The 72,089-nt window shown below is 38.5% G+C and overlaps 2 protein-coding genes across 7 annotated transcripts; both read left to right on the forward strand.

Moving 5' to 3' along the window:
- Positions 1 to 27,676: 27,676 nt before the first annotated feature.
- On the forward strand, positions 27,677 to 47,042 carry LOC107801883 (protein ENHANCED DOWNY MILDEW 2). 5 transcript variants are annotated; one of them, XM_075254236.1, is made up of 20 exons: positions 27,677 to 27,984; positions 28,510 to 28,967; positions 29,466 to 29,562; positions 30,118 to 30,171; positions 30,250 to 30,401; positions 31,342 to 31,432; positions 31,631 to 31,729; positions 33,762 to 34,009; positions 34,119 to 34,211; positions 34,296 to 34,516; positions 34,597 to 34,777; positions 34,923 to 35,070; positions 35,187 to 35,288; positions 36,427 to 36,519; positions 37,269 to 37,310; positions 38,962 to 39,072; positions 45,890 to 45,961; positions 46,051 to 46,157; positions 46,238 to 46,304; positions 46,388 to 47,042. In XM_075254236.1, exons 2-20 carry the CDS (start codon positions 28,537 to 28,539, stop codon positions 46,865 to 46,867), a joined length of 2,889 nt encoding a protein of 962 aa, XP_075110337.1. In that variant the 5' UTR covers positions 27,677 to 27,984; positions 28,510 to 28,536; the 3' UTR covers positions 46,868 to 47,042. The 5 variants fall into 5 exon arrangements, with proteins under 5 accessions (XP_075110337.1, XP_075110339.1, XP_075110338.1 ...); XM_075254238.1 differs by having other exon boundaries at positions 46,404 to 47,042; XM_075254237.1 differs by having other exon boundaries at positions 27,746 to 28,065.
- Positions 47,043 to 53,876: 6,834 nt separating this feature from the next.
- On the forward strand, positions 53,877 to 57,981 carry LOC107803190 (protein DETOXIFICATION 29). Of its 2 annotated transcripts, none has more exons than XM_016626821.2 (7): positions 53,877 to 54,262; positions 54,925 to 55,466; positions 55,562 to 55,648; positions 56,004 to 56,060; positions 56,294 to 56,532; positions 57,155 to 57,360; positions 57,645 to 57,981. In XM_016626821.2, the coding sequence occupies exons 1-7, from the start codon at positions 54,008 to 54,010 to the stop codon at positions 57,738 to 57,740; spliced, it is 1,482 nt and encodes a 493-aa protein (XP_016482307.1). In that variant the 5' UTR covers positions 53,877 to 54,007; the 3' UTR covers positions 57,741 to 57,981. The 2 variants fall into 2 exon arrangements, with proteins under 2 accessions (XP_016482307.1, XP_016482308.1); XM_016626822.2 differs by having other exon boundaries at positions 54,124 to 54,262; positions 54,929 to 55,466.
- Positions 57,982 to 72,089: the final 14,108 nt, after the last annotated feature.

Consider the following 72,089-nt stretch of genomic DNA (forward strand, 5'->3'; position numbering starts at 1 on the left):
TTGTTCTTTGAGTGTAGATAAAAATTTTATTGGTTGTAACCTGTGAGAAAATCAATAATTCAGCAGTGTAAAAAGCTTTGGATTGGAAAAGAAAGTTCAATATGAGAGAACGAGGAGAGGGGAGGAAGAGAGAAGAAGAAGAATTACATTTGGCTTTTGGTGAAAGGACAAAACAGTCCCTCACATAATAGAGGTGAAAGGGCAAACAGTCCCTCAAAACAAAATAATTAAATAAGTGAAAATAAATAAATAAAGCAGATATTGACACGTGGCACGCGTGTACTACACATCCCACCACAAGACTGACTAAGTGTTACCAATAGGATATTAAATTCACCCCAAACAAGAATAGGGGGGACATAGGTTGCCCGTAAAGTTAAGGTGTGTAAATGATTTTTCATGACAAGTTGAATGGGGTCTTTATACATTTTCTCTTTTTGTTACAATAACTCACGAAATATTCCTAGTGAAAACTGGGGCAGAAAATTTCGTTCATTTGTTTGCTTTAATGCCTGAACAGGTTTTCACCGTGAGGCACAAGGTTTGGGATGACCAAAAGAAAAAGTCTCAACCCAAATAAAAGAAAAGAAGAACAAGAAAAGAAGTTAAACTCTAAGTATAAGAGTGGAGAAAAGATGCGGACTGCCCAAGATATAATTGAAGTCACAAATTTTGCATGTCCAGCCTTGATCCGAAAAGCTAAAGAAGAATGAACTGGTTGTTGCAGCTAACAAGCATCAAGATTTAGATCAAAGTCTGCAGAAAGAACCGTCCAAGACTCAATATCAAGCTTTACAAGGTTTATAGATAGGAATCTTGTAACTCGTAGTTGATAGGCTTAGCTAGTCTAGCTTTTCGATTTGGATTTTGGTGTAATAAGGAGCTCAGCAAACAGAAACAGCAGCAACAACAGTGAAATCACAGCTTCTCGGTAGTCCCAACTACCAAAACTTCCAGAACTACATTGACCTGATTCCTTTATAACTAAGGATATGTAGGCAACCTCTGAAGCAAGGTTCGGTCAGATTTTTTCAAAAGATGCTTCTCATGGAGTTTCCAAACGGGCAAAAATCGCTCGTAATTGCACATTTTATCTTTGCCCGAAAACCCTTCGTGTTTCCGAGCAAAGATGGGCAACTGTGAGCACGTGATTTTTGCCCTATATGAAATACTCCTATAAAATCAAATAAAATAGATTTTTTCCGATTATTTGCCATTTTATACGATTTTATTAATTGTTCGCATTTTTGTGCACGTTTATTTTTTGTTAAAAAAATCATTAAAAATGTCAAAAAATACTATGCATTGCATTTAGATTTTTATTTTTATATTTTAGGATTAATTAGTTAATTAATTGATTTAATAAAAATAAAAATCACAAAAATGGTTCATTTTTACATTTTTTACCGTTTAATTTTTAGATTAATGATTATTCCCTTTTAATTTAGGATCAAGTAATTGTTATAAATATTATAATTAGATAATTAGCTTAATTTTACAATTTAGACTGATTTAGGAATTTGATTTAGGTTTTTTCTTAATTAAAAAAAGGAAAAAAAGGAAATTGAAGAAAAGGTTTAATTGGATATTGGGTTGGTTCTTGTACCCAAATCAGGCCCGAAATTTTCCTACTCAGCCCAAGAACCAGACCTGACCTACCCAATCGGACCCCCCCCCCCATATTAAAATAACCTAGAAAAGGACCTAAGACAACACCTAGACCTGTCCGCCGTTTTCTATCAGAGAGACCCCTCCCCTGTTCATCTTCTTGAAGAACCAAAACCAAGAACCCCATTATTTTTCTCTGAAAAACACTCACACATAGACCTAGCGATAATCCCTCTCTCTCTAGAAACGGCGCAGACCCCTCCCCCTTCTTCTCTATTCCCTTGTCACTCAATCACACCCAAGACCTACATACCTCCCTGACCAAGAGAACCAACAGCCTTCTCTCTGATTTTCAACTCCCTTCACAAAATCACACATAAAAACGCACAAAAACGGCTAAAATGGAAAGAAATCCTATGAAATCTAAAAAAGGAGAAGAAAATCAAAATAGTTAAAGACTTGGAGAATTTCTCATTAAGGAAAGGAAAGCATTCATGCTTGAATCTTGCTTGGAAGTGAAGTGCTTAATCTCAGATTTCTGGCCGTTTAGAGCTATGGTTTTCTATTAATTTGTAGTCTAATCTCTGGGCTCCCAAGAATTTATTGTCGAACCTCTGCTGTTGATTGCTGAAATTTCTGTTGAGTTTCATCTTTAAAGATTTCATCCTTCATTTGGTTCTTTGAAATTTTGTTCTCTGTTTTGCTCCTAGGTATGTCAAGGCTTTTTTTTTTGTGTAATTCCCTTTAATTGGACAAATGAGACTGGAGTTATTCCATATTGTTGTCTATGTTTAGTTTCATGTGTTCATTGTTTGATTTGCTATGTTTCTTCAATTGTTTTTTTTTTGAAGATTGAATAAGATTATTTGTATGAGCTAAAGCGGCATTTCTCTTCCGTTTACATTTCTTGGTTCACGGTTCAGAAGAAGTTGCTGATTGAGTGGTTCAAGTGTTCATTGAGAATTTCATTTTAGTAGTAGGATGAATGGATCATGCATTGGTAATGGAAATTGTTCAAAGCTTCTGCATGTAATACGACTAAGCTTTTTGAGTTTGCTAAATCCGTGATTTTTGTGTTCATTGGATTTAATCCGGCCCAGCTCTGCGAGTAAGGCATAATAGAGCATCACTTTAGAATATTGACATAACCCAGTTGTTTTTATTATTTTTACCAAATAACTGGACTAATTTGTTTGGGAGGCATCGCATGATTAGCTTATCCCCACTTGTTTAATTTGAATCTATTTGGAATTACTTCAACCTGAAGGCTTTAACTTAATCATGTCCCCATTATAGGCTAGTGAATGTCCCAATTCTTTAAATAATCATATAAGTTAAAGTCTGGACCACTGGAATCCTATCGACGAAGTCCATACTTCTTCGACCTTAACCATTAATCGCAGACATAGGAAATGAATAATTCAAACACCGTAGTTTGCTTTAGGCACGCAATTAAATTATTACAACTACGGGTATGGTTCCCGTGATGTGGTTGTGATAACTAGTTTTAAATTTGATTAAAATAGGATCACCTTTAGTTTGCCTTTAAAATATATAACCCTTTTCTTAAAATGATTTGAGGTGTGTCATTCTTAAAACTTATAATACATGGCCCTCACAAAATTAGATCAAGATCTAATCCTTCTAGAAAATAATTTGAGGTGTGCCATATGCAAACAAAATCCATAATCTATGGCCCTCACATAAATACAAAATTAGTATAGAAATTGCCTTAGAACTTTCGTAGTTTGCTTTAGGCGCGTTAATTAAATAATTGTCATAGCTATGGGTACGGTTCCTGTGATGTAGTCGTGACGCTTAATTACTAAATTCCGGGGGTACATTTATGTGACCCGACCACAATTTAATCTTTAATAAATTAAACATATTGTAGATTGTGGGTACGGTTCCCGTGACATGATTCGCGATATGTAACAATAATTAATTACTAAAAGTGGCTATAAAGTTAAAAATGCACAATAGGTTTAAAACGTGTAGTAAATCAGATAATTAGGCCATTTTTAATAGTTTAAGCGACTGTGCTAGAACCATGGAACCTGAGAATGCCTAACACCTTCTCCCCGGTTAACAGAATACCTTATCTAGAATTTCTGGTTCGCGGACTTTAAAAATAAAATTTGAATTTCCTTGATTTGGGATTTTAAAATAAATCGGTGACTTGGGACACCAAATAAACTATCCCAAGTGGCGACTCTGATAAATAAATAATCTCATTTCGAATAATGTCACTTAAATTGGAAAAACTCCCTATATACCATCGGAGTGTAAAAAGGAGGTGTGACAGCACTCAGATTTCCCTCTTAAACAAAACAAAAAAAACATAAAGAAAACGAAACAAAAAGAAAAAGGAGAAGGGCAAACGGCTAGGGTAAACAAACGATCCTAGAACGAAACAAACAATCCCACTTGTTGAATTCATCTCCCAAAGTGTTCTAAAGTCTCCAATCCTAGTATGTTTTCCTCTCCAAATTTCATCCATGTAAACTTTAGTTTAAATTTTTTTATGTGTTTTCCTTTTTTTAGTTTTCTTTCGTGTTTGTTCTTACTTCCTTGTTGTTATTAGGTATCTGCTCATAATGGGGGGGGGGGGGGGGGTTCTTGGATAATTAGTTAGGCTTGGGGTGCTGGGTAGTGAAATTGGGTTCGCCATTGTAGAGGGTGGAGTTCAAACCTTGAGGACGATGATTTTTGCGGACCGTATAGTCGATTTGCGGTCCGCGTTATTGTCACATAACCAACCCTAGGTGGCCTGAGGAAGATGAAAAATTGTGGAGGCTTTGCGATCGCATAAGTGATATGCGGACCGCAAAGCCACCGCATACCTAAATAGTTTATGGCCCTTTGTAAAATGATGTTTGCGGCTAATTTGCGATCGCAAATCCATCTTTACGGTAGGTTTTGCGATCGCATAGTGTGATGTGCTTTCCAAGCATATAGCTTTGCGAGGGTTATGCGAACCGCATAATGGATATGCGATCGCATAACCCATCACATAACTGTTTCCTTTCAGCAAACAAATGTTTTGCGGTAGGTTTGCGGTCCGCATAGTGGTTATGCACTGCATACCATGTCGCATACTTGATGTTCTTTGTAATTTTTTTTCCTGATGTCTGCTATGTTGCTCTCACTTTGTTTCTTTGCAGATATGGCTCCCAAGAAAAATATTGCTTCTATGAAAAAGGCCTCCACCAGTCGTCAGGCACAACAAGTCAAGCGTTCACAACCGGAATCATCCCAACCTACTGCTGCACATCCCTCCCAGTTTGATGAGGAGAAAACATTGCCATCAGTCGACTTACAAGCTAAGGTAAGAAGAAAAAAGGAGATGATTTCCAACTCAGGTTGGGGGTCGAAGGCTCTAGGGATTTGTATAGAGAAGACCTCACGAAACGGAAAATCCTTGCTGAGAAACAACTGAGTCTGAACGGGCTATAGGAGCAATACCCTCACATACTGGAGAACATTAAAGCTAGAAACTGGGAGTGCTTCACTGAGCTTCCTGATGATTACAATGAAACATTGGTGCGTGAATTTTATGCATCTTATGGAGCCTCCAGAACCCCTCACCAAAAGCGCAACAAAGTATTCAGTGAGACTGTCTTGGTTCGGGGGAAGCATGTGTTTTGTAGTAGTGAGACTATAAATGAGTTCTACTTTCCAAGCTGGAGATCGGGCACAGCTTAGTATGAGACCAAATGGGCCAACAGAGATAATGAGCATGTTTGGATAGCCTCAGTGATAGCCAAAGAGACCCCTGCTTGGATTGACCCACTGCATAAAATATTCAAGGAAGATCTCACACGAGAGGGTATATTTTGGCTCAGCTTTGTCACCTCTCAATTGATACCGTCCCGAAATGAGACTAATATAAGCATTGAGAAAGCTCTTCTCGTTGCATGTATTATGACTGAGATAAAAATTGATGTGGGTGACTTTATCTTCCGAGAGTTAGGGATCTGGGCCAACCAGATAGCCACGTCACTTCCATTCTCGTGCTTGATCACAACCCTCTGTAAGGCTGTGAAAGTCCATTCAATGCCACATACTGACAAGATGGGGAAAGCGATGAAGGATATTGATATCACGTGCATTAATGACACGGTAGTTGTTGCTCCCTCAGAGGTTCCAACCCAAATTCTAGCTGATATAGAGATCTCAGACTCCCAGGCTCCTACTTCTCCTTAGGCAACAGTGGCCTCCACTTCCACTTCACAGCCCACTTCTCAGACCACCATTGCACAGCTTTCTGCCCCACTGCCAGCCGTTTCGAGGCTCGGTCTCTTAGCTCAACATGCAAATGCTAAAGTAGACCATCTTCTGAAGAACCTACCCACACTCATCAGGCAAGCATTGACCCCTATCCAGTCCTCAATGACGGTCCTTCAATAGCAACAAACATCTTATGGGGATCACCTGAAGCAGTTTGAGGTGCAGATTGAAAAGATAGAGCGGGGTGAGGTTGGAGACTTGCTAAAGCTCCGTGATGAGTTTGCCACACTGAAGACAGAGCTCCACAAAATGCAAACTCTGGAGTTCGATCTATCCTCCTTCATGCCTAAGGAAGATGAGCAGGGAGCGGGCAAGTCCATGGCTGGATTAGATTTTGATTTCTCCACCTTGATGACAGCTCCTGCACCTCAGACTATCGGGGCTTCTCAGCCTCCAGCTTCCCCTGCACATATTGACATCTTTTCTGAGGAAGATTCCGTACACTCTACAGAGTCTGAAGGTGGGGAGGTAGACGAGGGAGAGACTGATGAGGAGTCATGGTCCGAGGAGGATGAGAGACCTCAAGAGAAAGGTAAGTAGGTTGTTTCACCTACAGTTATGGAGGATTAACAAGCAGCTGTTCAGAAGGTGATAGAACATTCGCTAGCAGACATGGCCGTCCAAGCCAATCCATCGACCACTCAGCTATCAACAGGCGAGGCTAGCAGCTCACAGGCCCCAGCTCCAGTGTCGGGCCAGTTGGATATCCCTCCTCCATAAGTGGAGGTCACTCCTCAGGCCGAGATCTCATCGGTCCCAGCTTTAGCATCAGAGGGTGATCCCACCATCATTCAGCCAGCTTCCGACTCCCCTAGCGCTTAGTGCGCCTCAGGGATCCCCTAAACTCTATCTTACATTCTTATGCATTGAGGACAATGCATGCTTTTCAGTTGGGGTTGGGATAGCCTTGTACAAACTTTTTGTGAACTGTTGTACATGTTTTTGTGTTATATAAGCAAATTTCTGTAACTTTTGTATATACTTGTATTGTTTTAGTATATATGCCATCTTTGTATATAAAAAAACAAAAACAAGTAGATAGTTGGATGTGTGTTCATCTTTAGTAATTAGCAATGAATTCCCCTTAGTTTTTCTTCGCCGGGTTCTTTTCCAAGGGTGTAACAGTAAAACCAGGGCAGTAGGATGAAACATTTTGACCGGCTTGGTGTAATTGTCTAGTTTCAATCATGTGTGTCTGTAAATAGCCTATACCCTTCCATTAATATAAAAAAGAAAAAAAAGAAATCAACTGTGTGAACTTGAGGCTCGCTCTTTGACTCTATGTTTACCTAAAGCTATACATGTAAATATGATGAAAGCTTCGAGTTTCCAAGTGTTGACTCGAGGGCTAAAGCTATGTTGAGTCAAACAGCTCATGTGCCATGTGTGTGAGTCTTTGTATAAATAATTCTTGTGTTTACTTCTGCCATCTAGAACTTACCCGGTTGGTCTTTCGATGCTATTGATAATTACATTTGGTTGGAGAAATGACCTTAGGCAGTCTTTGTGATTTTGGAAAACCAGTTAGCCTTTCAAGCTACCCATTGTATAGATATTATCACTAGTTACCCCATTTGAGCCTTTAACCTTTTCTTTGGCCATCTCATTACAAATCTTTCCCCTTTTTGTAAAATAATTCCCTCTTTTGAACTCGTCCCTCCTTGAACATTGAGAATGAGGCTAAAAGCCTAAGTTGGGGGTGCGGTGTCAAGACGGAAATTGGCAAGGTTGTACAGTGAGTGTAGGAAAGTATACCTCAAGATATTCATATGAAACTATTCAAGCTCCAAAAGAAAAAAAAGAAAAAAACAAGAGAAAAGAAGAAAAAGAAAAGAAAAAGAGATGTATGTATATATATAAATATAGAGCCTTGAAGAAAATTAGAGAGGTATTTAAGGTGGTTCAATGTTGCAAATTAGGGGCTAAAGAGGGCTATGTGGTTTGAAAAGAAGCAAAGAGCAACAAGAAATAAAAAGGTGAGTAGTGTTCAAGGAGGGTGTAGTCACTTGTACCCAAATGTTTATCCGATCATTCCCTAAACCTACATTACAAGCTTAAAAAGTGCTTATGGGATCTCCAACCGAACGTTCTTAGAATAAAGAGATGAATTAAAATAAGGGCAAGCCTATGGTATGGAATGTTGTAACTCTTGAAACTCTTTTTGAGAGTGAGTGTCTTTGTGAATCCGTCCCTTTTGTTGTCATTGTAAATATTGTGAGTTTGAGACTTTTTTTCTAGTGAGGGCACATGAATTGTGAGGTTGGACAAAAGTTGAGTTCTTGAAGTCGAATGCAAGTGCACTCAGTTGAGAGTAACATGTTGTCAAATTGGTCGAGGCTCAACGTTTCACAAGTTGATTAGTTTCTTTGTAAATAACAATGATGGTTTAGGAAGGTTAAATAAACGAAAGTGCATGCTTGTAGTACTGACAACTAACACCGTCCACGGTCACTATTGTTTCATAACTTTTAGATGGAGTCTAGAATAGGATAGTGTCATTTTAGTTGCTTGAGGACAAGCAAGAGTTTAAGTTGGGGGTGTTGATGTGCCAGAGAATTTCGGCACATTTAATACAAATTTCTTAGATTTTAGCTTGTTTTAAATGCAATTATCTTTTATACTTATGTAATTTTAATGTTTTGCAGTGTATGAGGTTTAAGGACCCAAGAACATGGAAATGAAATCAAAAAGCCGCATAAGGATAAGAAAAGGACACAATGCGATCACAGATGTGAGAATGCAGACCACAAATCCAACATGCGGACCGCATAGTGCTCAAAGGAATCGCAAAGCCCAACAGTCTGTTGGCCAAATTCAAGCGCAAGAAATGCGGTCCATTATGCGACCGTATAACAGGTTTGCCGGCCGCATAATGGATCGCAAACTCCCTGTAGAAGTTGCTGAAGGAGGAAAATACGGTGACAAATGCGATCGCAAATCAACAATGTGAACCGCATAACCTAAATGCAATGACTACCTGGAAACTAGGGTTTCGAAGATGCGATGGCTGTGACAAGAATGCGGACCGCATGTCTATTATGCGACGAAAATGCAGTCGCATAGTTGACCTGGAAGGGTATTTTTGTCTGAAATTGGTCCCGAGTTTTAGCCCACTATAAATAGATTTATTGGGGTTTTGTGGGGGCATCTTGTTCGGTTTTTGAGTTACATTCCAACTTTTGAATATTCCTCTCTTTTGGAAGCTTTAGGAGGGAAGAATTTTGCACTTTGTAAGCTTTATGGCATTTAATATTTTCATCCTTTTGTATTTTAGCATGAGTAGCTAGCTTTAAATACTAAGGTTCTGGACCCTAAATGGGTGTTATGTTAATGAGTGTTTAACATTGAATATATATATATATATATATATATATATATATATATATATATATATATATATATATATATATATATATATATAATGGTTGGTTGATGTATATTTATTTCTCATTCTTCATTTATTGTTGGTGGATGCAAACATTAACAAGTGCCATTAAATTATTTCTTTACTTGGAAAAGTGAATTAGAGTTTGGTAGAAGTAAATATCAAAGACTCAAGGCTTTAAACCTTATTTAATAGAATCACTTAGCAATAAGTGGGTTTTATTTGGCATAAATTGATTACTCTTAATTGCAACTCTTTTATATTTGGAAAAAATTATAAAGAGGACATATTACCCAACTATTAGAAAATATTAGGTAGTCATTTAGAAATCATTTGCATATCTAAAGAACCTTCCATTAGAAATATATCATCTTAAACACATTCAAAAATCCATCAGCGCGATCCGTGATGCCCTCATTCTGCGAAAATGTCTGTAATACTACTTTCTCCCCCCCTATCCGCAGTCTTTTCTCACTAACTCAAGGTGTTATTCTCCTATCAAAGAAGTAATCTTCAAGGTACATTCTCATTGGTCCTGAATGTCGGAGGCAGAACTCTCCCTCTCTGCCGAACAGACCCCGATGTAGCAGTTATGGCTATGGAAAAATTAGAGAACTAAAGCAGGAATATGTGCAAGTACGTTAGTACTGAAATAATGAAAGACTTAACGCAGAAAAAGAAGGGTAACTACTTAGAATGATGGGATCTCCAAAGGAGCAGAATCGACCCTATATATGGAAACAACGACACCGATTTTCCTGGATAAAAGGCCAACGACATCATCGCCAGTCTCGAGGTGGTACCCGACCTCGAGGACCTCCATCAAAAAGAAGTTAGGCTCTAAAAGGCCAACGGCATCATCGCCAGTCCCGAGGTGGTACCCGACCTCGAGGACCTCCATAAAAAAGAAGTCAAGCTCTAAAAAGCCAATGACATCATTACAAGACTCGAGGTGGTACCCGACCTCGGGGACTTTCTTATAAAAGTAGTTAGGCTCCAAGGAAATTAGCACTTAAACTCCACCCATATGGGCTTGTCCCCGGGGTACCATCTAAGTTCGGACAAACCCCCTTCCGGGATCTATCTACAGCAACTTAAGGCTATCTATGCTAAGTGCAAAGCAAGTTTCCAGGTAGTCCGGGCTTGAATGAACCCCCACTCGGGGACTACTCTCGAAAGCTTTAAGGAAGTCCTATCCTCGGACCTCCGATAAAATTTCCCCGAAGATTACCGCTAGGTCTAAATGATGAATCACAGCCTCAAGGCTCAAAACATTGCTCTCTTTAAACCCGAAGTAAGGATCCCAACGACCCGAGTTTATCGGCCCAATCCAGGCTAGATCCAAGGGAACGCAGAGGGTTCCGCATGAAGCCCTATTGATCAATCAAAGGTAAAAAAAACACTTGAATTTGGGCTCGATATTCGCACCAACTGGTAGAGTCACGCATTCAAAGTCTCCATAAGTGCAAATAAAAGGGAATACAACAAGCATCAAAGACAAAATTGAAGAAACATCTTCACATTCATAAAATGTTAATTACAAAAGCCCATGAGGGGTCCTTACATATGATTACAAAAGCCCATAAAGGGTCCTTACACAGAAACAAAGAAGCAAAAGGGTGCACATATAGTAAAAAGCCTAGAGCCTAGCCTACTCTCAAAGGTTTATCCTCGGCAGCAGCATCTTCGAACAGCACCTCCTCAGGAGTCTTATCTTGATCCTCCAGAATGGCATCTTCAAAAGGGAAGATGAAGAAAGGAAAGTGATGGAAAAGAGAAAAGTGACACGGAAGAGGCAGAAAGGAACAAAGAAGTGGCTAGGTGAAAAATCTGGCTAGTTGGATTCCGCTAGCACTACTATTGCGAAGCCACTTCTTGAGGCATTACCCCGATGCGGGATGCAACAGTTAGTAGATAGTATCACCTCACTCCATGGCAAGCAAAGGGAGTGAGGCACCGCACCGGGTAGTCGAGAGAGGTGAGCAGTGGTGTAGAGTCCGAACACCCTCCTGAGCAGCGGTATAAAGTTCAAATATTTCCTCCGAGCTAGGAGAAATCGGCCCCCAACTTCGTCATCTCGAGCCAACGATGACAACAACAACAACAACAAAACGGTGTAGTCTCGCCCGACAAATAAAGGTCCGGGAGACAGGCCGTGGTATGGCTGATAGAAACACTGTCGTATGATCTTGAGGCCATGGGCCTTAAACATGGTGAATGACAATGGATAAAGATGGCGAGAAGAGACGGATGGATAGATATGGGAAGACACTTGGGTGAAAGGCTGATCCCAGGAGGCTCCCATTTATAGAAAAGGAGGCAGCGTAACCGACGACACCATTATTGCCCTGGAAAGACGTAACAACAGGAATATTTAATGCGTCCTTGGGAGCTGAACCAGTGGCAACATTATAGCTTTGAAGAATGAGAAACCGTAATGCTTTGAATGATCTTGGAGAAGCAAAACAACATGACGTTTCAGTTATCGTGAAGGCTTACATCATAAGCATGATATCATCAACGTGGCATCATCACGGGAAGTCAAAGAGTTGGATGGCAAAACCGTTTCTTGTCGCTTCTCTCTAAGAAACGAGGGGACTATCTGTATATCGTGAAATTGGAGGGTCCAATTCCTCATCATCAAGCACCTCAGAAGATCATCTCGAAGCCTCGAGGATACAAGACTATGGTCGAGTTTCCTCCCTAGAGGTTCGTCGATGCCCGATGATGATAGGCTATAATTACGTATTTTAGTCGTTTAATATACTCAAATTTACTGCACTTTAATTGGGTTTGAGCTTTAATCGCTAGTGTCTTGTACTAATTATGTGTTTTATGCCTTGTAAGAGTGATTCCGAGCTATGTAGATGTTATGGAATGAAATTAAGTGATTTGGAGCATTGAAGTCTGAGTAAATCCCAAGAAATTAAGCAGGGATCGTATTCAGGGATCAACGGATGATAGAGCAACAAAACGAAGAATCGAGTAGGCATATTGCGCACTGTCTAGTAAAATATGCATAACTTTTCTCTCGGAACTTTATTTGGGCTTCACAATTTATAGTTGGAAAGCTAACTCAAAGGGCTAAAACTTTCATGTTTTACATTTTTCTAAATTCCAAACTAAACAGGGTGAAAAATACGGTCGAAACCGCGACAGCGGACCTGAGGCAGTACACTAGGAAAGTACCGCGCCCGTACCACGCCCGTACCACGCCCGGGCCACAGACGTCCAGGCCTGGAAACTTGTCCTTTTTCGTGTAAGAGAAGGTATAATTGTTTGGGCCTGACCCTACTTGATATATATGCATGGAAAAATGATATTTTGAGGGGAGGAGACCATTTTTTGGCACAGATTCGACCTAAGGAGGCAGAGACACAATAAGAGCAAGGCGGAGAATTCTTCTATGAGTTTTTCCTTCCTCTTCCTATTTTTTTTATTGTTGGTTATGACTTTTAGTATTGTAGTTTTACATACTATTATGAATAGCTAATTTGTTATCTAGGGTTTTGATAGAACCTTTTGTAGGATAAATTCTTGTTATGTTTTTATATAATTGAGCCGTTAAATTTCTCTACTTGTTCAACTACGTGTTTGTTATTGTTGATTGAATGGCCATCAATTGACTGTGCCTATTTAGTATGTAGTGCTCGAGAGAGAGTACATATTTTGGTAGTTGTTGAACAACATCACTCCTAACGTATGTGAGAAATCAATACAGTGAGTTTAAAGGCAGGTTTAGAAATAACAAAGCCTTGACGTGATCATAATGAGCGGTTAGATAAAGTCAATTAGCGTAGTTCGAGAGAATATGTCTAGTAAATTGTTGTAGTTGCTCGATAGATAATTACGACATCTAAAGTGCTCACGATCAGTAGAGAATACATTGGCAAAATTGTAGGGAACATAGCTAGAAGAATTTCGACAATTAGGGAAATCATAACTCTAGACCTCTTTAATTTAGTCTCCAACCCTTTGTCTCGTTAGTTGATAATTTTACCGTTTTCTAGTATTTGCTAGTTAATTAGTTAGAAATATAAATCTCAATCTTTATAATTTAGAAAATTGTTCAAACTTGTCTTTTTAGTCATATTAAACAGATATAGCTAAGTCTTAGTTCTCTGTGGGATTCGACTCCGGACTTTTAGACCGGATTATTTGCAGCGACCGCTTATCCTTTTTAGGACTAGAGTTGGGTGTGATCAAATTTTGGCGCCGTTTCCGGAGAGTAACGGTGTAGTTGTAGCTGTATATATTGCTAGGTTGCGAGTTTGAACTTGTATTTTGTTTTGTTTTTTTTGTATTTTTTAATTTTGTTATAACCATTGATTTGAAAAACATGACATCTTGGAATTAAGGGAATTTAGGTGTAGATAATTCTACTATTGATCCTCATAAGTATTGTAAAGGAAACCACCCGTATCAAAATTATCAAAATATTCCCGAGAGCGAGTTATGTGCACCAACTCAATCTTATTTGTGGAATGTGTGTGATGTGTGTTGTGGTAAAAATGGTCACCTTCATGGTTGTGCGTATATTTCTTATTTTCCCCCACTCCCTTACTATGATGGTTCTACCTTTTCTAGTGAAGTTAATAGGAGCAAAGAACCTGGGAATGCGGACCTAAAGGAGATCAAGAATATGTTAAAGTGTCTTCTGGAACAAAATAATGAGAAACAACTGCAGATAGAGAGGCAAGAGACAACTATTCGCAACTTGGAGGCTCAATTGTGTCAAGTGGTTGGAGCTGTTAATGCTCAACAAGCAAATATTAGGGATAGTAGCCAAGAAGAGCGTGAATTTGAGGTGTTAATTAAGGAGGTAAGAATAGAACATCAACAACCTAGCCAACTACAATTTGAGGATGTCGATATTGAAGAAGTGAGACTAAGGTCAGTCAAGGACTTTGAGGATACAAATTTTGTTAACTCTAGTATCATTGATGTTGAGCATGTTGAAAGTCCTGAAGTTCATGTGTTTGAGCGCATTGGTCCTCACTCCAAACATTTTTCCACATTGGGCTTTGATGATGATATGGAAATAGAGTCATCTGAGCCGGTTGAGGAGTCAAGGAATGGGGAACAAGGTGCCTACAGTCTGGAATTTTTCTTGCCAGAAAGACAGGACTACATGCCTCATCTAAAAGCCAAGAAATGTAAAACAGTACAATGGTTGCTTGAGCCAATTATATTTGTTCCACCACCCTTGGAGCATAACCGAATACTTGAAGCCAAATTGGGGGCTCAATTCATAAGTTCAAGGTAAAGAGAAAAAGTGATTCACATCGTGCCGCGATGTTAAATCAAGCACTTGTTGGGAGGCAACCCAGCTTTAATGCTTTATTTTATTTTAGTTTATTTTATTTTATTTTATTTTTGTTTTTTTCTAATCGTATTATTTTGTAGTGTCAATTTTTTATTTTTTAGGAGCATGGAATGCAAAGCCATTGGAAGGATGCAACAACAAACCAGATGGTTGGTACTAAGTGTGAGGTACCCACACAAAGGACCATGCCCGGAAGAAGTGTGAGTACTCCATGAGATGCTAGTGTTTCGGCCTTTGGCCTACCAGGGAGTTTTTTTACCCTCTTGTATGTATGGGTGTGCATTGGGGACAATGCACAATTTTAAGTGTGGGGTGAGAAGATTGTCTGGGTGGTTTTCTATGTTATTTAGTTGTGTTAGTTTAATTGAATAATTTTTTTAAATAGAAAAGATTGGACATTTCTCGACGATGGATCTATTAGACAATTTTCTCGAGGGATTTAAGTTTAAAGAAAAAAAAAGATTTTCTTTGTAGGTAGTGTAATAATTTCCCTTTGGTTTTTCTTTTGCCGCGATTCTTTTCCAAGGGTTTTATTTGAACCGGGTGTAGTTAGTCTTTTTTTAGGAATATGAGCCATTGTGTTGTGTTTTGAAATGAAGCAATATCTCTTGACTTTGTTATGCCTTGAGAATAGTGAGTACTTTGGTTGTGACGCTTATGCTCAGTTTTTGACTCTTGTATAAGTACCTTAAATTGTATGATTAACTTTGCTTAACTGCTTTGACTAGAGTGTTTTGATAAATCCAATCCTCAGGGAGTTATGTGCCATGTGTGTGTGAGATTTGGGTGTTATTCTGTGCATTGCATTTGATGCCTGGAACTAGTCCGGTGTGTTTGCAAAGCGAAATAGTAGTTTTGTTCAGTCTTAGAAGTGATATAGGCATTTCTTTGTTGAGTTAGATATGTATATTTTACCCGCCTAATTGTTATGTATCGTAGTAAACCCCTTTGAGCCTGTAATCCTGTTTCTTTGGCAACCACATTACAAGCCTTACCCATTTGTTTGAATTAACCATCTATTTGAACCATTGTAATCTCTCATGAGCACTTGAATTGTTTATGAACTTTGTAAAGGTTAAAGTGTGGGGTGATTGGTTTGGCTTTTAAGTGAAACTAATTAAATAAGGAGAAAGGTGCACTGTTTTGAAAAGTTAAGAGCCACTTGAATTGAAAAAAGATAATAATAAATAATAAAAAATAGTTGGATTGTTATGAAAAGAAAATTCCTTGATAAGTGGTGGCTCTTGATGTAAGTGTGCTTAAAGAAGAATGTGGTAACATACATTGATGTGAAGGTGGAGTTTGGTTTGACATAAGTATGGGGTTTGAATGTTAATGTATATGTATTAAAGTGCTTAGGGAGGTGTAGTTACTCTTATATCTAAATGTATCCTACCCGTCCCATAGCCTACATTACAACCAAATAAAGTCCTAATTGATCCTAAATTGAATGAGCTTGATTAGTGGAGTAGTACACTATGGGCAAGCTTATGGTGCATCTTTTGTGGCATATGAATGTTATTTCTGAGAGTGAGTGAATTCTTTCTATCTTGAGTTCCTAAGTGTTCTTAAATTTTATTGTGTGGAACTACTCTCTTTTGTTGTGTGAGGGCACTTGATTCATGAAGGAAAGGTAATGTCAGTGACCTCTATATTATAGCAAGTGGGTGAGTTGTGAATAATGTGTGGTACTTGTGAGTCAAATCTTGAGGTGAAGATGTTACGCTTTTGTGCTTAGTCTATTTTAAATACTCTTGGTGTGATGAGTTAGGGGAATTGTTTAAAAAGGTCGTCTCTATAAAAAAGTGTAGTTTGATTGCTCGAGGACGAGCAATGATTTAAGTGTGGAGTGTTGATGATAGGCTATTATTACATATTTTAGTCGCTTATTCCACTCAAATTTACTGCACTTTAATTGAGTTTGAGCTTTAATCGATAGTGTCTTGCACTGATTGTGTGTTTTATGCCTTGTAGGAGTGATTCCGAGCTATATAGATTTTATAAAATGAATTTAAGTGATTTGGAGCTTTTAAGTCTGAGTAAAAGCCCGAGGAATTAAGTCGGTATCGTATTCGGGGATTAACGGATGATAGAGAAACAAAACGAAGAATCGAGTAGGCATATTGTGCACTGTCTAGTAAAATATACATAACTTTTCTCTCGAAACTCCATTTAGGCTCCACAATATATGGTTAAAAAGCTAACTCAAAGAGTTACAACTTTCATGTTTTACATTGTTCCAAATTCCAAACTAAACAGGATGAAAAATGTGGTCGAAACCGCGACCGTGGACCTGAGGCTGGTTGAGGCAGTACACTAGGAAAGTACTGCGCCCGTACCACGCCCGGGCTGTGGATGTCCAGGCCTGGAAACTTGTCCCTTTTCGCATAAGAGAAGGTATAATTATTTGTGTCTGACCCTACTTGGTATATATGCATGGAAAAACAGGTATTTTGAGTGGTGGAGACCAATTTTTAACACAAATTTGACCTAAGGAGGTAGAGACACAATAGGAGCAAGGCGGAGAATTCTTCTACGCGTTTTTCCTTCCTCTTCCTATTTTTTCATTGTTGATTATGACTTTTAGTATTGTAGTTTTACATACTATTATGAATAGCTAATTTGCTATCTAGGATTTTGATAGAACCTTTTGTAGGATTAATTCTTGATATGTTTTTATATAATTGAGCCTTTGGATTTCTCTACTTGTTCAACTACGTGTTTGTTGTTGTTGATTGAATGACCATCAATTGACTGTACCTATTTAGTGTGTAGTGCTCGAGAGAGAGTACATATTTAGGTAGTTGTTGAACAACGTCACTCCTAACGTATGTGAGAAATCAATACAGTGGGTTTAAAGGCAGGTTTAGAAATAACAAAACCTTGACGTGGTCATAATAAGCGGTTAGATAAAGCCAACTAGCGTAGTTCGAGAGAATATGTCTAGTAAATTGTTGTAGTTGCTCAAGAGAGAATTATGACTTCTAAAGTTCTCACGATCAGTAGAGAATATATTGGCAAAATTATAGGGAACATAGCTAGAAGGATTCCGACAATTGGGGAAATCATAACTCTAGACCTCCTTAATTTAGTCTTCAACCCTTTGTCTCGTTAGTTGATAATTTTACCATTTTATAGTTAATTAGTTAGAAATATAAATCTCAATCTTTATAATTTAGAGAATTGTTCAAACTTGTCTTTTTAGTCATATTAAACAGATATATCTAAGCCTTAGTTCTATGTGGGATTCGACTCCGGACTTTTAGACCGGATTATATTTGCAACGACCACTTATCCTTTTTAGGACTAGAGTTGGGCGTGATCACCCGACCTTGGGCCAATGTTGACCATGGATATGGTAGAAATAGGGAGTTCTCAAAGGTACACGGCAAGAACTAACAGGGCCTAGTGGGCTACTCTAAACCCGAATCAGGGTGTCAGCTAGCTGTCCCATCTCCGCTTCTTTGTCATTAATGTATTTTGTACTATGTTGGGTTTCCTCTCCTATATAAAGGGGATCCTTCTCATTTTGTAAACCCTTATTGCTTCAGTTGCTCCACACAAAATATACAAGAACATTCCCTTTGCTCTCTAATGCATTCTTTCGATATTATTGCTTCCATTTATTATCTTCATTATTGTTCTTCATTTATTGTTCATCATTGGCCATAAAGAGCCCTTGTTGATTTTACTATAACTGTTAGCCATACTTCGACCACCTTCGAAGCTCCCAGCCGAGCTCCGCAATCGACCTCGAGGCCCCTGAATCGACAAGATCGAGGCCCCAATTATTAACCTATCGGTCTGGTTATCACCTTATCTTTGACTCACATTTCGTTTCTAAGTCTCACATACATAGCATCAACTTCTTAACAACTAGCATAAAAATAGATCACGTATTTTTAGAGTCTCATAAACAAATTTAATTGTTATTACCATTTTCACGATAAACAGAAGATTACATCTTTCGAGATCAGAGAATATGGGGCACTAAGATACCGGGGCCGATTATGTGTACCTAATGTGGCAGGGTTGCGAGAGAAGATTATGATTGAGATTCATCAATCCCGATACTCCATCCACCCCGACTCGACAAAGATGTATCATGATGTTAAAGAGCAATATTGGTGAGATAACATGAAGAAGTCTATTGCAGAATTTGTAGCCCAGTGTCCTAATTGTCAACAAGTAAAGATCGAACATCAGAAACTCGGTGGATTACTTCAGAATATAGAGATTCTGACCTGAAAATGGGAGGTGATTAATATGGACTTCATTATTGGATTACCTCACTCTTATCATAAGTTTGACTCTATCTGGGTGATAGTTGATCGACTTATAAAATGTGCCCATTTTCTGCTAGTTAAGGCAACTTATATGGCTGAAGGTTATGAAAAGTTGTATATCAAGGAGATTGTTATGCTTCATGGTGTGACGATATCTATTATATCAGACCGAGGAGCTCAATTTACGGCTAACATTTGGAGGTCTTTTCAGAAGGGTTTAGGCATACAAGTAAATCTCAGCACTGCATTCCATCCACAGATTGACGGACAGGCTGAACGTACCATTCTGACACTTGATGATATGATACGAGCATGTGTTTTAGATTTCAAGGGGAATTGGGATGACCATCTACCACTCATAGAATTTGCCTACAATAATAGCTACCATTCCAGTATTAAAATGGCTCTATACAAAGTACTGTATGGGAGAAGATGTAGATTACCAGTTGGATGCTTTGAAGTCAGTGAGACAAAATTATATGGGCCAGATTTAATTCACCAAGCCATTGAGAAGGTGAAAGTGATACAAGAATGACTGAGGACGGCGCAAAGCAGGCAAAAGTCTTATTTCTATGTCCGACATTGTGATCTGGAGTTTGAGGTTGGTGATTCGATTTTCCTGAGGATCTTGCCGATGAAGGGTGTTATGCGTTTTGGGAAGAAGGGTAAGCTGAGTCCGCGGTATATCGGTCCGTACAAAATTCTTCAAAGAATTGGACAAGTTGCTTATGAGTTAGAATTGTCATTCGAATTGGAATTTGTCCACCCGGTATTCCATGTATCTATGTTGAGGAAATGTATTAGAGACCCTTCTCCCCCTATCAAATGTGAACAAGTTACAGAGGATTTATCATATGAAGAAGCGTCAGTGGCTATATTAGATCGACAAGTCCGCAAGCTGAGAACAAAAGATGTAGCTTCCGTCAAAGTATTGTGGAGGAACAAGAATATGGAAGAAATGACATGGGAAGCAGAAGAAGAGATAAAGTCTAAATACCCTTACTTGTTGCAGAATGAAGATAACGAGTATACCGGGGGAACGCAGGACGCATTAGAAGGTGAAACAGCTCTATGAGGTAAGCAATAGCTTGAGAATACTCTTCCTTAATACAAAATGGTGATATGCAGATAATGTACATATCCATAATACTTTGTGTAGCCTTGTGAGGCAATACATTGGGTTTGACTGCTTGCAAGTTTGACTAGTGTCCATTTGTAGGGGAAACTCGGCCGGAAATTTCCGTTGGAATCCACGATGATTTAGACTCCCCATAAACCCTTACATTCGAGGACGAATGTTCCTAAGGGGGGAGGGTGTTACAACCCATATTCACGCACGTTAGTTCATGCCATGAGTTAGTCGACGTAAATTCGGGAAGAGATTATCTTTGAGATGATAATAAGTTAATCCTATTGGTCTTAAATAATACAAGGGTGGTTAACAAGTATTAGAAGTTAAACGAATCAAGGATGTTATAACTTGTATTTTCGGGTAAACCTAGAGGTTCTTAATATACTCAAAAGGTCGTGTTTTAAGGTATTTGAATCATATAATACCCGTATCATAAATCTTGAAGTCAAATGAGTTATGAAACAAAAGTCGACAAAAGTTATCGCAAGCTAGGTTCATAATTTTACTTAAACTTTAGGCCAAATGATAATAAGATTTTCTCCTAATTTACTTAGAATTATGGGGTTATATACCCACCAAATTGAATATCTACGAGTCTAGTTTCCAACACATTAAACCGTTCGTCGATACGATATCAGAGTAGAGAGATATTCACAATTTCACGAGACTGCGCCAAGTAGCTCTCTATGGGGCCCGCATAGGCGGTTTAAGACATATGGATAGATATAATATGCCTCAACCCCGTTTTAAGTCATTAGTTTTCAGAGTTTTCAGACCTTAGAACCCTAAAAATATTCTCTCAAGTTTCTCTCATGATCCAAGACTCAAACAAAGGGCAAACAACACAAATCAAGTGTCGGGAATCCCGTGGCGCTAGTAAGTTTCTTGTTCTTCTTGTTGTTGCTCATTTTTGTGTTGTTCCAGCTCGTGTGGGAGGTTGTTTTAAGGGGTTTATGTTCTGTAAATACTCCCTCAAGTTTTAATATCAACCTTAGGTGATTTCAAGCCTTTTAAAGTGATTCTAATACCGACCTTACGTCACTCCAAAAGGTTTAGAACGTGATTCCATGAGTCGAGCATGCATTATATATATATGTATCTATTTTACTCTACCGAGTCATGCTATAGTCGGCCAGGTACGACACCTATTGTGCAACAATTGATCAGTTGGGTTTTACCGAGCTCCACGTGGCCGGGTACGATACTACCGAGCCTTATGATGGCCGGGTACATTTTTACCGAGTCCTCTTTAAGGCCGGGTACGATATGATGATAATGATGATGATGGTGATGCCCATAGAGGTGATGATGCCCACAAAGGCGTGGGTTTTAAAAGTTTATGTATATATATGTTTGTATCATGCATTTTATGTCAGTAGCCCACAGAGGTACCCAGATGTTACAGGTTGTATATTCTCTATCCTTATTCACATTACTGTTCATACTTATGCTTTCCGGCCTTGCATACTCAATACTTTATTCATACTGACATCCTTTTTATTTATGATGCTGCATGTCGTGCTACAGATCCTGATAGACGGGTAGACGTAACTCCCCCACCACAGTAGGCTGTCCAATTCAGCGGTTATTGGCGAGATCCCTTCTTTAGACTTGCCGTGATCTTGGTATGCATTTTTGTTATAGACATTATGGGTATGTCGGCGCCCTGTTCCCGCTATGTTGCAGCACTTATGATCCTTTAGAGGCTCATAGACAGGTGTCGACTCATGTATAGTTTGGTATGCCTTGTCGGCTGATTTTGTTGCATAGTCTTTCATGGCAGTGTGATAGTTCGTACCTTATATATAGTTTTCTGACTGTCTGGTTATTCCATGTTAAGTATGTTCATGTCATTATCTTTCATTTTTGGTTGTTCATGATCCATATCTACCATTTATATTGATCTCGTTGGCCCTTAAATATAATAAGGAAGGTTAGATAAAATGTACGTTGGTGCTCGGCAAGTATGACCCGAGTGCTAGTCATGACCCTCTAGTTTGGGTCATGACACAACCACTTAAATTTCTCTTCCAACCTATTTTTTCCTTCTTCCACCTCTTTTAGTTTCTCTTTCACTGTCGCAAGTTGTTGTTGTAGTTTAAAGATCTGGAGTTCATATTCACCGGTCATATTCCAAACATAGTGCAAACAATGTTTGTAGTATTCCTGGTTAATGGGTTCATCATATCATTCTTCAAATCTACATTGATTTCCGTCCTACAAATGGGTATTATAATACAACACTGTTAATTACCATGTTATATAAAGAATATTAACAAACATATTTTCCAAAACAATAACTTACAAGTTGTTGACGTATCCAGCGTCTGCACCCGACTTTACTATTTGATTAACATGACTTCAAAATCGCACGTTTGCCACAATAACACCTTGGTACGTTATTATGTCCAGACATTTTGTAATGCAAGAAAAATAAAAAATTTATGGAAAGTTTTTCTATTTGTTTTGGTTAAGTGCAAATAATAACTAAAATGCGCTAGGCTTTTATAGGCAAGAAAAACACATAACGTGATATTTCACCGCGCTATGTTTTGCGTGATAATGATTATTTAGGGTACAATATAGCTTTTTCAGAAGAGAGCTTTTGCAGAACATCAACTTTTTCAGGTTGACAAGACAATACACATAACGTGGTATTTCACCGCGCTATGTTTCACATAATGATTCTTTAGGGTACAATACAGCTTTTCCAGAACGGCAGCTTTTTCAGGTCGACAAGACAATACACATAACACACATTGGTGGCGCGCTATGCTTCGTGTGATAAAGATTCTTTCAGGTATAAGGTGGCTTCTTAAATTGAACCAAGTCATCTGTATTCAAAGACCATTTAAATAAACATTACAACTCCATTTAAAAAATGCCACTAACATTTAACAAGTGGTTCAAAAAGAGGCAAAATGGTGAAGGTAATTCAACAGATGCCCATCGAACACGTCTTAACACTATCGATCCTTACCTTGAAAACAAATACTAGGTTGCTACACTGACTTGGTTGATGACAAGTGGTATGGTGTTCTGTGTACCTTGGAAAATAAGCTTATCAATATACACACTGATCTCAAAGTTGCAGGGCACATTATTGAGGGCGAAGCGCATTCTACAAAGCCTGAAGATATGCGAATTTGGGGCAAAAAACTACAATGGGTTCCCCTTTACTCAAAACGGTGTGATTACAAAGTACTATGCCGCTGGCATGGGCTTGTTGTGCCACAAGCATTGTCTGCAACCTTCCAAACAAACTCACACAAAGATGAACCAGAAGTGATTCGACATTTGATTTTGGAGATTCTAGAGATGGAAAAGGCACTAGATGTTCATCATGAAATGGATGATCTTAACTTCCTGGGAGGAACGGAGGATCGGTACTGGGATTTATTAAAAAAATGATAAATTGCATAGAGACAATGATTATCCTGTTTTCCCAACTGTTGTCTAGTGGGAGGGACTACCTAAGTTTCTACCACATACGTTGGATGTAGGAGTCCCATATTGTTATAGAAATCAAGGGAGTGGTCTTCTTGATGATAGCGATGAAATGCGAGAAATGTGTGTTAACTGGGGCATAGATTACGATGCCCTCTGTCCCAAAGGGTACGTACACGATGTTGACAAAGAAGATGGAGACAGTGACAATGAAATAGTGCTAGACAGCGACAATAATGGCAAATGACAATTAGTTTTTTTCTTGGGGTGTATGTTAAATTGTTGTACTAAAATATTAATGCTAAATATCAATAAGACTTAACACCAATACAACAACAACAACAACATGGAAACATAATTTTATTTCATACATTCTGCAAGATGAACATGAACATACAACATTACAACAAATTATTAAAATAAAACACTACGGGTATCCTTGATAATTGGGCACACTGGATGAACTTCCACCTGGAGCTGAATTACCACCGCTACCTAAACCAGCTGAAGGACATTTACGACGGTCGTGTCCTATTTGCGAGCATATGCCATATTTACGTGCACGAACGGTATCACCAACATCTCTTTAGTTCCGTATACACGTTCTTTTTTGCACTTGTCGTTGACACAAATACTTCTTATTACACACCATTTTAAATGGTTCCGATGGCCAATAATGCTCAGTACCCACTGGCTGCAACTGTCCACTATAGGTGTTTAAGTATGAAGCAACAATATATACTTTATCAACGTACCTTATTGCCGCGAAACCTGTATGTTGAAAGCACTTCATGGAATGTGAGCACGATAAGTGATAGATGAACCATTTCCCACAGGAGCATAACCTTCCAGTTTCATTGACGGTGTGTGTATTATTCCCCCGATTGTGATGGATAGCGGTGCGAACTTTAAAAATATTTTGCTCGTTGCAATACTACAAAAAGTAATGCCAATGTGCTCGTTTCTTGTATTTCTAAAATCTTTTCCTTGGTATTGGCATAAATTCAACACCCCTTTCCATCAATGACGATGCACCTCTAGCCCTTTCAATAAACCTCTCCGCCATCTGTTTGAATGACATCCGCACCATGCAGTGACATGCAATCCACGTGCAGACTTCAATAACTAGTTGAAAGACTCTAACACATTTATAGTTAGAATTCCCAATCTTCTGCCATGATCCGCATGCAAAGCCCACTTGTCAAGCTCATGTCGCATCAACCACCGATAGGCTCCTTGGTCTTCCTGCCTGATCAATTTCACTCGCCTCCTCAATTTACACTCTTGGTGATCTATTGCAGCTATCCACATTAAATCATGAAAATACTTGTTGGGATATGCCTTCTGAAAATTGGCCTTCAGGTGCCTCACACAATAACGGTGGCAGGCATACGGTTCCTACCATGCATGCAAATTCTGTACAGAACTTAAAATACCGCCATGACGATCAAATATTAGACAAATACCTAAACTCTGTCTAACAACGTGCTCCTTCAACAACAACAATAACAACAACAACCCAGTAAAATCCCACGAGTGGGATCTGGGGAGGATAGTGTGTACGCAGACCTTACCCCTACTCCGAAGGAATAGAGAGGTTGTTTACGAAACGTGTTCCTTCAAGTGGTTCAAAAATAGTGTCCATGTCTCTTGACTTTCATTGGCACAAATAGCAAAAGCTAGGGGAAATATACTTCCATTAACATCTACTGCAATGACGATCAATAACTTAATATTATACTTTCTATTGATATAAGTGTTGTCTATAGATATTACCGTTCGACAATACACAAAACCATCAATTGCTGGTTTAAATGCCTAGAACACATATCTGAATATATGTTCTGGTATTTCCGGACTCCGCTCAATCTTCTATTCAACAACAGTCCTGGGGTTAAAGTGTTGCAATGCGGCTATGTACCTGGGTAGAGATGCAAAGGAATTATCCTAGTTACCATAAACAATTTCAAACGCACGTTTGCGATCGAGAAATGCCTTTCTTTTGGTGATGTTACACCTATATTCCTGGTGGACAGATGTTATACACTCTTTGATTTTGTACTTTATGGACGCTTCAATGTGCGGAATCAAGATAAGAAATTAAATCAACATTCAAATTAAAATAATTCCCACTGAATGTGTCCATTTCACCGTAGTGGGTGCCAATGTATTTACCCACAACTCACATATTTATTTTCTGCTTCCTCACACATAGCATCCAATTACAACCCGTAAATCATCTACGGCAAATAACCTTGTATACATCCGTAGATGACTCATGAACCACCATCTCACGACACTCTTTTATGTTGTGCATTCGCACTGCCCTGCTTATGCGCGCTTTATCAGGAAAAAGTATGCCCTTTGACATCACTGTTTCTCTAGATTCATCCCACATTAATGTCCGAGTTTCGTCAAGATCCCTTGTGAGGGCATTCATATCCGGCATATTTGGCAAATGATCAAGGTAGGGAATCTCTCTTGAATAAAACGACACATGGAACTCGTACACTCTTGGTCTAATGGGAGGTGGAACATGCTCCCTCGTCAAATCAGGTTCAGCATTCTCTTCCTCCTCCTCATCACCCTCATCAAAGAAGGGTGTGTCATCTCCAAACTCATTAGCATTGTTGTCATAATCACTATTCTCTTCTTGACTCTACGCATCTGCCAGATCCCGATTAAATATGTCTTCTTCGGGCAATTGCGTAAGGACAGGACCTTCAAGTTGCTCGTTTTCACTGCACAACCAATAAAATAATGAATTTCTCAAATTAATCCAAGCTTTACATATAGCTTTATCACTTCACTTACAAATCATAGTGTGTTGATATCCCATGATGGATATTATCTTGTTGATGATGACTCCTAGATGGATCACCATGATCCAACACACCAAAACTAGGCATATTCCAACTGGATGTTGGTTCATAACTTGGAAAATTAATATCTGGCCGGTACCCTCTGTGGAATACATGAGTGTTAATACAAATTAAATACATTAAATTAAACATCGTAACACAAAGAAAAATTAAAGTTTACCACTCGGGTTGTGAATTATGTAAACTAGGGGAGGAATTATTTTCTCGCTCCTCATTAGCCCGCGGAGATAAGTTTAGATCAGGCCAAACTCTTTCATTCGGAATCTGTTCGACTAAAACTGCTCCAAAATAACCACCAGATGATTGAGGGATATCCCTACTTTGCGGAACCTCATTATTGCGAATGACTTCAGCCTTGACGTACATTTCCAATATTTTTATCACAAGAAATTCCCGGTATTCATCCGGAGTCCTCAAAAAAAATCTCAGAGTTTCATCCCCTTCGATGTTAAACTCAACATAACAAGCAACCCCTTATAGAGTGACATGATACAGATATCTTCCGGTTACTTTAATACTCACCGAACGTTTGTACACACTCACTTTTTTACATAACAATGATACCAATGTACCGTACTCCATTATAAATGGCAACTTAACATGATACGGTGGGGAACAACTATAGCTTACTGAGTTATTCGCCACCACAATCTCACCCTCCAATATAATAAAATTCTAGTTCTTCTCTCTTCAGACATTATGACAAAATGCAAAATAACTTAATGAACTAATATTTCAAAAGACTTGAAAATATTTATGAATGGATTTTTACAAAATCCTGAACCTCTTTAAATAAGGCAAAAACCAATTCGGGGTACAATTATTTGATGTATAACGCCTTAAATATGTGTGCTATACCCAGTTGAATTATCGTCATGTTAGTTAAGCCCCGAAGAATTATTGGTGGCCCCACATAATATATATAATGCCTTATATTAGGGCGCTATACCTTGTTGAATTATTGTTATATCAGTTAAGCCAGGAGAATTATTGGTGGGTCCACATAATATATATAGCGCCTTATATTAGGGCACTATACATTAACGGACAAACGACCATTAAGGTATAGCGCGGTATGCTAGGACGTTATATATTATGGTGCCTATTTTTCCCCACACATTTTGTCCTTTGAGTCCAAAAGAACCACATTTTGGTTCCGGATTCTTCTTTTTCCCATGTCATGTGCAAGCCACGTAAGTTTGAAGGATCAAACATGACTTGATCCGTCAGTTAGACTAAATATGATCAGCATTTGTAAACTAGAGGATGCAAAATGCTCACAATTATATATAGAGGACGATATTAAATCTTTTCTCAAACATAGAGGACAATATTTACTAAAATACTTCGCTGAAATTATTACAACTGCTGCAAAAAAGCAACTGCCATATCTGTGAAAGTCTCCAGCTATACACACTACTCACGTACAGAGTACGGTTTTCAACTCACGCCAAAACTCAAATCTCTTCTCTCACCATTGATCAAACCAACAAAAAACCTTTTTTGCAGAGCAGAAGCATATTTCCTTTGTGTTTCCTCTCTCGTTTTTCCACTCTCTATTTCCCTGTAATTTGTTGTCTCATTTCTCTTCAGAAGTTGAACAAAAAAGGTTTACCCACTTTAGGAAGGTATTGTGCTTCTGCTTCTCGAATGTTCTATCGAAGAATCAGAGTCGTGTATCATAGTCTCTCTTTCTTCAAGTGATCAGTGTAATTTTTTACTTTTTTATTATACAGTATATATTTCATTTTTTGTTTGTGAAGTGGGTTTCTGTTGTAGACTGGGTTTTGGTTTATAGTGGCTGATACATGTGAATGAATTTTAGTGACAAAACTTTTGAAAAAAAAGTATAATGGTTAGGATTTTGGCGCTTAATAGCTTTTGCGTTTTTGACTTCTCACTGGGGAAAAAAAATCTCACTCAAAAAATGGCTTTTGGGTTATTGAAAAAGTATAGCTTGCATAGTGTAGGTTTGGAATTGACTTGTGTTTTGATACTTTTTCTTTTTACTACAAATGCTCTCTTACTTGTGTTCACCTACTGTTCATAGGTCTGTCACTCAGTTTTAAATTCTGGCGATGTATTGAAATTTTACTAGAATCTTCATTTTCCCCTTTTTATTGATGCAAACTTTTGTTAACTATGGCAAATAGGGCGACACTGACAAAAAATTATTGTTGATGGCATCATCTGACGAAGAGGGTGAAATTGTTCCAAACTGTATAACAAATTACCATTTCGTTGGCTGCAATGGAGAACCTGTTTCATTTTCCATTTTGCCTCTACAGTGGGGGGAGGATGATGATGATGATGATGTAATTGGAGGGGCAGTGAATAATAATGTGGAGATATATTTGCGTGGAACTGCAGATGATGGTCTTCAGCACATTTATAAGAAGGTTCTAGCTTGGAGATTTGAACTTTCTTATGCCCTGCCTGAAATTCATGTGCTTTCCAAAGATAAAATTTGGATTAAACTCCTTAAACCTCGAAAAAGTTACGCAGATACTATCAGAACAGTACTCATCACAGTTCATTTCCTCCACTTTGTGAAGAAGAATCCAGAAACATTTGGAGAGATTGTGTGGAATCACATTGGGAAAAGTTTCAGGTACTGAAATGCTAGACCTAAATCCTTTAAGGGTGTGTTTGGTATGAAGGAAAAATATTTTCCTAAAAAATAAATGATTTTTTTTTTTTTTTTTTTCCCTTTTTGGTTATTTGCAAGTAAGCACAAAAAATTATCCTAAACGCAGTTATATGAATATAGGCAAATACATGGGGGTGGGTGGTCGGGGAGGGTGGAGGTCGATGGTGGGGCAGGGGTGGGAATGAGAGGGTGGAGCGGGTTAGTGGGTCAGGGGGGTCGGGATTCGGGGTGGGGTGTTGGGGGTGCGGAGGAGATAATTAGTTTCACTTATGGAACTTGTTTTCCCGACTCCCACTAGGGAAGTCATTTTCTTGATATTTAAGGAACTTGTTTTTTCTAGAGAAAATGTTTCCAAAATATTTTGACCAACCAAACATGGGAAAATCCATGCCAAACACACCCTAAATATTTTGTTGTCAGTTTTAGTTATAGTGGAATTCACTAAATCAGTTCTTTTAGTGCATACGAGGTGCTACCTTGTAAAGATGATCTACTAGAGCATATGCCAACAATCAGAGAAGCTGCAAGGAGGGATAAAGATATATCTAGTTCCAAGGTTGTGATTCTTTAATTATTGGTATAATTATGCATGGTTATGTTCAGTTTCTGCATGGTTACCTAATTCTCTTGGTGCATACCGCATAGGTTGTTGAATGGAGTTAAGGATATCTCTTTTCTGTAAGACCAGCATTATATGCTTAGTTGAGCATGTGTTAAAATACTTGAGGTCCTTACTGTTTTTCTAACTTTAATTCCTAAGTTGTTCACATGTCATTGAGAGAGACCATCATTAAACTTAGGCGAGAAGTTTAAGGTCAGATTAGCTAATATCAGTGCCATATCAGGAGACCTATATGTTTAAGGCTGAAGATATATTTCAGTGTAGCATGACTAGTCTGATCCTTATTCGACGTGTCGCTAGTGGTCTGTCATTGATTTGCTTTTGCAACTTATGTGGGCTACTGCATCTTGTCCTTTGTGGAGAACTAGTTCTTTTAGTTGCTAAAATGGAGTCTTACCTTGTTGTGCTATCACTCGCTTCTGCTTTTTAACTGTATATACGTTAACATTTCTGGCATTATCCTGTATTGATATTTACATTTTGAAACAGAATTTGAATGCATTTCTTTTGGAGACATCACAAAAGAGGATAGACGATAATGAGGTTAGATGCAGTTTATATGTTATCTCATTTTATTCTTCATTAAGAATTTTCAGTTCTTAATTGTGGTTTGTCTAGCAGTGCAATCGAGCAAAAAAGAGACCCCACTTTGTTATTGAGACCAATAACGATGCTGATAGTGGTACCAATGATGATTCAGATTCAGATGGAGATGAAGATGAACAATTTGATCATGTTTGTGCTCTTTGTGATGATGGGGGAGAACTTTTGTGGTAACTCAGTATTTCTAATATAAGCTCTCTAAATCTTGCCAATGTGTGTTTAACATTAACCATGGGCAAATAAAAGAAAATTTTGGTCAAAGTAATTAGAAGTGCTAAAATTATACATAACTAACTCAGAAACTTTGTTACTTATGACTTTCAGAACAACTTAAGTACGTCATGCAATCATTTTTTTTCTCGAAAAAATAATGGTTTTAGTGATGTAATACGGGGGAAATCCCTTGTACAAGGTGCGTACGAAAAGTGAAAAATCTCAAACAGAAGTATGTTTCTCTACCAGGAGCATCCAACAAGTATACCAATTGGAATCTCATGAGTGCTCCAAAAGTTTAGAAGACAAAAATGGAACTTTGCAAATGTAACTCAAATCACTTCAACACCCATCGATTTCTTTCTTTGCAGATTGATTGCAAGGGGCGCAATAGGGGCACGTCCCATGCTTTATTTCTTCCTTCTTGTCGTTCTGATTTTCCAGCTATGGAGCATTTACTGTACCCTACATTATCCATTCAATTCCGTACTGGTTCCAAGCAACATTTCATAATAAATGCGCTAGCAGATAATAACCGGTATCCTCCCTTGAGTCCCCCCCCCCCCCCAACAAGCAACATTTCATAACAAAAGTAACTAGATTTTTTATTGGACCAAATTAACTGGCTCATCTCTAAATCTTAAAGATACAAGAAAAAAAGAGACTAATAAAAGAGATAGCAGTCTAACTCTTTTAGAAGGCATGTGATTGCATCTATTTTGTCGCTGCCTTTTGATTGGCTAAATCGTTTCTATATAGTGCTTTGACGTGGATTTACTTTCATTCACTTGTGTGATTTTAATCCTAAGACTGTTCGTGAAAAATTATTGTTTTTGTCCTTCAACATTTTGCAGAGTATAGTACAGCTTTAATCTTGTCTGTCTGCATGTCTGTCAGTTGTGAAGGCCGCTGCATACGATCTTTCCATCCGTCCGTAGAGTCTGGAGTTGAATCTTCTTGTGAATCTCTTGGTTACAGAAATCTACAAGTAGGAGTCTGAAACTTTTGATCCTTGTCCTGGTTTCTCAATTTTTTTTACTTCTCTCTATATTTGGCATCATGTAAGGGCTTATCAAACTTTGCTAGGAAGTGCTTAAAGTTTTCAGCATATGGTTGTTTGTAAAGTTTTAGCATGTTGCCTTCTTTTAACAATCAAAAGAAGTTTTAGCATGCGGATGTTTCACAGGCAATCCAGACCTTCTTGTGCAAAAATTGCCAATATCAACAACATCAATGTTTTGCTTGTGGCTTGTTGGGGTCATCTGACAAATCATCTGGTGCAGAGGTTTGAATTTCTTGTCCATTATATACAAATAGGAAAATCTTAAGGGTAGAATCAATAAAATGCCAAAAATTCTAATTTTCTTCTTTGACTTGAAGATAATATTTCACCTATTTCCATGTTGTAATGTCTGTACTTATTGTTGAGATAGCTGATTCTAACAGATTAGCAGATTCCACTAATGATTATATATTGGATTTAACTCTTTTTATTTTATTTTATATTTATTTCATTTGGTTAATCTTTTGTGGTATGGAAGCCTTATATCATAACTCAATCTTGTTTTATATCTCTCAACATCTATCCCCGACCAATTACGATCTATGTTGCTCGGACTCTCTCAAAATGTTGCTGGGTGTGTCGGATCCTCCATGTGATTATGACAATATTTTGTTATTGTTTTCTTGAGAGTGCAGCATAGATTACGAGAAGATTACAAAAATATTATGTTATTTTTGACCTCCTTTCTTGGAGAGTCCGTGCAACATAGATTGCAAGAAGATGAATATTTAGTTATAGTAAACATGTCTTTCACAAATCATTCTGGGAGCTTTACATGTGCACAAGTTTGAAAAATCTTAAAGCATTAAGGCTAACACCAGATCTAGACAAAAGGCAAGTAGCTTGGACCTGTATTTTATTTAGGTCTAGCTTCTGTTTGAAATAAAGAAAACAATAAGGAATCTTTGTTAGTTGATACCATTTGATACCCATTGTCTGTATAAAAGGCTGCAGAATATAGATTCAAGCTGAAATTTACCATCATTAGCCCGTTTTTGATTATTAAGACGTTACTCCCTTTGCTTGAAAGTAGATGAACTGATTTGGCTACACTAAGAATGCCTTAGTCGTCTAGACTATGCTGGTGATGTGTCAAATAATAGTTGAGATGTGTGAAAGTGGCTATGTTCCCAACGGAACAGCGTGATACTTAGAAACAGGTTAGAAGTACATTAATAAGGCCTAATGGAAACAATAATAGAAAAAATATTCAAACTTGATGTTTCAAAATATATGTCCTTTCCCAGTGCCTTTAGTTTAAGAGAAAAAAGAAAAAAAGAAAGACACGAATCTTCTCTTACAGCATCTGTGGAGCAACTGTTTTCTCAATCCATACATGGCTTAAAGCTTTTTGAAATTGAGCTGACTCCGTATCTAAATTACAACAGTTTCACAGGGCATTTTCTTAGCTAAAACAGTGATTATCAATTTTTTATGCATTACCATTCTTCAATTCCGTCAAGAGGCTGCTATTGGACTATTGGGTAAGGTGGAGGGGTGTTGCAGCACTGACATCGGGTCTGTGGGAAGCTTATTAAGCAAGGAGGAGCGGATGCTAAATAGGTTTGAGGGATGATTGAAGGAATGAATTGATCAGGTTTAAGGTAAAATTGCTTCTGTTATGAGGATATTAGAACCAGATCTGACTGCAGTAAAAGAAATGCAGGAACCGCTATTTTACAAAAAAAACACAGAAAACCAAGAGAGAACTTTTTTTTTGGGGTGTGTGTGTGTGGGGGGGGGGGTGTTGCTAGGATTAAAGCGAGTTGACCGTTGACATATCACATTCTCAAATATACGTTCGTTTTCTACTTACTACCTTCTGAAAAATTGCAAGTAATTTTTATCATATAATAGGAAATGTTTAATCCTCTTGGTCTTTGAATTTGTGGCTTAGCTCCAATTTCCTGCAACTAGGAAGATTTCCTTACCAACATAGCTAATAACTTGCATAAGTTTATATTCCATTTGTTTTTCCTGTCACGGAACATACTCAAGGAAACAAGAACATAATCTTTTACCCGTCTGTTTTGCATTTTGCTCAAATGAAGAGCCTCAGAAAGGGGCTGGAGTTTCTGCAGTGTAAACCAGAGGCATTTCTGATTCCCAGAATATGAACGAACTGGAAATTGCATAATACTGGAGATACTGATAAATATTTCTTCTACGTATCTGCTATCTCTTCATATCACTGTTTATACTATTTTAATATACAATTTTCTCACCTATATTTTATTTGCACAATGTCCCGAAGGTCTTCCCTTGCGTTTCTGCAACTTGTGGACACTTCTTTCATCCTAAATGCGTCTCAGTGTTACTTTTCCCTGGTGATGAATGTCGAGCCTTAGAGCTGCAGAAGCAAATTGTAGCTGGAGAATCATTTACTTGCCCTGCTCATAAATGTTTTGTCTGCAAGAAAGGAGAGGATAAAAAGACAATTGAGATGCAATTTGCAATTTGTAGACGCTGTCCAAAGGCATATCATCGCAGATGCTTACCAAGGTTTTCCTTATTCCTACTGTCTTGATTTTGAATGCTTTGATCAAATATACTAATGGCGAAAGAGGTATTGGCATCTCATGTTCTGTGTTCTCTTGTTGGCTCTTCTAAGATGTATTGCTTTTGAGCCCTCCGATTATGACAAGAACATCCAGAGAAGGGCTTGGAATGATCTTTTGCCCAGTCGTATCTTGATATACTGTATGTAAGTATCATCTGGAACTTCAGGAATCATGAACATTCATGAGAATTTCTGTTAAAAAAATTTACCAAGCCTACCTCTGCCCAGGGACCACAAGATTATTCCTATAATTGGGACTCCAAAAAGAGACCATATCCTATTCCCACATGTTGTTGGGAAAGCAAACTCACCATCTTCAGGACCTTTGAGGATTCTCTCACGAAAGAGTAAGGTTCTTGGTGCTCTCACTGAAACAAGTGTCGTGAACATGAAAAAGTCTTTTGAAGCGAGGCACAATGCTATTAAAGTTGGTGATTCTTATGGAAAAGGTGCTAAAGTGGCTTATACAAGCTCTTGTTCTATAATTGGTCAAACTATTAAGTCTATTAAATATTTACATCTTTGTCAGGAAAACCATGTAAGCCTCCAACACAAGAAAGAGGCAAATTGAAGGCGCCACTGGGTACAAAGTTGGTCTTTGCCCCACAAAGTACTTCTCGTGGCAAGACAATGAATGTCCGACCAGCTATGCCAGTGATGAAGAAGGCCAGCAGTTCACGGGAATTGGAAGATAATGAAATGAAAAAGAGGTGCTTAAATGGACTTCATCATGTTCTTAAACTTGCTCCTTCCCTTTGTTTCAAATGATATATTCCATCCATGTTAGAACTTTAAATGGATGTTAAATGCATTTTGTTAAACCTATTTACTTTGCATTTTATACTTGGTATGCAGAATGATGACTTTGATAAAAAACTCTACCTCTTCGTTTAATGTGGAGGAATTTATAAATGAGCAGAACCGGAAGTGTATCGATAGTAACTCTCGAAAAGTTTTCACAGACAAGGCCATTACCTTGGGAAAAGTTCAGTGTTCCGTGAAGGTATATCTACTAGTTCAGCATTGAAGAGAATGTACTCATGAATTTTAAATTTTTCTTCTAATTTCTTCTGCAGTCTCCTCTTATAGAAAATCTGTCCTCTTTATGTTCTGGACCAGGCTATTGGAATAGCGTTGAAGAAGCTAGAAGAAGGACACAGCATTGAAGATGCGAAAGCTGTCTGTGAACCAGAAATTCTCACTCAGATTTTCAGATGGAAGGTTGCTCCATAGGACCTAAAAATGTTCTTACACATGAACACAGGCTTTCTATATTCTTGCTCCTGACTTGATGTATTATTTTCTGATTTAATTTGTTGACAAGTTTCTTGCTCGAATGTTTTATGCTGTGTGGTGAAGTATGTTCCCCTTGGTGGGTCATACATATGGAGTGCATGTTATGTACAACAAATCTGAAAGAAAGAGGAGTGTTGATAAGGCATATCAGAGATACTTGGAACCGAAAGAAAGGATAGGGAAAGAGCTTCTAGGTTTTAAATCAAGCCCGACAAAAAGTGTAACAACCCCTAGTTCTCTCTCGAATTGCTTGGACTGGATGGTGGTGATCTAGTTGTAGGAGTATATTAGAATATTGATTCTAGTAGTTGCACCAATAGAATTCTGATGCACTTTGACAAGTTCCCAAATGTGATTAAACAAGATGCTTGTCATAGCTACTGGTTAACTGACTCCATTGGAACATGAATTATTTTGTGCAGAGAATATAACTCCCTTTGATGGTCTAGCTGCTACCTAGTCTAAAGATCAAAACAAAATCTGCCTCAGCTGCTGGAAGTTGCTGCATCGATGCGTGCTTGAAAACTATATCCTCTATTAGCTCGTGGAAAAGAATCCCTAGCTATTCTTTCTTATGCACTTTTTAGGTTTCTCTGGATCGTTTCTTTCTTAAGACTAGACAAATAATTCTGTACTTAAAGGTAGTCCCTGAACTTCCACGCGTTGCATCACAATAAGTTATGCATCACAGCAATTAAAGTTTTTTATTTCCATGAATATTGTTAATTTTTTTACGAGTTCCACATTCTTATTGGTGTGAAAATGTAGATTCTTATTGTGTGTCAGCATTTGGAGAATTGGCACCATTGCTTTTGTGTTAGAGTGGAAATGTAATTTTTTTTTTTGGGGGAAAATGCTTATTTGGTTCACCTTGATGTTCTCAATAACTCATGTATAAGGAGAAATAATGATCTTGAAAATTATTAAAGGAAGATGTAAATCTTAGTGTCAATAACCTATTCTTACAGTGAGATATGGTTGATGGGGCATTTCGTGGTTGTTTTTTATGGACGATTTGCTGAATGATTTGCAAATATTTCATTTTCTGTCTTGTATGTTACAGAGGAAGCTAGGATCTTATCTTGCCCCTTTTCTTAATGGCATGCGCTATATATCTTTCGGTCGCCACTTCACGAAGGTGGACAAACTGAAGGAGGTATGCACTTCTTTTACATTTTTTATCGGATCTTATATCTCAATGGAAGTGATAATAAAGCTGCATTGTACTAGTAAACTAGACTCTGTCTTCCATCTTCATAATTTTTCTAATCGATGCAACTTTAAAACTTACTCGATAAAGCCAGTGTACTAGTAAACCCTGTCTTCCATCTTCACAGCTTTTCTAATCAATGTGACGTTAAATCTTACTCCAGAAACATTCTACATTACGGAACAGATGAATACCCTGGAATTTCGTATGCATGTTTTCAGTTCTCTAACAAGGTTCACCAGGAGTGCGTCTTGAAAATAATTAGAGCAGTATAATTTTGGCATACGATGTAAAAGTTACAACAGTAAACATTTTCGACACTAATAAAAAGACTAGGTGATTCTTCGCATGTGTCCAAGCCTTGGTTGGGAGAATTACTAGGTACCTGTGATGTTGGGAGGTAGCGGGCACCTGGCGGAATATTAGAGGTGCGCAAGCTGGCCCGAACACTACCGTCACCCAAAAAAAATAAGAGATTTCAAATGCTTTCTCTTGTTTGGCTAAAAAAGTCAAGATAATCTTTTGGAATGTTGTAATAGAATATTATTCATGATTATGTCTCTTGCACTTGCTGGACAAAACATTATATTCTGTCCCACTACTCTTTGTTGCTTGTACTGATTAATGGAATCAGGCTTAGTTATGTGTTTTATGCAAATTAGAGGCTGAGTTATAGCATGATTTTCCATATGCAGGTGGTTAATAGACTAAGATGGTATGTGCAAGATGGTGACACGGTAAAAAATCCATATGATCTTCTTTATTTCCTTATAGTTGTCTCATAACCTGACTTTCCATATGCATGACTTTGCATGACTTTCCATATGATCATCTTGTATTAGCATCATAACCTGCCTATCTTTTCTTTCTTGCTATTTGTTTTTGGTTGGGGGGGGGGGGGATTGCTTGGCTTAAGGAATTGGGTGAAAGTATAGGTGGGGGGAGTAAACTGTATTTTTTTTTTTTTTGACTTGCAGATAAATTTGAACTTCCAAAACAGTTTCCAGTCGCCTAATTCTTGTGAAATTCAATATGTTCTTCTAAGCTTTGTTATTGAAATGATAAAAGTATAAGCCAATAAGATCTAGTACAATCTCAGTCTATCTCTGAGTGTTTTTGAGTATTTGCAGATTTAGTGAAGTTATTTTCTTTGCTCCTTGTATTAGTATCTCCTCTTTTCTCCATATATCCAACTTCTTGACCGTTGCAGATCATAAATGCTCTTCCTAGGGAATTTAAAGTCTTCATGCTAGTCTGCAGCTTCTTGTACTCCTAATTTATCTCCTTGTTGGGACTCCACTTTGGTTATGAGACGTAGAAGGTGTTTGGCTAAGCTTATAAGCTGGTCAAACTGGCTTATAAGCTGGTCAAACTGGCTTATAAGCACTTTTTGGCTTATCTACGTGTTTGGTAAATACCCAAAGTACTTATAAGCCAGGTGCGTATAAGCTAAAATTAGCCATAAGTCATAAGCTGGTCACCCCCAACTTTATAAACACTTTTAGTTTGACCAAGGCTTCTACTAGTTTATCCTTAATAATATTTTCTAATTCACAAAATATTTTTCCCAAAATAAATTTTCTAACTTTCTTTTCATTTCATATTCGTTTTTCATTTTTTTCTTTACAAAGAAATTTTTTAATTTATAATCTTTTGTAAAGTTTTTAAGGATATTTTAGTCATTTTAATAAAAGAACAACTTATTAACACTTTTCTACCAAACACATCAACCATTTATTATCAGTTTCAGCACGTCTATCTAAATACGTAAATGCTGATTTGAAAAATCAGCTTCAGCACTTAAAAATGTGCTTTTCAACACATCAAGCTTATCAACTATTTACAATCAGCTAATCCAAACGGGCTCGTAGTCATTCAATTATTCTCCTTTTGTTGGAACTTCACGCTTGCTCATCAAATGCATCAGCTTTCTTGAATTTCTTCTGAATTTTACTGCTTTTCTTTCTTTGGCAACTTTATTAATGAGTTTGAAAGGGTCTTGCGTTGATCTTATTCGGATTATCGCGTTTTGTCTCCATTTAGAGCAACATTTGATTCAACTTCTTTGTGTCATTTGATCTAGTCGTCTTCGTCGTATATTGTTGTCCTGCTAAGACAGATTACAAACTCTTAGCAGATTCTTTTACTCCGTCAATTTTTTCATCATTAAAATAATTCTTAGGGCCAGCAGTGGGGAATGAAATTTGTTTCAGAACCTTTGGTTTTAACGGCGGGTGCCTTTACCATTCAGCAAACCTCATATAAACATCTCTTCCCAAACACCTTTTGCTTTGATTTTTTTTATTTTTAAGTTCTTCCTTCTCTTAATCTTGTTCGAAGGAATGCAGCTTTACATATTTCTTTGAATACTGAGGCTTTCTTCTTCAGATAGTGGACTTCTGCTGTGGCTCCAATGACTTTAGCTGCTTGATGAAAGAAGAACTAGACAGAATGGGGAAAAAATGCCAATTCAGAAATTTTGATCTCATACAACCAAAGGTAAATTATTTTATAATCATCATATCAGCTTCCTTCATGAGTTTTATGGTTGTTAAATCTGAATTACAGGTGAACCAGATTACCACTGGGAATTCTATTTTTTGGTAAAAGGGGTAGTAAATTATTGAGTTCTTTCTAATTTTCCTCTTGCAGCAACTCTTCTTGAGTAGGCCCTTCCTGTTACAACTAGCTAGTCTTTTTTACTCCAGTCAAACGATACTTGTGATTTGTTCGTCAACCAAATGCTTACAATATAAAACTCGATAACCAGCATGTGTGTTATTGTGCAAATAAAATCCACTGTGATGGCTTGTAATTAGAAGAAATATGAAAAGGAATGTAAATATGCATTATGTTTTTTTTAAATCATGTGTAGTTGAGGGATGAGTTTTTCTTTAAGGGCATGGTGAAGTTTATAAGTGTGAAAATATTATTTAGCTTCAGTCCATGTTGTCAGGCACGAGATAGGTTGAAGAGACGATCCTCCAATGTCACTTGGAAAATGGCTCGTAGACAAGAGATATCACCAATGTAGCAAGTTGTTTCTACTATTGGACAAAGGCCATCCTTGTCAATTAAGTTTGTAGCTGTTGGGAATAAACCCCTTACCAAAATAATATTCACGGTAATAAAGCGGAATAATAATGTAGCACCGAGATACGGTAATTAACAAGAATAAAAGAGTAACAATGACACCAAAATTTTTACGTGGAAAACCCTTCTGAATAAGGGAAAAAACCACGACCCCGAGAGGAGCAACTGATATCACTATAGTAAGGAATTTTACAACTTTGTAGGTCGGAGGTAAATACTCCAAAGACCACTACAACACTCAAAAGAAATAACCCTCTTTTGATATTCTCACCTCACTACAATATCGCTCACTCTCTATTTTCCTCACAGACTATTTTCTTATACCTTGTCTGTGAAACCTCACTCTTTCTTTCTCTCTTTGTTGGTGTGTAGAAATGAGAGTTGAAGCTCTCCTTTTATAGCCAAAGCTTCACCCTCTAAAGCCTACAATATTTGACAATTTACACACACTTTTCACAATTCAACAAAGTTGGCTACCAAACCAAAGAAATTCAACAAGGTTGGCTACCAAACCAAACTAATTCAACAAGGTTGGCTACCAACCAAACCAAGTCAACAAGGTTGGCTACCAAACCAAAGAAAACTCTTATTAGGCACATGCCTAATACTTCTTCAATGAGATGGACATCATCAATCTCCCCCTCCAGTCTCATTCATCTAGAGGAGGTAGCACTGTCTTCTAGTTTGAGTGCATGCCGACAAGTTCTTTGCATAGCTCGAACTTGTTCCTTGGTACCACCTTGGTCAGCATATCTGCGGGATTCTCACTTGTAGAAATCTTCAAGACTTTTAGAGATTCATCATCTACCATTTCTCGAATCCAATGATATCTCACATCAATGTGTTTGGTCCTTGCATGGTACATAGAGTTCTTGCTAAGGTCTATTGCACTTTGACTGTCACAATAGACGACATACTCCTTCTGATGCAATCCAAGCTCTTGAAGGAATCGCTTGAGCCATATCATCTCCTTGCCAGTTTCTGTAGCAGCAATGTACTCTGCTTCAGTTGTTGAAAGTGCAACGCACTTTTGCAACTTAGACTGCCATGATATAGCTCCCCTGAAAATGTAAACAAATATCCAGTACTGGATTTTCTGTTGTCAATGTCACCTGCCATATCAGCATCTGTATAGCCCTTCAAGATTGGATCAGATCCTCCAAAGCACAAACAATCTCCCGTGGTACCTCTCAGGTACCTGAGTATCCACTTGACTGCTTCCCAATGTTCCTTTCCAGGATTTTCAAGAAACCTGCTGACAACACCAACTGCGTGAGCAATATCAGGTCTAGTACATACCATTGCATACATCAAGCTTCCGACTGCTGAAGCATAAGGAACTTTAGCCATGTTCCCTTTCTCCTCCACTGTTGTAGGACACATCTTCTTACTCAACTTTAGATGACCAGCAAGAGGTGTGCTGACTGGCTTAGCATTCTTCATGTTGAAGCGTTCTAGTACACGTTCAATGTACTTCTCCTGAGATAGCCACAACTTTCTACTTGTTCTCTCTCGAACTATCTTCATCCCTAGAATTTGTTGTGCTGGGCCCAAGTCCTTCATATCAAATGACTTGGACAGATCTCCTTTCAACTTTGCTATCAACCCCTTGTCTTTTCCTACAATTAACATGTCATCCACATACAACAACAATATAATAAAGTTATTCTCAGAAAATCTTTTGAAGTATACACATGGATCAGAATAGGTCTTTAGGTATGTTTGACTTTTCATGAATGAATCAAACTTCATGTACCACTGCCTTGGTGCTTGCTTCAATCCATAAAGACTCTTATTCAATTTGCACACCATGTGTTTCTTTCCAGCTACTTCAAATCCTTCTGGTTGCTCCATATAAATCTCCTCTTCCAAATCTCCATGAAGAAATGCAGTTTTCACATCCAACTGCTCCACTTCAAGATCTAGGCTAGCTGCTAAGCTCAAAATTGTTCGAATAGAAGTCATTTTAACAACGGGGGAGAAAATTTCGTCAAAATCAATACCTTTCTTCTGTTCGAAGCCTTTAACCACCAATCGAGCTTTGTATCTGACCAGCTTGCCATCTCCATCTTTCTTGAGTTTAAAGACCCATTTGCATTTGAGTGGTCTTTTACCCTTTGGAAGTTCAACCAGCTTGTATGTGCCATTTTTCTGGAGAGATTCCATCTCTTCTTGCATAGCTTTCATCCACTGGTTCTTTTCTGGATGGGACAACACCTCCTTAAGACTTTCTGGCTCCCCCTCATCACTGATGAGGACATACTCTGTGGAAGGGTACCTGCGTGACTCTACCCTTGGCCTCTCTGATCTCCTCAGAGGTTGAGGTTGTTCTTCTCCCTGAGTGGGGTGCTCCACTTCCTCGACACCTTCATCAAGTTGCTCCCCCTGCTCAATAACCTCACCAGGTTGCTCCCCCTGCTCGGCAACCTCGTCGGTCGTACTTTCTGCACTTGTGGGATTGTTAGAAGTAGAAGGAATAGTAACAAAGTTAGGAATTATACCATTCTTCGCCTTTTCTGACATATCAGCAGCAGTTCCAACTTCACTTTCTCGGAAGACTACATCTCTACTTCTGATGACCTTCTTCTTTACAAGATCCCACAGTCTGTACCCGAACTCTTCATCTCCATATCCGATAAATATGCAGGGAATAGATTTATCATCCAGCTTTGTTCTCTGCTCTTTTGGTACATGTGCAAAAGCTCTGCAACCGAACACCTTCAGATGCGAGTAGGACACCTCCTTGTTGGTCCAGACTCTCTCTGGGATTTCAAACGCCAACGGAACTGATGGACTCCTATTGATCAGGTAACAGGCTGTCTGAACTGCTTCACCCCAGAATGACTTAGGCAGTTTAGCCATTCTGAGCATGCTTCTCACCTTCTCCACAATGGTACGGTTCATCCTCTCGGCTACGCCATTGTGCTGTGGGGTTCCAGGAACTGTCTTTTCATGTCTGATCCCATGACTTGAACAATACTCTTCAAATTCCCTTGAAGTGTACTCACCTCCATTGTCACTTCGGAGATGTTTTAGCTTTCGACCCGTCTCTCTTTCTACTAGAGCATGAAACTTCTGGAAAACTTGAAACACCTGATCTTTGGTTTTCAAAATATAAACCCATAATTTTCGTGAAGCATCATCAATAAAAGTAACAAAATATTTGTTACCGCCCATTGATTCAATTTCCATTGGGCCGCAAACATCAGAATATACTAAATCAAGTGTATTCAATTTTCTTTCAGACGATGTCTGAAATGAGACTCTATGCTGCTTACCAAATAAACAGTAGTCACAAGGTTTTACCGTTGTACCTTTGGCATAAGAAATGAGTGATTTCTTGGCAAGAATCTGCAATCCCTTCTCGCTCATATGACCCATTCTTTTGTGCCACAAATCTACAGAAATCTCATCTTGTGCCGCGTTCAATTCACCTTGGCATATTTCTGCATTTGTCCTGTACAACGTGCCACGAGCAACTCCCTTTGCAATCACCAATGATCCCTTAGTGAGTCTCCACTTTTGATTTGCAAAATAGCTCTCGTATCCATCTCGGTCTAAAGCAATTCCCGAGATCAAGTTCATCCGTAAATCAGGTACATGCCGCACATCCTTTAGAACCAATGTGCATCCGACATTTGTCTTGATACAAATGTCACCAATCCCCGCAATCTTTGAGTAACTTGTGTTACCCATTTTCACTGTGCCGAAATCACCTGCTACATATCTGCAAAAAAGATCTCTTACCGGTGTGGCATGGTGAGATGCCGCTGTGTCAACCACCCATTCCGACTCTGAACCTGACAGGTGCATGCATTCCTCTTCCTCATTTATAAAGAGGACAACATTATCATTATTTTGCACCATGGCGGCTGTGTTGTCGTCATTCTTCTGGCCACTGGTTTCACCTTTGCCCTTCCTTGGATTTGGGCAATCTCTTTTGAAGTGACCCGGTTGATTACAGTTGTAGCAATTTCTGACTCTTGATTTGGATCGGTTCTTTGACTTCCCACGAGCTCCGGATCTACCATAGTTGTTCGAACTCCTTTGATAACTCCTGCCTCTACCTTCTGTGATGAGAGCCTGTCCTTGATTTTCAGGCTTCTTTCTCATCTTCTCATTGAGTAGAAGAGCCGATGTGACATCTTTCAACTCAATAGTAGTCTTACCGTGCAGGATGGTTGTTGCCAAATTATCGTACGAAGATGGCAACGAGTTCAATAGCAAGATGGCTTTATCTTCTTCCTCGATTTTCACTCCGAGGTTGGCAAGCTGTGTGATTAGTCCGTTAAACACATTTAAATGTGACAAAAAATTCGTACCTTCACTCATGTGTAGGGCGTATAACTGCTTCTTCAGGTACAATTTATTTGTCAGCGTTTTGGACATGTATAGGCTTTCCAACCTTGTCCAAATTCCACGTGCAGTGTCTTCATCAATGATGTTATTTACCACATCATCTGATAAGTGCAACCTGATTGCACTAGCAGCTCTTTCATCCAAGTCAGCCCAATCCTCAGCTTTCATGGTATCAGGCTTTTTGGAATCAACATCTAGAACCTTGTGTAATCCTTGTTGGATGAGCAGATCTCTCATCCTTCTTTGCCATGTTGAGAAACCGTTATCTCCATTGAATTTTGCTACCTCGTACTTTACTCCGGACATTTTTATTTTTCACCAAGTATAGTACTACCGACAGTGAATAGTATTTCAGTGAACGAGTAGAACCTGTGCTCTGATACCAGTTGTTGGGAATAAACCCCTTACCAAAATAATATTCACGGTAATAAAGCGGAATAATAATGTAGCACCGAGATACGGTAATTAACAAGAATAAAAGAGTAACAATGACACCAAAATTTTTACGTGGAAAACCCTTCTGAATAAGGGAAAAAACCACGACCCTGAGAGGAGCAACTGATATCACTATAGTAAGGAATTTTACAACTTTGTAGGTCGGAGGTAAATACTCCAAAGACCACTACAACACTCAAAAGAAATAACCCTCTTTTGATATTCTCACCTCACTACAATATCGCTCACTCTCTATTTTCCTCACAGACTATTTTCTTATACCTTGTCTGTGAAACCTCACTCTTTCTTTCTCTCTTTGTTGGTGTGTAGAAATGAGAGTTGAAGCTCTCCTTTTATAGCCAAAGCTTCACCCTCTAAAGCCTACAATATTTGACAATTTACACACACTTTTCACAATTCAACAAAGTTGGCTACCAAACCAAAGAAATTCAACAAGGTTGACTACCAAACCAAACTAATTCAACAAGGTTGGCTACCAACCAAACCAAGTCAACAAGGTTGGCTACCAAACCAAAGAAAACTCTTATTAGGCACATGCCTAATACTTCTTCAATGAGATGGACATCATCAGTAGCCACTTACAATGCTCACTAAGATGCTCCATTAAGTTACCAAGTCCAACCTAGTCAACTCGACTTGGTTAAATAGTTTGTGACTCGTGAAAAGGACTATAATTAGTCGTGATCAAAGCTCAATCGAGTCTCTGAGCTATAGGCAGTATTTAGTTTGTCGAGCCTACTCAAAAGCACATCACTACAACATTATTTAGTATGAGCGATTCACGACATTTCAGACGTCGGTGAGTTTGTAGTTTCCTATAGGTATGAGAGTATGATAGCACATCTTCCTTTCATGGAATCACTATGATCTTTTGATTTTAAAGTCGTTAGATCTTAAATTTATCTCAACTCACGGAGTAATACATAATCCAGTCTTAAGTTTATGTCTTTTAAACTGTTGTTTAACTAAATCTGTGTGTTTTGATGCTTCACAATAGCACGCATCTGATTGGTTTCCGGAGATTGATACAGATATGGACTCTTTATTTTTCTTTTATTTTATTTATGCTGATTTTGCAACCGTTGATTGAACTAATATTGTATTAAGAACATCATCCTATAAATTACAAAACAGCAGGTTGATCGACTTGGATATTGTATGATAGATTGAACGATAGTGGAAAGGGAAAGGATAAAAGTTAACGCATTTGTAATCTATGTTAGTCTCCTCCTTTGTACTTCCTAAACAAACTACAAATATGAAACCTTCATCCAACTTTTGCTAGAATTTCTTCAAGTCCACATTGCCCTTGTTAGATCATTTGCTTTGTATTTCATTAACTTAGTGCCTTCTCTGATTATGCTTTGTAAGTTAATGAACGACTTCTTGGGATTTCTCAACTCTCCAGAATAATTTCAACTTTGAGAAGAGGGATTGGATGACTGTTGGTTTAAGAGACTTGCCAGAAGGATCCAATTTGGTATGTTGGAAACCATCGGTTTTGCATAACTTGGTGTGACTTAAACATTGTTTTGAAGCATTACCAATCTTACCTTGCATCTTGAATAGATCATGGGGCTGAATCCCCCTTTTGCCTCGGCAAATGAATTTATAAGCAAGGCTCTTACATTCAGACCAAAGCTTCTTATTGTTACTGTTCCGAAAGAAACAAAAAGGTGAAGATTTAAATTATGAAAACTGCAAGTTCAGTGATTATCTGCTTACCACCTGATATATCAATTATCTGCCGTTCCAGACTTGATGAAAGAAGAAAGAATCCATATGATATAATTTGGGAAGATGACATTATCTTGGCTGGCAAGGTGCAAACAATTGAAATCCTAAGATTTTTATATCGCTCATTTCTCTTACGAATGCGAGTGATACTAGTTTTTTTTTATGCCAGTCCTTTTACCTGCCAGGATCAATTAATGTGCATAACCAGCAGATGGAGCAATGGAACATCAACTCCCCTCCATTGTATCTGTGGAGTCGCCCAGATTGGACTGCTAAGCACAAAGTAATAGCTATTGAGCATGGGCATATCAGGAAAGATAGCCAAAAGAGGGAAGCAGAAGAAAACAAAGTAAACACAGGAATCACAAATTACCTGATGCAAGAAACGCATGATTGCTATGGTGACTTTTCCGACATTGTGACCAGCTGTGGTGACATCAATAGCTTGCTGGATGATATCCCTGAGATATCTATTGGTGCTGAATATAATCAAAATCAACCTTTTGGCATTCCTGAGCAGGAATATGGCTTGAGCAATAGACAAGAAGTGCTTGGCTACGAAAGTAAGGATGCAAGTGAAACATTGCGAGCTAAGGAAATGTGCATTGACATGGAGCTGTCAACTCCAACGGGATCCCCACTTCACTGAAAGATGAAGTGTCTCTTCTCATGCCATTTTGCTAATATACTTGAGCATGATAGAAGTTGGCTTTTTATGTATTTTCTTTTTGGTACTGTCACTCGAAATGGAAGGACATGACAGTCTAATTTGCACAGTAAGGATGTGATCTTGGACACAATTCCTATATACTGGTAGCGGTGCATCTCTGTATGTAGCCTTTAGTAGGAGTCAAGGGAGGCTCTAGGGTAAGCAAGTGAAGCCCTTGTCTTAGCCCCAAATATTTAAGGCCCCAAAAATAAGCACTACTATATTAGTATATAATATATAGTCCATAATTTATATTTATATAATTATTAATAAAAGATTTCAAATTTTAATAATTTTTAACATTTGGTAGACGTAAGATTGAGTGAGTTAATTGGGCTAAATTTTTCTCACTAAATTAAATAGTAATATATTTACTGTCACGATCCAAATCGAAGGGCCGCGACGGGCACTCGGTGCCTTACTCAACCGAGTACTAACATAACATATCTTTCTTATTATACTATCTTGAGTAAATGAGCTAGAAACCCGTCATGAGATAACAACATATGACGACCCAACATGATCCAACAAGAATAAAACATAAGGGAATACTCAACATATGACGACCCAACATGATATACAAACTTATACATGTGACATACGGGCCTATAAGGCTGACATGACCATGTGTAAACTCAACACACAGGCCATACAAGTATCCATAAACCTAACATCTATCTACAAGCCTCTAAGAGTACATAAAATCATAAAGGTTGGGACAGGGTCCTGCCATATCAATCAATACATATCCAAAGTATACTGACAAAATAGGCAACTCCGGAACAAGTAGAGTGCACCAACACCTCCGCTGAGCTGATAGCCTACTAGGAGAAATGTCAACCTATCAATTGGGACCTGCGGGCATGAAACGCAGCGTCCCCAGGAAAAAAGGACGTCGGTACAAATATAGTACCGAGTATGTAAGGCAGGAAAGCATAAACAAGAACAGTAATCTAAAGAGAGATAGAGGAGATACAACCTATAACATTTGCGTGCCTCTGGGGTTACTGACATGAAATGCATAATACATATATATAGATAAACTTTTAAAAACATACGACTCTGTAGGCATCATCATCATCATCATCATATCGTACCTGGCCTCAAAGAGGACTCGGTAAAAGCGTACCCGACCATCATAAGGCTCGGTAGAATCGTACCCGGCCACGTGGAGCTCGGTAAATCCAACTGATCAGTGATTGCACCATAGGTGTCGTACCCGGCCTACTATAGCGCGGCTCGGTAGAGTAAAATAGATACTATATATAATGCATGCTAGACTCATGGAATCACGTTCTAAACCTTTTGGAGTGACTTAAGGTCGTTTCACCTTCGATTAACATTATGGACATCATACCATCAATATGAGCTTCTATAGGATTCAAGGATCATACATACTTGCTTAAAATAACTTATAAGGAAAGAACAACATGAGCAACCTTAGTTTCTAGGAGTAAATCCGTTATAAAATAGCGTATTTATTTCACTTTAGATCATGCCGAAAGAAAAAGGGAAGTGCCTTAACATACCTTAACCATGGTGAGTCTTTAATACCTCCCAAGCTACTCTCCAAACAACTCAACTCAGTCTACCATTGCATAAGGAGATTCAAAATCAGTGTTGAATAAAGGCTAAGTCTGCAACTTAAACTTGTAGCTCGTTTATATAAATTCGGGCAGCATCTCCCCTGTAACAAGAGCCTCCTCCAATATCATATACCAACAACAATTACTAGAGAAATCCAGCAATACATAATTATCAATAACAAGACACCATAAAACAACAACAAGTCATAACTATTTTACGACGAGCGACAAGCTCCAATTGGAATTCGTATACCCATATCATCCCTTATAGACTTTTTAATTTAACTCAATAGTATCATTAACATGATAATGGAGTCATTCATCAATAATTCTAGCCTTATACCATATATCTATAATAAAGAAAATGATCCACAACTCCAATTATTCTTAATTAGCAACTTTATTATCTAGTTCATCCATTTAACTTAACCAATGCCAAGATAACCTTAAGAACATGTAGGAACACAATATATTTACCTCATACAGTATATGCAAGTCGAAACCCATATTATATTTAGCTTACAACAACCCAATACACCCTAATCAATTCATATCCAAAACGACGACTATAGTAGTGTCAAACATAATGACTAATCCATGATTTTGCCATTATGTGGTATTTATCCACACCATTTATCCTCCAAAAAACTCCATTTGACAACAACAAAATAGACAGCCCAAAAGCTACACGAAACAGCCTAAGAACATCCATTACAAGTCAAATAACTCGAACTCACGGCTTCCGATCACTGTCCCATGAGTTCTAACTATTATGAAATCAATTAATCAACCTTCCTTGATATTTAAGAGATTAAAACCAGAAATTAAGAATTTTCTTAGCTATTAAATACCTTTCAAAACTCAAACTACAAAGAAAAAGAGAGGCAATATAGCAATACTTACGCAGTGGGGATCGTTCTAGTGTTATTGCTTCTTGATTTCGTGCCCAGAATGATGGTATTATTTGAAACCCTTGTAGAGAGCTTAAGGTTGATGTTAGGGGTCTTGTTTGGTCGTGCTCTGGAAATATGCAGAAAGAGATGAGATAAAGGAGATAATTTCCATTTTGTTGAAAAGTCAAAAGGTGATACTTGGCACCCTATAATTGGCTCGTCTTCCAACGCTTATAACTTTTTATCCGGGTATTGTATGAGCAAACGGTTAAGAGCGTTGGAAACTAAATTCCAAGACCTTCAATTTGGTATATAATATATCCCAAAAAGACCTCATATAGCACACGAAATTTATTACTCAAAAAGCTTCATTACAAGGCAAATCCTTAGTCGGTTTTTCCGCAACTTAAATCTGATTTTTCTCAAACTTTATACTTCATATACAAACATCATATATAGTCATATCATGGCTTTAAACTCATTTAAATCATGATTAAAAAGTCTCATATTCATCTTAACTTGCTTAACACTTCGGCAAACCTTTCTTGTCCTTATAGAAGGATTTCATCCTTTTTGAGCTTACATCAATTGACTCACGACGTACTTTCAGGTACAAAAACATGGGTTGTAACATTTACCTTCTCATCAATTTTATTTTTTTTCCCTTTATGTATAGTCTTTTTTCATGGTTCTCACGATTTTACTTTCTAATTTAACTCAAATTCTCTAAATTAACTATTCCTTTTTGTCACATTTGATTGATCCACACACCAGAAAGCCAATTTTTTTTGTGTCTCATATTTTTTAACTAAGAAATCCCCGAGACAATTATCGTAAGGTTCAAAACACATGGATAATGGGCTCACCATTTACCATTTTCACTTAAGGAAGAATTCAATGCCATATGAAGTGTGCTTAACTCGTACATCATGAGTTGCGCTCTCACCACTAGATCAAAGTCATGTATTTTTTTTGTGTCTCAATACTAAATAGATTTTACGAAAAAGGTCTGAATATGTCCTTGTACTATACGAAATTGAGCACATTTGCCCTTCGTTAGTACTTTGGTTCATATATGCCCTTATCGTCATATATGGACCAACTATATGATGATGAGGGCATATATGGACCAAAATATTAATGAAGGGCAAATGTACTCAATTTCGTATAGTACAAGGACATATTTGGACCTTTTCCATATATACTATAAACAACAAGTATGAAAAAAATGGCAAGATTAACTTTTTTGTATATATATGTTTATACATACTAATAAAAAAAAATATAAAGCCTCTTATTAAAATTTGACTTTAGGCCACTAATTTTATGGAGCCGTCCTTGGTAGGCGTCCGCAGAAGAGAAGCCGTGGCAAGCTTAACCTATTTTGATCCACTTTGTAAGCAGGATGTACTGAAATCTTGGTGGCATTGCGAGTTCATCCTCAGCTCTTTGAACACTAGTCTGATCCATATCTGCATTGTTTACACCTTTATAACTTTAAGCTGAGTTTTGCATGTACCGTTAAAGAAATAGATTTTTATTTAATCCCATTTCACCACCTTATAGATTATATTACTGTATATTGAAAGAAGGGAATTCTTATTCTGTTAAAGTTAAAGTAATCTAACGTATGAAATTACATGATTCTTTATTTATTATTTTTAAAAGATAAAAATAAGAACCCTTTTTTTCTTTTTTGATAATCTGTGATTGAGTAAATAGCTCTATGAACAAATGGAGTAGATCAAAAGTGCATATTCTGGCACAATTGTCAATATTATTATTTACGTATTTGGTAAATATCAAAAGTGCATTATAAATCATGTGTATACGTTAAATAAGTCAAAAGCTATAAGTTATTCACCTTCAATTTATAGTATTTAAACTTATAAGATTTTTGGTTTGACCAAATATTTTATTATTTTATTCCTAATACTTTTTGTAATTTCCAAAATGCCTTTCCCAAAACAAAAACTCTCAACTCCATTTCATCATTCGTCTTCTTTCACGTTAAATAGCTTTAAAAGTGTATGTTCCCTTCGTTTCAAATTATACGATATAGTTTGACTCGACACAGAGTTTATGAAATAAGAAAACTTTTAAAATTTATGGTCTTAAAAGCTTAAAAAGTACAAGCTTTGTAGAGTTATTACATTTGTGTAGCTACAAAAACTTCTCATTAAAGATAAAATGAGTAAAATGAAAAGTTTAAAGTTAAATTGTTTCTAAATATAATATATTTTATTCTTTATGTAATAGACTAATAAGAAAAATATGTCATATAATTTGAAACAAAAGGAGTATTTATTAAAAATAACTTTAAAGATATTTCAAACATTTCAATTGAAAAATGCTTATCAGCACTTTCGTGGCAACTTCAGTCGTCACTAAAGGTGAAAGTCCACAACCGCGGTAGTTTGAATTATACATTTTGTGGCAACGTTAGTCGCCGCTAAAGGTCGATTAGGTGACAACATTGAGGCGACTTCAGTCGCCAGAGAAGGACAATTAAATCGCCACTAAAGACCAATAAAAGCGCCAGTAGGATTAGCGACTTACTTTTTGTGGCAGCTCCAGTTGCCACTAAAAGCAAATAGGGGCCCAGTAGAATTGGCGACCTACCTATTTACTTTTTGTAGCAATTTTAGTTTGCCAGAAAAAGTCTATTTGGTCGCCACTAAAAGGCCATAACGGCACCAGTACAGTTAATGACCTGCATATTCTCCGCCTTTTGTGGCAACTTTGTCGCCATTAAAAGCAAATAGGGGGTGCCAGTAGAATACTTCTTTTTAGCAATTGTTAGTCGCCACTAAAAGGCCAACAATGGCGCCAGTACAATTAGCGACCTACCTATTCTCGGCTTTTTGTGCTGGCTTCTTTTTTGATTTAAACCGAGTTTTGTAGGTTCAATTAAGCTCATAACTTTGTCAACCATTCTTAAACGTGGAGCTAATTGGGAAACAGTTGATGAAAATATTCTCTGAGATGCCATTATTCTTTGCCAAGTTGAACATTAATGCATTTTGCCGCCCATTTAAGAAAAATCAGACATATGCCTTTTTTAAGGTAAACCACTCAAGTGAAACTGCTAATTTCCTGGAATGATTCAAGGACCCAATGGGAACTAATGTAATAGTCCAGCCCGCTAGTGATATTGTACTCTGTTAGTCTAGCCCCTTACGAGTTTAAAACGCATCATTAGGATCTAAGACTTGTTAATTTATATACTCAGCATTCCTCTTGTGTTTTGCCCATGTAAAACTCTGTCTAAAGTCTACAGTCTACACTAAAGTCAAGTATGTCAATGTCAACCTTCTATTAATTCTTGATTTTGTTATAACAAATTCCAAAAAGTTGGAAATGAAAATGTGCCATGAGTTATTGTCTGTTTGAAACTTTGAATGGAAACTAGTCAGAGTCTTATGTCAAGAATGCCTATATTAGTTTTTTCTATTAGTTATAAATCGAGTCAGTTATAAGATAATTATAAGTAATTGCTATAATAAATATTAATTAGTGATAAAATGATAAGTAACCTATAATGATAGGTTAAACTACATTGAAGCTGTACATTGTCAATGTATATAACTTAAATTCATAACAAATCTCTAAGAGTCGGATCCATCAAAGGATGTGGTGCGGATGGGGCTTCTCTTCCATTAATCAGAGGTCTCGGGTTCAAACCCTGGGTATGGAAAAACCCTTGGTAGGGAGTGTCTCCCTCCGAATGGGACCCTAAGCGGCGCGAATTCGGACATAGTTGGGCTCCAATGCGGGTACAGGACAACAATAACAACAACAACAACAACAACAACCACCTAGTATAATCCCGCATTAAGAAGGCATTAAGAAGACAGAGAGGTTGTTTCCGGAAGACCCTCGGCTCGGGAGGGGAAAAGGAAAGTGGAGGGTGCCGTACACCGGGCGATCCAGAGAGGCTGTTTTCGGAAGATCCTCGGCTCGAGAGGGGAAAAGGAAAGGGGAGGATGCCGTACACCGGGCGATGCAGAGAGGCTGTTTCCGAAAAACCCTCGATTCGAGAGGGGAAAAGGAAAGGGGAGGATACCGTACACCGGGCGAGAATACAAAAAATAAAGTTTGAATGGCAACTAGTTGGGGTCTTAGCCAACTAAACTCCTATTGTCTATTTTCAATAATCTTTTCTTATTGTCCTTGGTCAATAAAAATGGGCAGAAGAGCCCAAATTTGAAAATCTTTTACACCTCATGAAACAGACTGGATATTGTTATACATTAATATTATATTTGATATAACTATGCATACCAAATCCAACTCATACAACTTGCCAAAATTTTATTTAGAACTTTGTAAACCCATAGATTAATAACTCAATTTGCAGATGATTTGTATTAATAATACACATAAAACAAGGGAGGCACATGTATACATATAATAATATAATCGAAATACCCTTGACTATTTAAAGAAACATCCACCTTTCTTCTTATTAGACATGTGAAATTTCCAGGGTGTGGAATTGTTTAGTATAGTTAGTTTTGACATAAAGGGGAGCATCCAATGATCCATTTTTAAAGCTAAAAGAGAGAAAAGAGCAGAGTTTTCAAGAATCAGGTTCTAAAATGGAACAAAATACCTTCGAAATAGGGATACAAGAAACTGATGGTGACATTCAGCAAAAGAAAAAGATAGCCAAGAAATGGTGTGTTGAAGCAAAGAAGGTGTGGCAAATAGCAGGACCAGCTATTTTAAATGCAATCTCTTTGTTCTCCCTTGAGTTTGTCACAGCTGCATTTGCTGGAAGATTGGGAGATTTAGAGCTTGCTGCAGTATCAGAAGTTCATAATGTTATAGCAGGCTTTGTATATGGAGTCATGGTATGGTAATAAGCTCTTGTTTAATTGCTTTTTGACCCTTTTGAGATTTGCTTCAAATGGAAATTATATTTTCTTGTGGCCTATAGGTCACGGGTTCGAGCCTTGGAAGCAACCGTTGGTTGTCTATATTACACCTCTTGTGGTGCGGCCCTTCCCCGGAACCCGCGTAAATGCGGGTTGCTTTGTGCACCGAGCTGACCTTTTTATACTTTCCTGTGGCACATAGTTAACACAATCCTGAATTGGTTAATAACATAGACAACGATAGGATCTAAAGTAAGTGGATTCATAATGAGTATGACTTTGTTATATATACATATTTTAAATGTTCTTTATGCATATGTTTACATAGTTCGAGCCAAAAAATAATAGGTTAACTTGTACCCACAGAACCTACTTGCCTGGTTAATAAGCAAAGTCAAACCTTTCTATAACAGCCTTGTTTGTTCCAAATATTTTTTTGGCTGTTATAGCAAATTCCTGTTATAGAGAACATATATTATAACACAGTATGAAAAGTTAGTTCCAAAGTAAACTTGGCCGTTTATTGAAGTGTTGTTAGAGTATGTCTGTTATAGAGAAATTTGACTGTATCTAATTTAACATGATTTGGATCTTTTTGTTAAAGATTTCATTTGCATTGTTAATTCTTTGGGTATTAGTTAGGGATGGCAAGTGCTCTGGCAACACTTTGTGGTCAAGCAGTGGGAGCAGGACAGTTCAACATGCTTGGAGTTTACTTGCAGAGATCATGGATCATTACTGGATTTACATCTTTGTTGCTCACGCCAATGTTCGTCTTCACCTCGCCAATACTAAAGCTCCTACGTCAAGATAAAGACATATCTCATCTTGCAGGAAAATATGCAATTTGGATCATTCCTCAAATGTTTGCATATGCTCTCAACTTTCCTATGCAAAAGTTTCTTCAATCTCAGAGTAAAGTTTGGTTCATGGCCATCACTTCAATGGGAGGATTGGCAGTTCATGTATTGCTGAATTGGGTTCTTGTAGTAAAGGTAGGGTGGGGACTTTTTGGCGCTGCAATTGCTGGAAATGTTTCTTGGTGGCTTTTGGACATTGCTCAGTTTGTTTACATCATCTCGGGCTATTTTCCCGAGGCATGGACTGGTTTTTCATGTCTCGCTTTCAAGTCGTTGACTAACTTCTTGAAGCTATCACTTGCCTCTGCAATAATGGTGTGGTAAGTTGTGAATGGAAACTTGATAGTTTGTACTAGACTTGAGTAATGTTCAACTTGTACCATTTTTTTTGATGTGGCTAATTGAATGGTTTCAGTTTGGAGTTTTGGTACTTCACAGCAGTGATTCTAATGGTAGGAGGCTTTAAAAATGCTACAACTTCTGTTGACGCCATATCGATCTGGTTAGTACAATGTGGCTACGTTCTTGAGATACAGTCAAACATCTCTATAACAATCTCGTTTGTTCCAACAAAAATTGGTTGTTATAGCGAAGTGTCGTTATAGAGAACATATATTATAACATAGCATGGAAGTTGGTTTCAAAAGAAACCCGGCTTTTATAGTAAATGATTGTTATATAGCGATGTTGTTATAGAGAAGTCTGATTGTACTTTACATCCTTCACCTTTCGGTTTAACTTATATATACCGACAATTTTTGAGATAACCTCCCATTTCTTGTCTCATAAATTTTGATTCTTGATTTTCTCTTTCGCTACCAATCCTATTTGTTAACCAACTGATCTGGATATGGCAGCATCGGTTTGCAACTATGGACACTGACTGTCGCCTATGGTTTCACATCTTCAACCAGGTTAGTTGCCTCACCTTAACAATGCATAGCGGAAGAAGGTCGAATAAACCACAAGAAAAAAGGATGAAAACAGTCCCAAGAAAACTAGTAGGAGTAATGGTTTTGAAGCATGTAACCTTTATGTGATTTTCGTTATCAAAACTAACTTGGATGATAACATTTTTCTGCTTCTGTTCGATTAATTTTCCCTCGTTTGGTTGGAAATATACACTGAGATTATTCTGGTATTGCAGTGTGAGAGTTTCAAATGAATTAGGAGCTGGAAATCCAAAAGCTGCAAAATTCTCAATTTCAGTCAATGTTTTGATATCAGCAGTAATTGGCCTTGTATTCTCAGCTACAATATTAGCTACCAAAAAAGAGTTCCCAAGATTATTCACAAATGAACAACATGTGATAAGGGAAACATCAAAACTAGTCTACATTCTTGCTGCTATCATGTTTCTTAATGGCATCCAACCTGTTCTACTCGGTATATTTCTCTCTCAATTTTACTGATTGACATACTTTCGTCGTATATAATATGCATAATTTCTCACAATTCCGGGCTGAATATAGCACAAATTTAGAAATAAAATGAAGTTCATGAAACTAACAACAACAACATGCCCTGTATATTCTCACATGTGGTGTTTGGGGAGGGTAGTGTGTATGCAGGCCTTACCCCTACATTATGCAGATAGATAGGCTGTTCCAGAGACCCTCGGCTCAGGCAAGCACAATTAGAACAAGTTATAAAGGTCATTTGAACAAGTTATAAAAACATTTTCTTGTTACTAGACAGCCTAACATGTAATTAGAACCTATGAAAACTACTTATTATAGCATGTCATGAACTTTTGATCAAATGGGGTTGTTACCTATGTTGCGTGGACTCTCCAAAATGCTGCCATACCCGTATCGGATCCTTCAAAAATACACTACTTTTGGAGGATTGTACGCGCACCTGTCAGTATTTACCGAGAGTCCAAGCAACATAGGTTGTTACTAATAGTTTCGGGTTAAAGCACCAACTCAGGAAAAGGAAAAGGAAAATATTGAACATGGAAAAGTAGATGTAGAGCATAAATATTAATCCAATTTGCAAAATACAGGAGTGGCAGTTGGTGCAGGATGGCAGCTTCAAGTGGCCTTAATTAGCATTGGATGTTATTATGGTTTTGGATTACCAATGGGTGCATTGCTTGGTTACAAGTTCAAATTTGGAGTTGAAGGCATACTTTCTGCTATGCTTGCTGGCAGCTTGCTTCAGACCCTCTTCCAGTTTGTTATCATTGCTCGCACCAGTTGGCACAAACAGGTATTATGACTTCCTTTTTCATGACGGTGATGTCTGAGTCAACTTGTGTGCACTTCGACAATTCAATCGGATAACTCCACTAGTTATGATATTAATGTATCAGTAACGGAAGCCTTGGATCAACAGTAAAGTTGTCTCTGTGTGACCTATAGGTCACAGGTTGAGCCGTGGAATCAGGGTAGACCGCCTACATCAGGGTTCGGCATATGCTTGGTGCACCTGGTTGCCCTTAAAATGTATAGGATACTGGCATGGTAACTAAGAAATGAAATTATATTTTTCAGGCTCTTCAAGCAGAGGAGAGAGTGAGAACATGGGGTGGTGAAGTGGAGAATCAATCAAGTCCTGCTATAGGCAAGTCCTGTTCAATGGATTCCTAATTCAATTCAATAAAGGAAACAAACAAGTGAAACTCGATCCTATTTTAACACAAGGCTAAGTGTACATTATTGATGTTGGCATCTCTGGGTAAGCTCACTCCAATTGTTGCCTTCTTCTCCTATTATAAATCTTTCTACATTGTAAATTTGTATACATATTCATCAGTCTGTTTATAGACTTTATGAGAGGTTAATATAAGGCAGAGAATCAGCTTAAGTTTGATTCTGCATATTTGCTTCTTGTCTTGTGTTGTTTTATTTTTTATTGCCTAGCAAATGTGGCAAGTTGTGGCTACTTCAACTTCCCATCCTTTTAACATTATAAAAAAAAAAAAAACAGCACAGTGCACTAAGCTCCTACTATGCGCGGAGTTCGGGAAAGGGCTAAAACCCTTCTGGTCTACTGTATGCAGTCTTACCCTGCATTGTTACAAGAAATTATTTTCACAACTCAAACCTATGACCTCCTGGTCACATGATAACAACTTTATCAATTACGCCAAGGCTCCCCTTCATTCTTTTAACATTCTTTATGGTAAATATTGAGGCGCACATGTACATTACAGTCAGTAGTTTGCTGGCTTTCGAAAATGATATATTGATTACTCGTTGCGTAGTAGCCTGTAGTCCATATGACACTATTCATTTTAAGACGTTTCATAATATTTGACACCATTCTAGTTTTATATAACTTTCATTAACTTTTAAGAATTTCAAATTTTAAACTATTCACACTTAAACTTTGATATTGATGTTTGTTTTCTTTCAACCATTAGTTTAGTATTTTCATCTATCATGATCACTATATTACATAATCCAAATTAACATCTTAAACTCCATATTCAATGAAATACCGTCACATAAATAAAATAGATAAAGTATTTAAATATGTCGGGATGAAACTAGCTAATGTCAGCATGTCACTCTATTTGACTCAAAAGATATTGAAATCTTTTTGAACAAATCAATCAAAGATGAAGGGGTAAATCATAGTTAAAAATAATTAACTCTAGATCCGCGATGAATAATATGAATAGAAAAACATACCCGAGTATAAATATTGGCCGTGATTATGGCCAGATTTAATAACATAAAGAAAGATGCATTAAGTAACATTAAATGACAATAAAATGTGAATAAAGGAAATTATTTACCAAATCTTGAGTGGAGCGGATTATCTTTCATTTGATAAAGACGAATGATAACAGATACAAGAACCTTAAGACCCTTTTTAGATTTGATGAAGGTTTGGGATCACAGATCCTCTAATTTCTTTAAAGAGGTATGTTGTCACGACCCATTTTCTAAACAAGCCGAGACCGGCACTCGATCACTAAACCTGATCGAGCGAACTATCTCTGCTTATTCAATCTATTATAGCTCCACACTTTATATGCAACAAAGCAATACTCTAACCAAATACTCTTGATTAATTCAAATATTTAAATAAATCAACTCCAAAACTTTATTCATAGTAACTACTGAATTATTGCTAAGTTATTATAAAATAACATATGAATCTCAACCAAATAACTATGTCTATGAAGCCTCTACTGATAAACTGATGCACTGCTTAGGACATGAGATTTCCTGGTCAGTTCTCTAGATAAATAAAGAAATAGCTAAATGACAATGACTCTAAGAATACTCCACGAACAAAGCGGAGCTCACCAATATCACTAGAAGGGAAGGAAGTCCTAACTCGTAACCTGCTCGCCTGCAAATCCGGTTCCTACGTTATACCGCAGACCAACATAGGTTCCCAAAAGAGAACGTCAGTACCATCCATTGTACTCAGTGAGTCTCAATAACAGGAGGAGAAACTTTAATAACATATACATTACGAGCAAATGTTCTAAATGCATGTAAAACATAAAGCTTATAAGAATAATTCTAAAATAATTGCATAATAGCAATTTACGAATATTCTAAAAGAAATTCTTTTCTTTTTCTTTCTTTACAAAAAAATTACTTCACTTTATACTTTGGGAGTTCCAACTATCCTGACTTAATTCTGTCTCAGTCACCGTGTGATCGGCACGGGTTCGATCCCAACCTGATCGAATAGGTCCAATCCACGAGGTGCCACTCGCTTCATGGTTCTCAGCGCTCATGTATCATACCTTAGCATGGCTAAGTAAATTCTCAGCAACGAGACCCTCGGCTCATGTGCTCCCTACTTTGGCACAAGTAGTTTCAGGAAGTCAACGCCTTGGTCAGGACCCTCGGCCTGGACGATGACCCCTTCTCAGAATAACAGATACTCCCCAAAAATCTTTTCTTTCTAAAACTTCTTCCTTGTGACTTTTTCAAGTCTAAATCTTTTCTTTATAGAACATTATGTACATGCTCATATTGGTGCCCTTAAATGTAAAGCATGGCATAAGAATGAAATAAACATATGAAAATATTTCTAAAGACTCTTTCTTCTTCATAATCTTCAACATGAAAATAGCATATAAGAATAACACAAAAATCTAAAAATTAAGCACATATAGCATAATAGATCATCTAAACTTTTGCTAGAACAATTCTAAATTAATGGGTACTCACTCGCTCTAATTAAATAAAGATAAAATCTTTTAAACAATTCATCAAACACCTTGTATGCGTGCTTTTGTGAGTTAAACCACTTTAGTAAAGGGTTATATCAACTCACCTCAATACTCCTTGGGCCAATACGTAGACTCCAGTCCAATTTATACCCGTCAAACAATCGTTTCTACAACAATCAGTGTATTTTAATCAATTTTAAAGTACTACACCTAAATATGAAATCTATTGTTGATATTGAGGGAAAAGGGAATTAACTATTATATTCTTACCTATTACTACTGTAGGGTAATTGACAATAGGGGATTTTACATACCCGAGTTCAAGAATAAGTGAGTTATGAAAAACCCTAGGATTTTTTCGCTGCAATATCTGTCCGCCTCTGTTCCTACCCCCGCGTATGTGTTTTTTTGTGTGTTCTGCCCCTATTTATTTCCTTGTTTGTTAGAAATAGGCTTCTTGCCTTTCTGAATGAGAATTACGCTCATTCTTATTCCAAGGCTTTAAGCCTTTTGTATTTTTTTAATTATTTTATTTGTTTTCAACCTACTTTTTTTTCTTTTGTGACTTAACTGCTAATTAATGATACCCACCTTTAATAATTAACAATATTAAAATTATTAATATTTTCATAATTGTATATCCAATTATTTAAGTGTGTGTGTGTGTGTGTGTGTATATATATATATATATCACTATAAACAAGATAAAAATAATAGTAATAATAATAATTTAGTTCTATAATTAGCGTTTCTTGAAACTTTTATAAATTTAAGGAGTGTTAAAATTTATACTCTCTTAAAAACATTCATCCTCGAATGTTGCTAGGACCTTATTCGTGCGCTAACAATCATTCCTTAAGTCCTTGAACCTCTTAAATTTTCTTAGCACTACTCACTCTTGCAAGGGATTCAAAATTTTGGCTGACTCTCTAAAATTTTAAAAATTTCGGCAGAGTTTCCCTTGTAAATTGGGCTATCCAAAAAAAATATCTCTGTCACAAATACCACAACTACACCAACAACAACCAATTATACCATAACAGGCCATTCATAGGCACCATATGCAGCTCATAAATTAATTACTCACACTCCGGCAAGGAGGTACCACGATAACTAACAAGAATCTAAAGCACAACAACTCTAGCACAAGTAAATCACTTTAATGAATTAAATATACTATGACATAAACTAAATTACTACAACAACTAAGTATAATCTAAGAAGGACATAAACACTTGCTAACTTGTATTAATAAATGAAATATAAATGTCAAGTCAAACCTAGGTTCACATACCTTGTTACTCAAATAAATAAGGATACTTCTTCCTCATATCTTCCTCGACCTCCCACGTAGCTTCTTTTGAATCATGATTACTCCACAAAACTTTTACCGATGCTAATTCTTTTGTTCTTAACTTTCTTACTTGCCTATCGAGAATTTCTATAGGTACCTCTTCATAAGTCAGGCCTTCCTTAATTTCTATGGTATCGACAGGTATTATATGCGACTCATCATGGATGTACTTTCTAAGCATAGACACATGAAAGACAGGATGAACAGAGGACAACTCAACGGGTAGCGCTAGCTTATAAGCCACGTTTCCTTTCTTTTCTAGAATTTCATAAGGTCCGATAAATCTAGGGATACGTTTCCCTTTCTTACCAAATCTTATAACTCCTTTCATTGGTGAAACTTTCAGAAACACCTTATCACCAACCATGAACTCTAACTCACGATGCCTCTTGTCAGAATAAGACTTTTGACGACTCTGAGCCGCTTTAAGTCTTTCTCTAATTAGCTGAACTTTCTCCAAGGCCTCACAAACAAACTCTGGACCAATCAACGACACCTCTGCTAGTTCAAACCAACCCACCGGAGACCTATGTATCCGCCCATACAATGCTTCATAAGGAGCCATACCAATGCTGGCCTGGTAGCTGTTATTGTAAGCAAATTCTATAAGTGGCAAGTGATCATCCCAATTACCTCCAAAATCTATAACACACGCACGCATCATATCTTCGAGAGTCTGAATGGTCCTTTCTGCCTGGCCTTCGGTCTGTGGATGAAAAGCGGTGCTTAAATTGACCTTGGTACCTAATCTTTTCTGAAATGCCTGCCAAAAATTTGCCGTGAACTGAGGGCCTCTGTCAGATATGATTGAAACTGGAGTACCATGCAATCGGACTATTTCTTTTATGTACAACTGCGCATACTGCTCTGAGGAGTCAGTCGTCTTTACTGGTAGGAAATGCGCGGACTTTGTCAGTCAGTCTACAATAACCCAAATTGAATCATGTTTACGGTATGTGCGAGGTAGACCTACTACGAAATCCATATTAATTATCTCCCACTTCCACTGTGGTATCTCTATATCTTGAGCTAGGCCACCAGGCCTCTGATGCTCGGCTTTGACTTGCTGACAATTTAAACATTTAGCCACATGATCTGCTACTTGTTTCTTCATGACTTTCCACTAATACAACTCTTTCAAATCTAGATACATTTTGGTAGCACCTGGGTGGATAGAGTACCTCGAACTGTGAGCTTCCTCCATTATGGCCTTCCTAAGACCATCTACATCAGGCACACATAACTGATCATTCAACTTCAAAACTCCGTCACTTCCTAGAGTGAAAGCAGTGATTTCTTTGCTTCTGACTCCTTCTTTTAATTTCACTAAGTACGGATCTTCTTCTTGCTTAGCCTTAACATGCGCAACAAGGGAGGATTGCGCTAAGGCATAAGCAGTTATGTCTCCTTCTTCGGTCTCATCCAATCTAATTCCAACATTTGCTAGTTTTTGAATTTCTCGACCCAAAGATCGCCTTTGTACTGCAAGATGGGCCAAGACACCCATTGACTTCCTACTAAGTGCATCTGCTACCATATTAGCTTTGCCCGGGTGATAAACGATATTGATGTCATAATCCTTCAATAGCTCGAGCCACCTTCTCTATCTCAAATTTAGTTCTTTTTGCTTGAAAATGTACTGGAGGCTTTTGTGATCTGTAAACACTTCAAGAATGCTCGCCGTAAAGGTAGTGTCGCCATATTTTTAATGCAAACACCACTGGTGCAAGCTCCAAGTCGTGTGTGGGGTAGTTCTTTTCATGATTCTTTAACTGCTTGGAAGCATAAGCAATAACTTTTCCATTTTGCATAAGAACACAACCAAGGCCCACTCTGGAGGCATCACAATACACTGTGAACCCACCCGAACCTGTTGGCAAGGTTAGCACAGGTGCAGTGGTCAACCTCTTCTTTAACTCTTGAAAAGTCTGCTCACAAATGTCTGACCATTGGAACTTAACTGCTTTCTGAGTCAACTTAGTTAATGGAGCTGCAAGTGAGGAAAACCCCTCTACAAACCTTCTATAGTAGCCAGCTAACCCCAAGAAACTCCTGATTTCGGTTGGCGTTGTCGGCCTGGGCCAGTTCTTGACTGCTTCTGTCTTCTGAGGGTCTACTTTTATTCCTTCACTAGATACCACGTGGCCTAAGAATGCTATTGACTGCAACCAGAACTCACATTTTGAAAACTTGGCATAAAGCTCATTCTCCTTCAAGGTCTGCAAGGCTATTCTAAGGTGTTCTGCATGTTCTTCCTTGCTCTTAGAGTATACCAAAATATCGTCTATAAACACGATAATAAAGGTATCCAGGAATGGCTTGAAAACTCTGTTCATGAGGTCCATGAATGCAGCTGGAGCATTTGTCAACCCGAAGGACATTACTAGAAATTCATAGTGTCCGTAGCGAGTTCTAAAGGCTGTTTTAGATATATCCTCCTTTCTGATTCTCAACTGATGGTATCCCGACCTTAAGTCTATTTTTGAAAAGTACTTTGCACCCTGAAGTTGATCAAATAAATCATCAATTCTTGGCAGTGGATACTTGTTCTTAATGGTAACTTTATTCAACTGCCGATAGTCGACACACATTCTGAGAGACCCATCTTTCTTTTTGACAAACAGGACCGGGGCATCCCACGGTGAAACACTCGGCCTGATGAAGCCCTTGTCAAGAAGGTCTTTCAACTGTTCTCTCAACTCATTAAGTTTTGCTGGAGCCATCCTATAGGGAGGTATAGATATGGGCTGAGTGCCTGGCATGAGATCAATGCCGAAGTCTATAATTCTTTTGGGAGGAAGTCCGGGAAGGTCATCTGAGAAAATTTCTGGAAATTCTCTAACAATTGGCACTGACTGAAGAGCTGGTGGTTCTGATTCTGGATTAATAATGTGAGCCAAATAGGCGAGACACCCCTTACCGATCATTCGTTATGCCTTAAGATAAGAAATAAACTTACCTACAAGCGATGCTGAACTACCCTTCCACTCTAAGACTTCTTCATTTGGAAATTGGAACCTGACTATCTTGGCATGACAATCTAACATGGCATAGCAGGAAGACAACCAATCCATACCCATGATCACATCAAAATCCACCATTTCTAACTCTATGAGATCAGCTTTGGTGTTGCGACCTTGGACTGAAACTATACAACCTCTATAGACTCTGGTGACTTTCACTGACTCGCCAACTGGAGTAGATACTAGAAATGGCTCACTAAGTTGTTCAGGTTCTAGTCCGAGGTTAATTGCAAAGTATGGAGTCCCATATAAAAATGTTGAACCTGGATCCATTATGGTATAATCATTATGTGAGCAGACTAAAAGTATACCTGTAATAACTTCTGCAGATGCCTCTGCACTCTGACGATCAAGTGTAGCAAATAAACGGGGTTGTCCCCCTCCCTGAGTAACTCGGTCTGCACCTCTGCCTGCTCCATGCTCGGACTGATTATGAGAACCACGAGCTTGAGGTGGTGCAACTGCAGTAGCTGAGGAACTAGAAGGATGAGTTGATCCACCACTGAAATTACGTTGCAACTTTGGGCAGTTGGCCTTTATATGACCAATGTCTCCACAATGGTAGCAACCATGAAACCCGAGCTTGCACTGACCTGAATGTTGCCGCTTACATGTTCCACAAAGACTTTGCTGGTGTGAATGTTGCTCAGCATGACTCTGGCTATGTGAGGATGATGTCCTAAAATTCTGATTCTGGAAAGACTGATTTCCATTACTCTGAGTACGTCTGAAGGAAGACCCACCACTTGACTGATGACTGAACTGAGCTGGTGCTAATGACTCCTTATTAGAGGAATCCCTTCCGCCTCCGCTGGATGTACCATTAAACCTGCCCGTTGTCCGGGATTTCTTGTTATGCTCTTTCTCTTCTCTCCTTTGTTGTCTGTCTTTTTCTAAGTGCTTGGCGAACCCCACAACAGATGAGAAAGCTGTCATTCCTACCACTGCAGCTAATGTCATATCCTTAATATGGTAAGCCAAACCGCCAACAAACCTGCGAATCTTTGCTTTTTCTGTCTTAACCATGTGAGGAGCATGCTTAGCTAACCTTATGAATTCCATGTAGTACTCTTGCACACTTTTATTCCCTTGCTTGAGCTGTTTGAACTCTGTAGCCTTAGCTGCCATATCCTTTTCTGGGATAAAGTTAGCCATGAAGGCCTCTTCAAATTCTTCCCAAATAGGTGGACCATCATCTTCATCTCTCTTTTTTTCCCACATCTCAAACCAAGCGCCAGCCACATCTCTAAGCTGGTAAGCAGCCAGCTCCACAGCTTTGTCATCAAATACTTTCATCACTCCGAGGGCCTTCTTAACACCCTTTATCCATAACATTGGATCTTCATCAACTATAGAACCATGGAACACTTGAGGACTCAACTTCAGAAATTCATTCACTCTTGAGGACTCAGAATTGTTCTGCCTATTTGTTTGAGGTGGAATCTTATCTCTTTTCTCGTTCTGGTTGGCCATAAAGGCCTTAAACATCTCCATAGCACTGTTGACTGCATTGAACATCTGACCCACCTCTGGGGATATAGTTGTTTGAGTCGGAGCTGCTGTTGGGGTTGGCGTTGGATCCTGAGGTACTTGCTCATCATGCTCCACCCCTTCTTCATGTTCAACCTGGGGTTCTTGAACCCCCCTTGTGGATTTACCCTTCCTTTTCTGAGTTCGAGCCTTTTTAGTTATGCCTCGAGCCACAATAGTAGCAATAGTTTCTTGAGCAGCATCCTGAGTGTCGGTGTCAGAGTTGCGAGTACGAGCCATTTCTGCGAGTTTTGGAGAAAAGAATACATTAGATAATTTCTTAGAGGTAGGCTCTACTGCACGATCTAAAGTATGAAAAAAAAAAGATTTTTCCTAAATGCTTGTAGCCTCCTGTTTATAAGTATGGCGCGCTTCATACACATAAACAAGACTCTACTAACACGGCTTCATAGACCCCTAGGACTCCATAAACCTGAGGCTCTGATACCAAGTTTGTCACGACCCATTTTCTAAACAAGCCGAGACCGGCACTCGATCACTAAACCTGATCGAGCGAACCATCTCTGCTTATTCAATCTATTATAGCTCCACACTTTATATGCAACAAAGCAATACTCTAACCAAATACTCTTGATTAATTCAAATATTTAAATAAATCAACTCCAAAACTTTATTCATAGTAACTACTGAATTATTGCTAAGTTATTATAAAATAACATATGAATCTCAACCAAATAACTATGTCTATGAAGCCTCTACTGATAAACTGACGCACTGCTCAGGACATGAGATTTCCTGGTCAGTTCTCTAGATAAACAAAGAAATAGCTAAATGACAATGACTCTAAGAATACTCCACGAACAAAGTGGAGCTCACCAATATCACTGGAAGGGAAGGAAGTCCTAACTCGTAACCTGCTCGCCTGCAAATCCGGTTCCTACGTTATACCGCAGACCAACGTAGGTTCCCAAAAGAGAACGTCAGTACCATCCATTGTACTCAGTGAGTCTCAACAACAGGAGGAGAAACTTTAATAACATATACATTATGAGCAAATGTTCTAAATGCATGTAAAACATAAAGCTTATAAGAATAATTCTAAAATAATTGCATAATAGCAATTTACGAATATTCTAAAAGAAATTCTTTTCTTTTTCTTTCTTTACAAAAAAATTACTTCACTTTATACTTTGGGAGTTCCAACTATCCTGACTTAATTCTGTCTCAGTCACCGTGTGATCGGCACGGGTTCGATCCCAACCTGATCGAATAGGTCCAATCCACGAGGTGCTACTCGCTTCATGGTTCTCAGTGCTCATGTATCATACCTTAGCATGGCTAAGTAAATTCTCAGCAACGAGACCCTCGGCTCATGTGCTCCCTACTTTGGCACAAGTAGTTTCAGGAAGTCAACGCCTTGGTCAGGACCCTCGGCCTGGACGATGACCCCTTCTCAGAATAACGGATACTCCCCAAAAATCTTTTCTTTCTAAAACTTCTTCCTTGTGACTTTTTCAAGTCTAAATCTTTTCTTTATAGAACATTATGTACATGCTCATATTGGTTCCCTTAAATGTAAAGCATGACATAAGAATGAAATAAACATATAAAAATATTTCTAAAGACTCTTTTTTCTTCATAATCTTCAACATGAAAATAACATATAAGAATAACACAAAAATCTAAAAATTTAAGCACATATAGCATAATAGATCATCTAAACTTTTGCTAGAACAATTCTAAATTAATGGGTACTCACTCGCTCTAATTAAATAAAGATAAACTCTTTTAAGCAATTCATCAAACACCTTGTATGCGTGCTTTTGTGAGTTAAACCACTTTAGTAAAGGGTTATATCAACTCACCTCAATACTCCTTGGGCCAATACGTAGACTCCAGTCCAATTTATACCCGTTAAACAATCGTTTCTACAACAATCAGTGTATTTTAATCAATTTTAAAGTACTACACCTAAATATGAAATCTATTGTTGATATAGAGGGAGAAGGGAATTAACTATTCTATTCTTACCTATTACTACTGTAGGGTAATTGATAATAGGGGATTTTACATTCAAGAATAAGTGAGTTATGAAGAACCCTAGGATTTTTTCGCTGCAATATCTGTCCGCCTCTGTTCCTACCCCCGCGTATGTGTTTTTTTGTGTGTTCTGCGCCTCTTTATTTCCTTGTTTGTTAGAAATAGGCTTCTTGTCTTTCTGAATGAGAATTACGCTCATTCTTATTCCAAGGCTTTAAGCCTTTTGTATTTTTTTAATTATTTGATTTGTTTTCAACCTACTTTTTTTTCTTTTTTGACTTAACTGCTAATTAATGATACCCACCTTTAATAATTAACAATATTAAAATTATTAACATTTTCATAATTGTATATCCAATTATTTAAGTGTGTGTGTGTGTATATATATATATCACTATAAACAAGATAAAAATAATAGTAATAATAATAATTTAGTTCTATAATTAGCGTATCTTGAAACTTTTATAAATTTAAGGAGTGTTAAATATGTTTACATATTTTCTAGAGAGAGGGAGAGGGAGAGAGAGCAAGCCCCCTTTTTGGAAGTTCTCTCTTCCTATTTACAAGGGGTATCCATAGAAAATCCTAAAAAATTACAATTAGAGGGAATATTCAGTAGAATATTTCCTTTGAGGATTCCAAAACAAACTAGCTATTTCATCATTGTCTGCCCTCAACTATTGATGACTGTCCGACCTCGGCTATTGATGACTGTCCGACCTCGGCTATTGATGACTGTCCGACCTCGGCCTTATTGATGACTGTCCGATCTCGACCTTATATCTCTGCGTGCCGAATTTCTCTGATCTAATTTTGACCCATACAGTTAGTCCCTTCGCTTATTGAGGTTGTCTCGTGGTCGAGCTCGGTGAGTGGACTTCATTAATCGTAGTTCGAGAAATTCAGATGTGGAGGTTGACTAGTACGGATCGCGGCTGAAGGTGCCGATCTTTAGGTCAAAGTTGTATCCCCGCGGGCTGAACTTTAGCAGAGTTCGATAAGGGTCAATGACTTGAGTGATGAGTCGATCGAAAAGACGGTAGAGTTGGGGAAGGCCGGGATGGCGGCATTGGAGGAGGTCATTCGCGTCCTCAGATCTGGACGGGCGAGTAGGTCGAATGTGAATTCGGGCAAGGTCGCCGAATGTGAATTCGAACGAAGTCGAAGGTTGATTCAGACGAGGCTAAAGGTTGATTTGGACGAGGCTGAATGTTGATTCGGACGAGGCTGAAGGTTGATTCGGTCGAGGCCGAAGGTTAATTCGGACGAGGTCGAGTGTTGATTCAGACGAGGCCGAGTGTTGATTCGGACGAGGCCGTGTGTTGATTCGGACGAGGCCGAGTGTTGATTCGGACGAGGCCGAGTGCTGATTCGAACGAGGCCGAGTGTTGATTTAGACGAGGCTGAATTCTTCTTTTTGGTGATGGCCCTTGGCCGTAGGGGTATTATTTCGAGCTTGTCGAAATGTTAACCCGTCATTCGGGCAAGGTCGCCGAATGTGAATTCGGACGAGGTCGAAGGTTGATTCGGACGAGGCCGAAGGTTGATTCGGACGAGGCCGAGTGTTGATTCGGACGAGGTCAAGTGTTGATTCAGACGAGGCCGAGTGTTGATTCGGACGAGGATGTGTGTTGATTCGGACGAGGCCGAGTGTTCATTCGGACGAGGCCGAGTGTTGATTCGGACGAGGCCGGATTTTTCTTTTTGGCGATGGCCCTTGGCCGTAGGGGTGTTATTTCGAGCTTGTCGAAATGTTAACCCGTCGTGGTTCGAACGAGGCTGAATGCTGATTCGGACGAGGCCGAAGGTTGATTCGGACGAGGTCAAATTCTTCTTTTTGGCGAAGGCCCTTGGCCATAGGGGTGTTATTTCGAGCTTGTCAAAATGTTAACCCGTCGTGGTTCGAACAAGGTCAACCTCTTCTTTTTTGGCAATGGCTCTTGGGCGTAGGGGTCGACCTCTTCTTTTTTGGCGATGGCCCTTGGCCATAGGGGTCGACCTCTTCTTTTTGGTGATGTCCCTTGGCCGTAGGGGGTCGACTTCCTCTTTTTGGCAATGGCCCTTGGTCGTAGGGGTCGACCTCTTCTTTTTTGGCGATGGCCCTTGGTTGTACGGGGTCAATCTCCTCTTTTTGGCGATGACCCTTGGCCGTAGGGGTCGACCTCTTCTTTTTTGGCGATGGCCCTTGGCCGTACGGGGTCGACCTCCTCTTTTGGGCGATGGCCCTGGCCGTATGGTTCGACCTCTTCTTTTTTGGCGATGGCCCTTGGACGTATGGGGTCGACCTCTTCTTTTTTGGCGATGGCCTTTGGCCGTAGGGGTCAACCTCTTCTTTTTTGGCGATGGCCCTTGGCCGTAGGGGTCGACCTCTTCTTTTTTGGCGATGGCCCTTGGCCATAGGGGTCGACCACTTTTTTTTTGGCGATGGCCCTTGGCATAGGGGTCGACCTTTTCTTTTTGGCGATGGCTCTTGGCCGTAGGGCTCGACCTCTTATTTTTTTGCGATGGCCCTTCGTCGTAGGGGCCGACCTCTTCTTTTTTGGCGATGGCTCTTAGCCGTAGGGGTCGACCTCTTCTTTATTGGCGATGGCCCTTGGTCGTACGGGGTCTACCTCTTCGTTTTTGGCGATGGCCCTTGGCCGTAGGGGTCGACCTCTTCTTTTTTGGCGATGGCCCTTGGCCGTAGGGGTCGACCTTTTCTTTTTGGCAATGACTCTAGGCCGTAGGGGGTCTACCTCCTCTTTTTGGCTATTGCCCTTGGCCGTAAGGTTCGACCTCTTCTTTTTTGGCGATGGCCCTTGGCCGTACGGGGTCGACCTCCGCTTTTTGGCGATGACCCTTGGTCGTAGAGGTCGACCTCTTCTTTTTTGGCGATGGCCCTTGGCCGTACAGGGTCGACCTCTTCTTTTTTGGTGATGGCCCTTGGCCGTAGGGGTCGACCTCTTTTTTGGTGATAGCCCTTGGCCGTAGGGGTCGACCTCTTCTTTTTGGCGATGGCTCTTGGCCGTAGAACTCGACCTCTTCTTTTTTGGCGATGGCCCTTGGCCATAGGGGTCGACCTCTTCTTTTTGGCGATGGCTCTTGGCCGTAGGGGTCGACCTCTTCTTTTTTTCTGATGGCCCTTGGACGTAGGGGTCGACCTCTTCTTTTTAGCGATGGCTCTTGGACGTAGGGGGTCGACCTCTTCTTTTTGGCGATTGTCCTTGGCCGTAGGGGTCGACCTCTTCTTTTTCAGCGATAGCCCTTGGCCGTACGGGGTCGACCTTCTCTTTTTGGCGATGACCCTTGGCCGTAGGAGTCGACCTCTTTTTTTTTGGCGATGACCCTTGGCCGTACGGGGTCGACCTCCTCTTTATGGCGATGACTCTTGGTCGTAGGGGTCGACCTCTTCTTTTTTGGCGATGGCCCTTGGCCGTAGGGGTCGACCTCTTCTTTTTGGCGATGGCTCTTGGCCGTAGGGGGTCGACCTCCTCTTTTTTGCGATTTCCCTTGGTCGTAGTGGTCGACCTCTTCTTTTTTGGTGATGGCCCTTGGTCGTACGAGGTCGACCTCCTCTCTTTGGTGATGGCCCTTGGCCTTAGGGGTCTACCTCTTCTTTTTTGGCGATGGCTCTTGGCCGTAGGGATCGACCTCTTCTTTTTGGCGATGGCTCTTGGCCATAGGGGTCGACCTCTTCTTTTTTGGCGATGGCCCTTGGCTGTAGGGGTCGACCTCTTCTTTTTGGTGATAGCTCTTGGCCTTAGGGGTCGACCTCCTCTTTTTGGCGATTGCCCTTGGTCGTAGGGGCCGACATCTTCTTTTTTGGAGATGGCCCTTGGCCGTACGAGGTCGACCTCCTCTTTTTGGCGATGACCCTTGGCCGTTAGGGTCGACCTCTTCTTTTTTG

Source organism: Nicotiana tabacum, chromosome 5 (assembly GCF_000715075.1).
Source record: "Nicotiana tabacum cultivar K326 chromosome 5, ASM71507v2, whole genome shotgun sequence".
Classification (NCBI taxonomy): domain Eukaryota; kingdom Viridiplantae; phylum Streptophyta; class Magnoliopsida; order Solanales; family Solanaceae; genus Nicotiana; species Nicotiana tabacum.

Bases quoted from the DNA above. Each gene is read 5' to 3' on its own strand.
- LOC107801883 (XM_075254236.1), top strand. From the start codon at position 28,537: ATGGCATCATCTGACGAAGAGGGTGAAATTGTTCCAAACTGTATAACA. The intron at 34,212-34,295 runs GTAAGTATCATC...ACCTCTGCCCAG, and splicing joins CGTATCTTGATATACTGTAT to GGACCACAAGATTATTCCTA. The intron at 34,517-34,596 runs GTGCTAAAGTGG...CATCTTTGTCAG, and splicing joins TGGTGATTCTTATGGAAAAG to GAAAACCATGTAAGCCTCCA.
- LOC107803190 (XM_016626821.2), top strand. From the start codon at position 54,008: ATGGAACAAAATACCTTCGAAATAGGGATACAAGAAACTGATGGTGAC. The intron at 54,263-54,924 runs GTATGGTAATAA...TTTGGGTATTAG, and splicing joins GCTTTGTATATGGAGTCATG to TTAGGGATGGCAAGTGCTCT. The intron at 55,649-56,003 runs GTTAGTACAATG...TGGATATGGCAG, and splicing joins GTTGACGCCATATCGATCTG to CATCGGTTTGCAACTATGGA.